Raw genomic sequence first — 72,089 nt, forward strand, 5'->3', positions numbered from 1 at the left:
CACTATTGGGTATGGCTTCCTCGATCACAGATTCTTTGCTTAGCTAAATGCCAGACAAAGATGCAAATTAATTCCTTATATAAAATGCAGATTGACATGTTCAATGAAGCAACCAGTACGACAGACAAGCCACTTTCTTGTTCTAGGACTACTAGAGTAGATGCATTATTGGGTATGGCTTCCTCGATCACAGCTTCTTCGCTTAGCTAAATGCCAGACAAAGATGCAAATTAATTCCTTATATAAAACACATATTGACACGTTGAATGAAGCAACTAGTACGACAGACAAGCTACCTTCTTGTTCTAGGACTACTAGAGTAGATGCACTATTGGGTATGGCTTCCTCGATCACAGATTCTTTGCTTAGCTAAATGCCAGACAAAGATGCAAATTAATTCCTTATATAAAATGCAGATTGCCACGTTCAATGAAGCAACCAGTATCGCAGACAAGCTACTTTCTTGTTCTAGGACTAGAAGATGCGAATCCGAAGTAATTGGGGACTCAATACTGGTATCAGACGCCGAATAAAAATTAAAGTAAGAAATATTTGTTTGAATTTGTATCAGTATATGTCAAGTGAAATATAAATACTGGTAAATTTCACTCATAAATCTTCAAACTTTCACTAATTTTCAACTGCAACTCAAGTACGTAATGCAACTTAAGGTTAAACAGTAAGGAGTCGTTTGGTAGAGTGCATAAGAATAATGCTGAATATGATATATTAATAATACTGGTATTAGTTATGCTGACATATCTCTTATCCATATTTTGGTTTGATGTACTAAAGCATTGCACAATTTCTAAAAGAATTATTTGTTTACCAAAATACCCTCATAACCAGTCCACACATCTTTTTTAAAGAAACATATGTTGAGGAATGTTTGTATATGAAAAGGGTTTAAACAAATTATTTGATTTGTCTACTTATATTGTAGTATAGAACTTAATATTTATTTATAAAATAGAAAATATGCTAAGTATTTATTTATTTACTAGGGATATAATTTTTTTCCTCACTTTCTTAGATTATTTCAAACTTGCATTATATAATAGCATATTTTAATCTAGTATAAATTGTGAAGGACATTTTTGTCTTTAACTAAGTTAATGCATGCATTAAAACTCATTGCATTGTTAATACCATGGTTTCTTAGGCATTAGTTATGCATAGGATAATACCAAATAGGGTGTATAACTAATATATAGGTTCAAAAAATATACGAAATAAAGTATTACTAATACACAAAGCTAATGCATGCATTATTTTATCTAGTACATCCTACCAAACAACCCCTAACGGAAATGAGTAATGGAGTGTTGGCGGAGAACAGCACTTATAAGTCGCATTCTACTATTCTTATTTTTTGCCCTTTTGCTGAAAATCCCCTTAACGTTTAGCGGTAGAGTCCCAAAGTGTTCCCAATTATGACATACAACTTTTCTTTAATGGTATTATTGCCAGAAAAAAAAACAAAAAAACTGATTAGCACTGTTTTAATAATTTAATTGGTTGCGCAGCCCTTTTTTTGTCTCTACTTTGTTCTCTTTTCCCTTTATTTTATTTTATTTTTATGAACTCTATCGCTCTCAAAGTCGATAGCATTATTGGTGTGTAGGGTTTGCAGTACTCTCATTTTCTCTTTGTTTAGTTGTTATTGACATATAAAATCAAACCACAAACAACCTAATAGTAATACTAAAAAGCTCAGGCGTTATATATATTTAAGTCCCATAAAAAAAAAATAATAGACCAGACACTATGATTATTAAAAAAATAAAAGAGAAAATCAAGAGTTTTATTTATTATTTATTTTGTATATCAACTTGTCTAAGGATTGTGAGTGCATGCTAGTTAGTGCATTCATTTTTCTCAGTTCCTTTATTTTTGCTAGTGAAGGCCCACTAAATTCAACTGAAAAAAAAAAACTTAAAAAAAGAAGATGATGTTATAAGAAAATTAAATTATGGTGAATGTTTACTTTTCTTCATTATCTCCATAACTTTCAATACTTTAATAATTATGGAGTTATGATTGTAACTCCATAACTTCCTCCATGATATTCCTCTCAAATGTTTAATTTCAATGACATATTTTGCAATAGTGATTCTTCACTTTTCATGCCTATATAAAGGCCTTATAATATATAGAAAAATACACACAATTAAAGAAGAAAATCTATTCCTTCTCTCTATCTCTATTTCTTGTTCATGTTTTACTAAATTGATTTTATTTTATAACAACATTTCTTGTTCATATTTTATTAAATTGCTTTAATTTCATAACATTTTATTGAATGTTATTTTATTTCCTCTAATACTTCCTAAAAGAAGTGAAAACCTTCCATGGAAGCTACAACTGCTTTTGCTGCTTTGCCAAGGAAAACTTTCATTACATCTCGATAAAGATGGTGTGATAAGCACTAAAGATGACACTGCCGTGTCATTAATTTAGTCTTACATGAGAAAGGTAAAATTTAATATTGCAACAGCATAGTTAACCTCATATTGATCTCAAGCCAGTCTCATTTGATGATAATATTTGCTAGACCTTAGTTTGACGTATCATCTTATTCAATTTGATGATGAGTGTTATATCTTCTTGCTTCAAATTCATGAAAATTAAGACTAATATTAACCTCAAAAGGATTGCATTTTGAACCGTGCAACAATGATACATTTGCATAGACATGTGATAAATTATAAATCTAATTATATTATTTTTAAGCACAATCATTTTTACTTAGAAGCAATCCCATTCTCATTTTTAGAAATGGTGCCAGTAAATTTTTAAAGCCAACCATGAATAAATATTGTCAATGATTTTTTCAATTAAAGAACTTTGCAGAATCAGATAATTTAGAATGTTATACGACATGTAAGTTATGACAGATAAATAATTTTTGCCACTAATTTTTATAATGCTTTTAAAGCTTCAGTTATGTATCAGACCACCAAAAGCAAGAATAGTAATATTTTATGTCTTATTAAAACTTAATTTACTTTTGCATATAATTACGACCTGATATATTTTTGGATGCTCAAGGGTGAATTCCAGTAAACTTTGGCATATGATGCCATTAATTGAGGGTAAGACGTGGGTTCATGTCCACCATGAGAGTAAGACTTTGAGTTCGAGTCCTGATGCACCATGATGATAAGAGTTAAGTTATGGCCTAACATGCCTTTATATAGATAAAGTATTTGGTTTGAGTCCCAATGCACCATATTGATGATATAATGATGACTAAAAAAAATAATGTATTTTTCATGAAAAAATATGAAACTTGTCCCACTTGATTTGCTCCATTCTTGAAGTGAATGTGATAGCAGTGCATAATAAGTCTACATGAAAACAAATGGTTGACGAATGAATATTGGTGTGACAAATGAAAAAATAATAATAGTAATCAATATGGTAATTATAAAATAAGAAAACAATGATAGTTCTCAAAATATATCCTTCAAAAGGTGAAGGCAATGTTTACCATCAAATTGGTATGAAAAATAATAAAGCAGGCCACTGATTATGATCCATTCCTTGAAGAGAATATGACTTTTGATAAGAATTGAGATTGCAGACCCATTCCTCAAGGTGGATGCGGCAATATGTGATAAAAGTAATGAATAAATACATGCAATACATGATTGGATGAATACCATATAACTCACCTCTAAGGGAGGTTTGAATGAAATAAAGAGAATAAATATTATTGTGTGATTACATGAATATGTCATTGGTCGCATACATGTGATACGCCAATTTCTTTTTGTCATGCCTTATAAAAGTTATTAAAGGTAAAAATTAAGCAAGAAATGGTTTTGCTTATGATGATTTTGACCATGACAATTTATTATGATATGATTTTCTCCGTGAATGAGACATTCACTATATGGATGGTATGACAAAAGATCTTGTTGTAGAAGATCAATTAAGAGCTCTGGAAGAACTAATTTGTTACTACCTGGATGAATGAAATTGTTCATGACATTGATATTGTAGTAAGTCTCAAAAGAAACATTTTGAGTTTCAAATGTATTAGCCAAAGTGGTTGGCATATTGAGACTATAAATTAAAAGAAGATTGAATATCTTTATATTACTATAATCATACCGGGTAAATATGAAAGGTTATCCGATTTTTCTTCTAATTGTACTACACAAGTATAAGCATGGTGATGCAATCACATGCCACAAGTAAACTAGAGGTTTATTGAAATAAATAATAGTTGGCATGTCCGGTTGGCCATCCCGGTTCAATTATAATGCGAGAAATTAATTGAGAATTACATTGGCATATATTGAAGAAATAAAGGATTCTTCAAGAATTCTCTTATGTTGCTTATTCTCATGATATACCAGTTAAGGTTGGGATTGAATCACTTGATTTCTGGAACGAATAATAGATGATAAATTTATGGGCGCAGTCGCCAGCCATATGGATCGTTTTATTATTATATGATTTTAATAGATGCATCTATTCTATGGTCACATGTGCATTTGTTCAACCTGCAGTTTGACTTTTGCAAGGTTACTTGCTCAAATTATTAGAGCAAAGTTCCAGAATATAAATTATGATGATTTATCTTGATAATACTGGTTTAAGTCCAAGTTATTTTAGCAAAAATTTTATGCCTCCAATTATAGCTAAACCATTGGTTATGAGAAGAAAAAAAACTCCCAAAACGAAATTTGGTATGAGATGTATTATTTAATATACAACAGCACTTGTACGCATCTAGCCAAGTTATGAAAATTTCTCCCTTTCACAATCGGTTCAGGGTCATGAACCAAATAATTTCCATCTAGAAATATGGATGTGCTATATGATTTAATTATGCCATCACAATGCACAAAGATGGGTTCCCAAAAAAGGTTGCACTACAAAAAAATGAGGATACAATGACATTATATAAATGCCATATTAGGTCACTTAAATATTGTTAATTCATTTACCGACATTTAATTTACATTTGTACTAAATGTCGTAAATTTTGGGGTCGGGACCGACATTTATGTTAATGTCGGTAAGAGATTTGCGACATTTATAAAATTGTCACTTGAAATTTATGACATTTAGCCTAATGTTGGTAAAAGATTTACAACATGTATTTATAGCCTTTATAAAATGTCACAATCTTATTTCCGACATTTATATTAAAATGTCACAATCATATTTCCGACATTTATATTAAAATATCAATAAAAGATTCACGACATTTATTTATAACTTTTGGGAAATGTCATATCAAAAATTTTAACATTTAGGTTAATGTTAATACTTTCATAGTGACATAAATATTTATATCGAGTCTGTTATTTCATAAATATGAAACACCATATCAATGTAACAAGTACAAAATATATCTAAAGAAAATAACTTTTATTATTGTATCAAAAGAATGAAGTGATGATCGAATAAGCGTACTCCTTACAATTTTGATGACATCAAAGCAAATCATCTCTCCATTACTAACCAAATCAGAAAAGACAAATCTAAAAACTAATTAAATCATAAAAGACAGTGAATCCAGCATACACCTATGCTAATATCACTCCTAATTTGAGCTAATTCCCTTAACTTCCAGATTAAATTATACAATAAAATTTTATGGATCCATCTTTTCAAAAGTGGAGCATTCCCTTGCTAGTAATTGATCTCACATCCACCAACAATGATGTACAAGAAGTCCACATAAAAACAATTATAACTATATAATAAAGTATAAGAAGAGTGCATTTATTTTTTTCAAATTTACCCTCTTCTTTTTCTTTGTGCCAACTCCAATGTTTGCAGTTCTTGATTATGTTAACCTGACAAAAAATATTAGACTATTCAAAACTTAGATTTGGTTATCAAGCTACATTAGAACAACAACAAGTACTAGAATTCAGAGACTAGACTTCCCAGAAAAGGCAGAATTTACAAGTTAATCCTAAAGAAATAAATTCTTTCAGTAAATTAAGAATGCTAACAATTGTTCCTAAGTAGAATAAATTGCTACTTAAAAATATCAACCCCTGTTCTTTCTCAGACATTTAAAAGGGATAACAACATAAAGAAAAATAGAACTTGAATCCAGTAACTAGTTATACATCATCACTCTTGCACTCTAAGGAAAGGCCTCCCTTGTATATACAAATTGAGTTCAGAGTCGACAGTTAATAAGGAGAAAATGATACGAATTATTGAGCAGAAATAAAGATAACACAAAAGTACTTAACCAAAAGAACACCACACGAAGAAAAATTCACATATATGACTAGAGAGACTTGAAACAACCAATGATGCTTAACCAAACTTGTCGTCCAATGCTCGGAAATCACATACAAAGAATAAGGAAAGAAGAAATACCTTGTAGGTGTTGTTTTATGGAGAAGAATTCTATCTTTTGCCACAACTTTATGTCTCTTTCTTCATCAGGGAAGAGAGTTAAATAATAATTGCTATCAAATTTCGAAAGTAATTTAGGACAGTTTTCTTGGCTGAAAATTCATATTTATGCTTAATATATTCATTAAATTAGCTCATGATTATTTTAGCAAGAGTATATTAAGAATATGATATGCTAGAGCACATATTTTGCCTATTAGACAATGCATGCTACCTCAACTAAATGTTCAAATGAACAATTCACCAGCTCTTTCCATCTCATGCTAGATAAGAATAATGACCTATAATACACATATCAAAGTGCAAACTTAAAAATAAGATGTAAATAAAATCTGAAAGAATTATGAATCCAACTTGACTAGAAGGCCAAATGTGTCGTGCTACGCAAAAGTGGCTAAGAATAATCTTCTTAACTGAACCAAAAATTGGAACTACTTGAAATCCCAATGAAACATTGGACTACCTGAAATCGCAATGAAACAGAGTTTAATAGCCAGAACCCATATATCATTCACATGAATCTACTATCTCATTCCAAAGCAGGTCGAAAAGCAATCCTCAAAATAGAACTCGAACTCGAACATCCAATTTAAATTTAAAAATATAGTGCTAAAATTACTCTTCTCAGTGTCCAACATGTCATATTAGCGAAGTGTTGTACTGCACTTATGTAACGACCCGGCCGGTCGTTTCGGGAGTTATAACCTTGTTTCCCTTATTTTTATTTCTTTTATGCTATTAAGCTATATTATGATATATCGGGTTAGTTGGTTCGGATCCGGAGTGGTTTCAGAGTGGAATGAGATACTTAGTCTCTTATTTAGAACCTTAAGTTGGAAAAGTCAACCGGATACTGATCTATGTGTAAACGATCTCGAAACATAATTATGAAGATTCCATTAGCTCCATTAGGTGATTTTGGACTTTGAAGTGCGTCCGCAATGTGATTTGGACGTCCGTGGTAGAATTAGGGTTGAATTGGCGAAATTGGAAATTTGGCAATTTTTGGTCGGCAGTGAAAAATTTGATATCGGGATCGAAATTAAATTTCGAAAGTTCAAGTAGGTTCGTAGTATCATTTGTGACGTGTGTGCAAAATTTGAGGTTATTCGGGTGTGGTCTGGTTGGTTTCGGCATCAGATGTCGAATTTGGAAGTTTAGAAGTTCTTAGGCTTGAATCTGAGGGTAATTTGGTAATTTGATATTGTTTTGAGTGATTCAAAGGTTCGAGTAAGTTTGTATGTTGATATATAACTTATTGGTATTTTTGGTTGAGGTCCCGAGGGCCTTGGGGTGATTTCGGGTAATTAACGGAATAAGTTTGGATATTGGAGGGTTGCTGAAGTTGGAACTCAACTGTCATAATCACACTTGCGGATGTCTCATCACAGGTGTGAGCCCGCAAAAGCGAGTGGGATGTCACAGATGCGAGGTTGGAGGAGCTGGGCCTAAGGCGCAGGTGCGATGAAATTCCCGCACCTGAGAGGCCGTAGAAGTGCACAAGAGGTTGCAGGTGCAGACAATGTCGAGGTACGTTGGGTCCACAGGTGCGTAGGATAGGTTGCATTTGCGAGTCCGCAGATGCGGATAGGTGACGCAGAAGCGGAAGTGAGGAAGTTAGGCAGTGGCCGCAGGTGCGAGGTATTTTCCGCACCTGTGTGGTCGCAGATGCAGAAATGGAACGCAGGTGCGGAGTCTGGGGGTTTAAGTGACTTGCGCAGGTGCGGTTGTTTGGACCGCAGGTGCGGTGGCGCAGAAGCGAGAAATTGTCTGCAGGTGCAAAAAGTCTGGGCAGAAACCATAAATAGAACCTTTCGCGAATTTGATTTATTTTCACCATTTTCAAGTCGGGTTTTGGAGCTTTTGGAGTGATCTTTGAAGGGTGATTCAAGGGCTATCAGTGAGGTAAGTTGCTTGGTCTCTAATACTCGTATGTATGGTGAAAATATATACTCAGTCATGGTTATACTTATTTACTGCATGACTCAATTTTATGACTTTATTTTGATGCATATAAATGTTGTTTTGGGCCGAATGCCATATTTTTACTGAAATCCCCGAGTGGCTTGAGAGGTTTATGACTGAGTGAGGCCGAGTGCCTAATTTGTGAGGATATTTATGGGATCGGGCTGCACGCCGCAGCATGTTCGACATAGGCCGAGGGCCTGAGTGATATATGCCATGATTTGGCTTGATATAGTGCTTGGGCTGAAGGAGCCCCTCCGGAGTCTGTACATACCTCCAGTGAGCACATGTAGCTACTGAGTGCGAGTGCCGAGTGCTGAGTAACTGGGAGGCATGAGTGATTGTGAGGTATGCCCGAGTGGCATGAGTGATTGTGAGGTATGCCCGAGTGGCATGAGTGATTGTGAGGTATGCTCGAGTGGCATGAGTGACTGTGAGGTATGCCTAAAAAGCATAAGTGACTGTGACGTTTGCCCGATGGGCTGTATATGAGTGATGTTTTGCCCGAGGGGCTATTTATGATTTCATCATTTGTTTTTCACCTTTGCATTTAGCCTCTGTTTGAAAACTGTTGAAAAATATATTTAAATGATTTTACTGGAACTGGGTTTAAACGAGATGTTTTGATTTTAATAGCATGTGGTATTTTATTGAGATTTCATGATATGAACTTTTTATGCGTTATTGCTCGTCACTTCTGCTCAGTCTTTATTTATTATTGTTACTTACTAAGTTGGCGTACTCACGTTACTCCCTGCACCTTGTGTGCAGATCCAGGTGTAGCTGGACACGGTAGCGGTTGTTGATTATTCTGGTTGCAGATTTTCTCGGGGATAGCAAGGTAGCTGCTTGGCGATCGTAGCCCCTGCTCTTCTCCCTCTTATCTTTCTTTAGTTTTATTTAGCTATTTTCCAGACTATGTTAGTCTTGATATTGTCAGACAAATGGTAGTAGATGCTCATGACTAGTGACAACCCGATGTCGGGCTTTTCTTTTCCGCACTTTTGTTTTGATTTGAACTCCTTTACGAAGGTTTTTATGTTAAATAGCCTTGAGATCTTCTTGAAATAAAAATATCGGTTATTTTGGAAAATGAGTCGGCTTGCCTAGTTCCACGATAGGCGCCATCACGACAAGGGTTAGTTTGGGTCGTGATAGATTGGTATCAGAGCCTATGTTACATAGGTCTCACGAGTCATGAACGGGTTTAGTAGAGTCTTGTGGATCGGTACGGAGACGTCTGTACTTATCTTCAAGAGGCTGCAGAACCTTTAGGAAAATTCCACATTCTTGAATTCTCGTCGTGCAAATCTATTGATTCTAGTAACTAAACATTTATTGCTATATTCTCTCACAAATGGTGAGGATTCGTACTACCGGGCAGGAGGGCCAGCCACCAGTACCACCAGTCAGGGCCGCAAGAGGCCGAGGCCGCGGTAGGGGCAGCGGTGCAGCCCGTACAACAGCTGGGGCAGTACCTGCAGATCCACCGGTTGTCCCAGATCAGGACCAGGTTCTAGTTGTTGATGCACCAGCTCAGGCGGCACCTGTGCCTATTGTGATTCCAGGCCTTCAGGAGGCCCTAACTCAGATTCTGACAGCGTGTACTGGCCTTGCTCAGGCGGTCTCTATCTCAACGGCCGCAACCACTTCTCAGGCCGGGGGAGGCACTCAGACTCCCATCGCTCGCACACCCAAGCAAGTTGTTTAGGGACTTCAGACACCGGAGGCACCACCAGGCCATCCGGTTGCAGCTGCACAGGATTATATGGTTCCTGCTATGCCTGAGGATGATCAGCGTAGGTTGGAGAGGTTTAGGAGACTCCAGCCACCACCTTTCAGTGGCACACGGAGAGAGGATGCTCAGGACTTCTTGGATAAGTGTTAGAGGATACTCCGTACTGCTGTATTCTGGTGACTTGTGGGGTCTCATTCACTACTTTTCAGTTCTCCGGGGCTGCACTCAGATGATGAGAGACTTACGAGAGGCGTAGGCCTGTTGGCGCAACACCTCTTACTTGGCAGCAGTTCTCCGTGGTATTTTTGGAGAAGTTCGTGCCTCGATCCCGCAGAGAGGAGCTGCACATTCAGTTTGAGCGGCTTCGCCAGGATGATATGTCTGTGACACAGTATGAGATGCGGTTCTCCGAGTTGACCCGTCATGCGATATGGTTGGTTCCCACGGACAGGGAGAGGATCATGAGGTTTATTGATGGTCTCACTTTTTAGCTACAGTTGCTTATGACCAGAGAGAGGGTGTCTGGTACTACCTTCGATGAGGTTGTCGACATTGCTCGGCAGATTGAGATGGTTCGCGGTCAGGAGAGGGTTGAGAGGGAGGCCAAGAGGCCTCGTGGACAGGGTGGATTCAGCGATGCTCCTTTTGGGGGTCCGTTTTAGCACGGTAGAGGTTGTCATTTCAGACAGGCTCAGTCAGCTCGATCATTTCACTGTGGTGCATCATCTGGCCATGGTTCTCACAGTTATCATCAGAGCCACTCATCACTTAGTGCCCTTCAAGCTCAAAGTTCGTCCCGTGCTCCACCAGTTCAGGGCTCCTCTATGCTAGGTTTTTCTACTAGTTATCTCGGTGCTCGGGGCTCCCTTCAGTTCCCACCACCAGCACTAGGGAGTTATTTTGCGTGTGGGGAGTTTGGGCATATGTGGAGGCAGTGTCCTCGTCGCCATGGAGGTCTATCTCAGCAGAGGAGTCACCCTTCGATTTCAGCACCAGTTACTTTACCACCTGCCCAGCCAGTTCAGGGTGGAGGTTAGTCAGCTAGGGGTCGCCCTAAAGGGGGAGGTAGATCAGGGGGTGGCCAGGCCTATTTCTATGCCCTCCCTGCCAGACCAGATGCTATTGCTTTAGATGCTGTGATTACAGGTATTGTCTCAGTTTGTCACAGAGATGCCTCAGTATTATTCGACCTTGGTTCCACGTATTCATATGTTTCCTCGTATTTCACCCATTTTCTGGATATGCGTCGTGAGCCTTTAGTTTTATCTGTTTATGTATCTACTCTTGTGGGTGATACTATTGTTGTGGATCGCGTATATCGGTCATGTGTGGTGACTCTTGGGGGTCTGAAGACCCAAGTGGACCTTTTGCTGCTCAGTATGGTTGACTTTGATGTGATATTGGGTATGGATTGGTTATCTTCATGTCATGCTGTTCTAGATTATCACGCTAAGATGATGACGTTGGCTATGCCGGGAATTCCGAGGGTTGAGTGGAGCGGTTCTGTAGATTATGTACCAAGTAGGGTGATTTCATATTTGAAGGCTCTGCGCATGGTTGAGAAGGGTTGCCTATCTTATTTGGCTTTTATGAGGGATGTTAGTGCAGAGACTTCTGTCATTGATTCTGTTTCGGTGGTACGTGATTTTCCGGATGTGTTTCCTACAGACCTACCGGGCATGCCGCCTGATAGGGATATTGACTTCGGTATTGATTTGATGCCAGGCACTCAGCCCATTTCTATTCCACCGTATCGTATGGCACCGGCGAAGTTGAAGGAATTGAAAGAACGGCTTCAGGAACTCCTTGATAAGGGGTTTATTCGGCCTAGTGTATCCCCTTGGGGTGCACCGGTTCTATTTGTGAAGAATAAGGATGGTTCCATAAGGATGTGCATTGATTACAGGCAGTTGAACAAGGTCACAGTCAAGAAAAAGTATCCTTTGCCTCGTATTGATGATTTATTTGACCAGCTTCAGGGAGCGAGGGTGTTCTCCAAGATTGATTTGAGGTCCGGTTATCACCAGCTGAAGATTCGGGATTCAGATATTCTTAAGACCGCTTTCAGGACCCGATATGGCCATTATGAGTTCTTAGTGATGTCTTTTGGGCTGACCAATGCCCCAGCAGCGTTCATGCATTTAATGAACAATGTATTCCAACCCTATTTGGACTCTTTCGTTATTGTATTTATTGATGACATCCTGGTGTACTCTCGTAGCCAGGAGGAGCACGCTCAATATTTGAGGATTGTATTATAGAGATTGAGGGAGGAGAAGCTTTATGCAAAGTTCTCCAAGTGTGAGTTTTGGCTCAGTTTAGTAGCATTCTTGGGACACGTGGTGTCCAGTGAGGGTATTCATGTGGATCTGAAGAAGATAGAGGCGGTGCAGAGTTGGCATAGACCGTCCTCAGCCATGGAGATTAGGAGTTTCCTTGGTTTGGCGGGTTATTACCATCGCTTTGTGGAGGGATTTTCATCTATTACATCGCCCTTGACCAAATTGACCCAAAAGGGTGCTCCATTCAGGTGGTCGGATGAATGTGGGGAGAGCTTTCAGAAGCTTAAGACTGCTTTGACCATAGCTCCAGTGTTAGTTCTACCATCAGCTTCAGGTTCTTACACCGTGTATTGTGATGCCTCGAGGATATGCATTGGTTGTGTTTTGATGCAGGAGGGTAGGGTGATTGCCTATGCCTCGCGCCTGTTGAAGACCCATGAGAAGAACTATCCTGTCCATGACCTTGAGTTGGCAGCCATTGTTCATGCCTTCAAAATTTGGCATCATTATTTGTATGGGGTTCACTGTGAGATCTATACTGATCACCGGAGTCTGCAACATCTGTTTAAGCAGAAGGATCTTAATTTGCGTCAGCGGAGATGGTTGGAGCTTCTTAAGGACTATGATATCACTATTTTGTACCATCCGGGGAAGGCCAATATGGTGGCCGATACTTTGAGTCGTCAGGCAGAGAGTTTGGGGAGTTTAGCATATCTTCCGATAGCAGACAGACCTTTGGCATTGGATGTTCAGTCCTTAGCGGGCCAGTTTGTGAGATTGGATATTTCAGAGCCGAGTCGGGTGTTGGCTTGTGTGGTCTCCAGGTCTTCTCTTTATGACCGTATCAGGGAGCGTCAGTATGATAACCCCCACTTGCTCGTTCTTCAGGATAGGATTCGGAGAGGTGATGCTAGGGATGTGACTATTGGTGATAACGGCATGTTGAGGATGCAGGGCCGGATATGTGTGCCTAATGCAGATGGGCTTCGAGAGTTTATTCTTGAAGAGGCCCACATCTCGCGATATTCCATCCATCCGGGTACCGCGAAGATGTACCAGGATTTGAGGCAACACTATTGGTGGAGGCGGATGAAGAAGGATATAGTTGGGTTTGTGGCTAGGTGTCTCAATTGTCAGCAAGTTAAGTATGAACATCAGAGACCAGGTGGCTTGCTTCAAAGATTAGAAATCCCAGAGTGGATGTGGGAGCGGATCACCATGGACTTCGTAGTTGGGATCCTACGGACTTCGAGGAAGTTCGATGCTATTTGGGTGATTGTGGATCGGCTGACCAAGTCCACGCACTTCATTCCAATTGATACTACTTACGCTTTAGAGCGGTTGGCTGAGATTTACATCCGAGGGATTGTTCGCCTGCATGGTGTCCCGGTTTCCATCATTTCAGATAGGGGCACTCAGTTTACATCGCAGTTTTGGAGGGCAGTTCAGCGAGAGTTGGGTACTCAGGTTGAGTTGAGCATAACTTTTCACCCTCAGATGGATGGGCAGTCTGAGCGCACTATTCAGATATTAGAGGACATGTTGCACGCCTGTGTCATTGACTTTGGGGGTTCATGGGACCAGTTTCTGCCACTCGCGGAGTTTGCATATAACAACAGTTATCAGTCGAGTATTCAGATGGCTCCGTACGAGGCTTTATATGGGAGGAGGTGTAGATCTCCGGTTGGATGGTTTGAGCTGGGTGAGGCTAGGCTCTTGGGTACAAACTTGGTCTAGGATGCATTAGATAAGGAGAAATTATTTCAGGAGCGGCTTCGCACGGCGCAGTCTAGGCATAAGAGTTATGTAGATAGAAAGGTCTGTGATGTATCTTTAATGGTTGGGGAGAAGGTTTTGCTGAAGGTATCACCCATGAAGGGTGTTATGAGGTTTGGGAAGAGGGGCAAGTTGAGCCCCCAGTTCATTGGGCCTTTTGAGGTGCTTCAGAGGATAGGGGAGGTGGCTTATAAGCTTGCCTTGCCACCCAGCTTGTCGAGTGTGCACCCAGTGTTTCATGTTTCCATGCTCCGAAGGTATATTGGAGATCCGTCCTATGTTTTGGACTTCAACACGGTTCAGCTGGATGGTGATATGACTTATGATGTGGAGCCGATGGCCATTTTGGATCAGCAGATTCAGAAGTTGAGGTCAAAGGATATTGCTTCAGTGAAGGTGCAGTGGAGAGGTCAGCCTGTAGAGGAGGCCTCCTGGGAGACCGAGCGGGAGATGCGAAGCAGATATCCATGCCTATTCGAGACTCCAGGTATGTTTCTAGATCCGTTCGAGGATGAACGGTTGTTTAAGAGGGGGAGGATGTAACGACCCGGCCGGTCATTTCGAGATATATAGCCCCGTTTCCCCCATTTTCTATTTTCTTTATGCTCTTAAGATATATTATGATATACCGGGTTAGTTGGTTCGGGTTCGGAGTGCAGAGTGGAATGAGACACTTAGTCTCTTATTTAGAACCTTAAGTTGGAAAAGTCAACCGGATATTGACCTATGTGTAAATGATCTCGAAAAATAATTATGAAGGTTCCATTAGCTCTGTTTGGTGATTTTGGACTTAGGATTGCGTCCGAAATATGATTTGGAGGTCCGTGGTAGAATTAGGCTTGAATTGGCGAAATTGGAAATTTGGCAGTTTTTGTTCGGTAGTGAAAAATTTGATATCGAGGTCGGAATGGAATTCCGAAAGTTGGAGTAGGTTTGTAGTGTCATTTGTGACGTATGTGCAAAATTTGAGGTCATTCGGACGTGGTCTGGTTGGTTTCAGCATTAGATGTCGAATTTGGAAGTTTAGAAGTTCTTAGGCTTGAATCCGAGGGTAATTTGGTGATTTGATGTTGTTTTGAGTGATTCAAAGGTTTGACTAAGTTTGTATGTTGATATATGACTTGTTGGTATTTTTGGTTGATATCCCGAGGACCTCGGGGTGATTTTGGGTGATTAACGGAACAAGTTTGGATATTGGAAGATTGCTGAAGTTGGAACTCAACTGCCATAATCGCACCTGCGGATGTCTCATCACAGGTGCGAGCCCGCAGAAGCGAGCAGGATGTCGCAAATGAGAGGTTGGAGAAGCTGGGCAGAAGGCGCAGGTGCAATGAAGTTCCTACACCTGCGAGGCCGCAGAAGCGCACAAGAGGTCGCTGGTGCGGACAATGTCGAGGTAGGATGGGTCCGCAGGTGCGTAGGATAGGTCGCATTTGCGAGTCTGCAGATGTGGATAGGTGACGCAGAAGCGGAAGTGAGGAAGTCAGGCAGTGGCCGCAGGTGCGAGGTATTTTCCGCACCTGCATGGTCGCAGATGCGGAAATGGAGCGCATGTGCGGAGTCTGGGCGTTTAAGTGACTTGCGCATATGCGGTTGTTTGGACCGCAGGTGTGGTGGCGCTGAAGCAAGAAATTGTCCGCAGGTGCGAAAATCCTGGGCAGAAACCATAGATAGAACCCTTCGCGAATTTGGTTCATTTCTACCATTTTCAAGTCGGTTTTTGGAGCTTTTGGAGTGTTATTTTGAAGGGTGATTCAAGGGCTATCAGTGAGGTAAGGTTCTTGAGTCCTAATACTCGTATGTATTGTGATTTCCTGTTGTTTAATCATGTAATTAGTAAAAATGAGGGGTTAGGGCTTATGATTTTGGAGAGTTTAATTTAAAGATTTGAGGGACCAAACGATGTCGGATTTTGATAAATTTTGTATGTATGGACTCGTGAGTGGATGAGCTTCCTAGTTTTGAAAATTTGTTAGATTTTAAGACGTGGGCCCCGGGGCCGGTTGAGTCAATTTTGGATTTTGGGCTAATTTGATAGTTCTTCTTGTGGAATTCATTCCATTAGCATATATTAATGGTATTGTACTGATTGTGAATAGATTCGGAGCATTTGGAGGCCGAGTCGAGAGGCAAGAGCATTGCGGGTAGAGATTTGACCGGTTTGAGGTAAGTAACGATTGTAAATCTAGCCCTGAGGGTATGAAACCCCGGATTTCGTATCATTTTACTATTTTGAAGTGACGCACATGCTAAGTGACGGGCGTGTGGGCATGCACTGTTGGGGATTGTGACTTGGTCCATCCCATAGCAACTGTGAAGTTGCATATTTTGTTAAAACTATATGATACTTATATATTTTAGAAAGAGTTTCTGTAAATTGGGCTGAATGCCATGTTTTGGGCCTTGTGCCAGTGCTGTTTGGACCCTTAAGGGCCTTTTCCTACTATCCTCTCTCTGTTTTCGATTGAAAATCTATACTCAGTCATGGTTACACTTGTTTACTGCATAACTCAGTTTTATGACTCTATTTTGATGCATATAAATGTTGTTTTGGGCCGAATGCTCTGTTTTTATTGAAATGCCCGAGTGGCTTGAGAGGTTTATGACTGAGTGAGGCCGAGGGCCTGGTTTGTGAGGATATTTATGGGATCGGGCTGCACACCGCAGCATGTTTGATATAGGCCAAGAGACTTAGTGATTTATGCCATGATTTGGCTTGATATAGCGCTTGGGTTGAAGGAGCCCCTCCGGAGTCTGTACACATCCCCAGTGAGCGCATGTAGCTACTGCGTGCGACTGCCGAGTGCTGAGTGACTGGGAGGCATGAGTGATTGTGAGGTATGCCCGAGTGGCATGAGTGATTGTAAGGTATGTCCGAGTGGCATGAGTGATTCTGAGATATGTCCGAGTGGCATGAGTGACTGTGAGGTATGCCCGAGAGGCATGAGTGACTATGGGGTTTGCCCGAGTGGCTATATATGAGTGATGTTTTGCCCGAGGGGCTATTTATGAGTTCATCATTTGTTTCTCACCTTTGCATTTAGCCTCTGTTTGAAAACTGTTAAAAAAATATCTTTAAATGATTTTACTGGAATTGGGTTTAAACGAGATGTTTTGATTCAAATCCTGATTTTAAAAGCATGTGGTATTTTATTGAGATTTCATGATATGAACTTTTTATGCTTTATTGCTCATCACTACTGCTCAGTCTTTATTTATTGTTGTTACTTACTGAGTTGGAGTACTCACGTTACTCCCTGCACCTTGTGTGCAGATCCAGGTGTAGCTGAATACGATAGCGGTTGTTGATTATTCTGGTTGCAGATTTTCTCGGGGATAGCAAGGTAGCTGCTTGGCGATCGCAAACCCTACTCTTCTCCCTCTTATCTTCCTTTAGTTGTATTTAGCTATTTTTTAGACTATGTTAGTCTTGATATTGTCAGACAAATAGTAGTAGATGCTCATGACTAGTGACACCTCGATGTCAGGCTTTTCTTTTTCGCACTTTTATTTTGATTTGAACTCCTTTACGAAGGTTTTTATGTTAAATAACCTTGAGATCTTCTTGAAATAAAAATATCGGTTGTTTTATGAGTCGGCTTGCCTAGTTCCATGATAGGCGCTATTACGACAAGGGTTAGCTTGAGTCGTGACAAATTAGCAGATACAAAGTCCTAAATTGTCCTGCGTCATAGAATCAGTTCACAAGCATAAAGGTGGAAAAGATATCGATTACAACTTTTCATGAAAACCCTAATGCTCCACCTAAAAATCAAAACTGAAGTAATATTAATTGGCAATTTTTTTTTTTAAAAAAACATAAAAAATAGCAAACAAAACGTCAATTAGCGATGACGATACTCAAAAAAATTTGTTCTCGAATCTTATTAAATAAAGATAAAATTTTACAAGAGTAGAAATCCTTCATAGAAACATAGATCTCCGATTCAAGTAGAAAACCCAGAATTCAGAAAAGAGATGGACAATATATATATATGTCTATATATATATATATAGATAGATAGATAGATAGATAGATAGATAGATAGAGATAGAGAGAGAGAGAGATATATATTAAATGTCCGTATTTTTGCAACTCTTTCTTATAAATGTCATGAAATTCCCTTTTCCCGATAGTTATTTTAAAAGTCACTAAATAAATGTCGTCGTATCTTACTTTTCTTGTAGTGTTGGGAAATGTGTTGGTGATCCTAACATTAGAGGGAGAAAATGGGTAGCTGAGAAAATGATACGTGGAATGAATTATTATGAATACATATAGATCCTTGTACAAGAAAATATGAACTTGAAGTTCAAGTGATAGTTTATTTGTAAATTATTACCAGATGCATTTGCTGACCCAAAGCTAAATGTCATATTTCAGCTAATAATGCTCCAAATAGAATAAAGTTCATGAGGGACAGAGTCTACGGCACGCAAGAAGCGTAACAGACCAATCAGTTCCAAAGATAAAACTCCTTGAAGAGGGAGATGAGCAAATGATAAAGATGGTCATACTAAGGAGGCAAGTGCTCTAGAGGAGTACCATGACATAACACTTCATAAGACCTCATAGGAGAGGCTCAGGTACCTAAAAATAATGAGATCTCGATAAGTTATGTCTTTATTTAGTAATAATGGAACCGATATAAAAGGATCGTCGACGATGTTGTTAATATAATATAACGCTAAATATTAATAATATGGACGAGGATCTTGAGCTCAAATCTGTCATGGAATGTAGACAGATAAATGATTGGCCAATAATAATAATAAAAAAAATACGCAATCAAGATTGATTTCACCTGAAAAATGTGAAGTTAGACGGATAGTCCCAATACCTGAAAGTTTAAAGCCAGTGGAGTTATAAATGTGTTCTTGTGCGAAAAAGGTCAAGTCGACAGACATAAAGACGACTTGTGACAAAAGAAGATTAGTAAATATACTGGCATTGATTATATAGAGACATGTTCTCCTGTGGTGGATGTAGTCATTTCAGGTTTTAATCTGACAATACATAAAAAACTTGATATGCGTATAATAGAAATCATTGAAGGATTTAAGTTGTTCTGAAGCATATTAAGGTTTCCAAAAAATTTATTAAATAAATCTTCAAAAATCATTATACGGATTGAAACAATCAGGGTGCATGCGATATAATCGCCTGAGTGAGTACCTGTTGAAAGAATGGTACAAGAATGATTCAATTTGTCCTTATAAAAAGATCTGAATTTGTTATAATTGTCGTGTATGTCAATGATTTAAATATCATTGAAACTCCTAGTGAGCTTCCTAAAGCAGTAGACTGCTTAAAGAAAGAATTTGAAATGAAAGATCTTGAAAAGACAAAATTTTGTCTTGGTCTACAAATTGAGTATATGACAGATGAAATTTTTATCCATCAAGCATACACTAAAAAGATTTTAAAGCGATTCTATATGGATATATAAAGCACATCCATTGAGTACCCCGGTGGTTGTGAGATCACTCGATATAAATAAAGATCCATTCCGACCTCGTAAAAATACTGAAGAGCTTCTTGGTCCTGAAGTACCATATCTTAGCGCAATTGGTGCACTAATGTATCTTGCTATCACTCTAAGGCCTCGCATAATTTTTTTAGTTAATGCCTTGGCAAGATATAGCTCTGCTCCTACAAGGAGACATTGGAATGGAATCAAACACATATTGCGGTATCTCAAAGGGACTACCGATATGAGCTTATTTTATGGCTATGTGTTTACATGTGGAGGCACTACCATATCTTGGCGATCGACTAAGCAATCAATCATGGTTACGTCATCTAATCATGCTGAGATAGTTTTTATTCATGAAGCAAGTCGAGAATGTGTATGGTTGAGGTCTATAATACATCTTATTCGAGACAAATATGGTTTGAAGTGTGACAAACTACCCACAATTTTGTATGAAGACAATGCAACATGCATAACCCAATTGAAGAGAGGATTCATAAAAGGAGATAGGACAAGGCACATTTGACCAAAGTTATTTTTTGCACATGATCTTCAAAAGAATGGTGATATCAATGTGCAACAGATTCGTTCAAGTAATAATATGGCTGATTTATTCACCAAATCTTTATCGACGTCTACCTTCAAGAAACTAGTATACAAAATTGGGATACGAAGGCTCAAGAATGTGAATTGATGCTCTCATCAGGGGGAGTTAATACGTATTGTATTCTTTTTCCCTTACAAGGTTTTTGTCCCACATGGTTTTTCTTGCAAGGTTTTTAACGAGGCAACCAAAAGACGTATTTTAAAATATGTGTACTCTTTTTCCTTCATTGGGATTTTTTCCCATAGGGTTTTCTCCTAATAAGGTTTTAACGAGGCACATTATCTATGGACATCCAAGGGGGAGTGTTATAAAAAATTAAATTATGGTGGATGTCTACTTTCTCCATTATCCCCATAACTCCCAATACTCTAATAATTATGGATTTATGATTGTAACTCCATAGCCTTCTCCATGATATTCATCTCAAATGCTTAATGATATGTTCAATGACATATTTTGCAATAGTGATTCTTTATTTTTCATGCATATATAAATGCCTTGTAATAGATAGGAAAATACACACAATTAAAGAAGAAAATCTCTTCCTCTCTCTATCTCTATTTCTTGTTCATGTTTTACTAAATTGATTTTATTTCATAACAACATTTATTGTTCATGTTTTACTAAATTGCTTTAATTTCATTACAAATCATAGACACTAAAACTTTACCAAATTTCACCACTTTATCATGGGTCAATTTATGACTTGTCACTCAATTTTTACATTATTGAATTAAAATCATTAATTTATTTTTGTAATGGAAAAAATAAAAGCTAAGTGACTTTTCGATTAAAAGGAATGGTTTAGTCACTTTGCTTATACACTATACACAAAAAATAATTTAGAACCTATAACCAGACTAAATCATATTCACAGCTCGTAGTGTAGAAAAGTTCATACTAGAAATGTTTTTCATTTTCAAGATTCATACTGAAGAACCCTAGGCGGAAAAGCCAAGGTAGAAGCTAAAGTACGAATTTTACTGAACTTAGTAGCTTTTCCAAATAATATATTTATAACAAAAATTCATTATATATATTTATAACTCAATCATTAATATTTGAAATCGTTGTACTAAATTACCTCATAAAATTAAAATCTAACACATGCCAGGATAGTCGACATGCTTCATTTCAAATAAACCGGCCCCACGTTGGACGGTGTTTGCTCTTAGTCAAGCCACCTATATATATATATATATATATATATATATATATATATATATATATATATATAATTCCTCCTACCAATATCTTCCCTCGTGGCTCAAAGTCTTCTTCTTTTTCTCCTGTCTCTCTTTGAATCCATTTCTTACGATAGTGTGTGTGTGTGTGTTTTTGGCTCACTGTTATATATTACTTCAACAGGCAAAACAGTTACGCTGAAATCTACACTGATATATATTACTTTCTGCAATTCTAATTTCTAGCTGCCACTCACAAAATACAGGTACTGTTGTCTGTATATAAATGTGTATAAATTCTCATACGATTGCTTCGACTTTAATGAGTTAATTTTCCGGATAATTTTCCGTTTTCTGGATTTTTTTTTTCTTTTTTCCAATATTTCTTCTTTTTAGAACTTCTTTTGTTTGACCTTTACTTTGACAAATTTCGGAGTTATAATGATTCTCGTGTTCTCTGTTTACTTTTTATCCTATTATATTTTACATGACATTATTATTATTTGAAAGTCAAGTAATTCTTTCATACATGTATTTAAAATGGTATTAACTAGTAAATTATAGTAATTCCTTGGTCCCAATTTATATGAGCATTGTTCGACTGAGAATGAAGTTTAAGGAAGAATTTTTTCAAAAAAATTTGTGATCCGAAGCAAGGTAAAGACTTTTCTTGAAAAATTTAAAATTAAATTATTTCTAAATTTAGAAGTGAACTAAAAAGGAAGAGTGTTACAATATGAATTAGGACATAGAGTGTAATATTATGTATGTACTTTCTAATTATTTAAATTTTGTGTTTTAAGAAATTATCAAGATTAAAGTTCATAAAGTTCATGAATTTGAAAATTTAAAGGTTTAATCCTCGTGTTTCACATTTCTTCATTCTTTCTAAGCCAGAAGGACTATTCTTTTCTTGAAATTTAAATGGCTTATGTACCTTTGTATCTGTATATTACTAATTCTTATTTATGAATTATGAGTAAGTGTTACGACTGTACATATAGGGCTTGTTTGGTATGATAGATAAGGAATAATTAATCCCGACCTAAATTTAAGAAGAGTTTATTTTATGTTTGGTTGGTAGAAAAGTGCGGCATAATTAATCCTGGGATCAGTTATCCCGAAAATATAGTATTTTTTATATCTATGATAAGATGAAATAATTAATCCCGAGATAATTAATCATGGAATAACTTATTTCAACCAAACTACCCATATATAGGTTGTTATTATCAGTGATAACTTTCACACATGTATTGGTTGGTGTTTTTCTGTACTTGAGATTTTAATTACATCTATTACAACTGCATTAAGTAACAATACAGTGAGTGGCCATTAAGTAATTCACTTTTCTTTTGGGTTCATTGAATCATAAATTTGGCTTTAATAGTGTGCCTTTTCTTTATTTTGTACTCCCTCTGGTCCACGACTATTTTGTCTTGTCACAACCCTTAATAAAATACAAATTTATAGAAAACACGTAAGTATTTTGATTAAATTATTCTTAATTAAATTTTGCGTATTGTTAACTTGACACATTGTGATATGTAAATAGAGATAAATTTGAAAAACTTATTTAATTAATTCTTAAATATATAAAAATGACACTTATTTTGTATCAAAATAAAAAGACAAAAAATTAGTTATTGTGGACATAGGTAAATACCGTTTATTTGTGTATAGCTGACAATTCTATGGGACCTTTGATAACAATTATATATTTTAATATACTTTATCAAAGAAAAACAATTTAAATTAATGTACTATTTTTTGTCTTATTTCCATAGTGCTAATTAAGTGGTCCTGTGATAAAGATGTGACACTTTCCGTCCACGGGATTTGAATTTGTTACTTTCACATAGTGGAATCCTTGAAATTTTGACCTTACTTTTTCATTCCAATGTCCATCTGGGACCCTTTTTCTGAATTTTTGTCCTTTATTTTGTTGTAAATTAATCTCCCATCATTATTCTTAAGCAAGCACTAGATGCTATCTACTTTACAGATTGTCTTTTCTTCCCTTCTGTTTCCTTTTTTTTTTTAAAATTGTTTTTGAGGGAAAATGGTCAAATTTATCTCTGTAACATTTGAATTTCAATTTTATCCTCATGTTTAGTCTAATTTTATGATCGACATTAGGAACTATTGACTTCTAACAGATTTCCAACCTGAGTAATTTTAAACCATAATTAAAAATAAACAGGCAAAATTGGACCCTTTTTTTTTTTTCTCAAAGTATTTGAACACGTGTAAATGCGAGACAATTTATTAAAGTCAAATGTATAAATGAACCAAAAGTGTAAAGAATGTTAAAAATTGAATAATCTTTGATAACACAGGAGCAATTTTGAACCTTTTTCAAAAAGAGCGGCAAGTGAACATGGCATCTCGCGTTCGAGCGGGTTTTAAGGTTCTAAGAATGGCCGTACCTAAGAGGTGTGATATAGACATGCTATCCTAATACAAACATTACTGATTGCTTCCACGGCTCAACCCGTAACTTATAGATTACATTGAGACAACTTTACTGTTGTTCCAATTCTTCCTTCAACTTTGAACCTTTTTCCTTTTATTTATATATATATATTGTGGTGGTTGAGCTTCCTGGGATCAATTTAAACTTATGATTGCTATTTGTTACAGAAAGATAGTGAAAATGGTGGTAGAGAAAACTGAGAAGTTTGATCCACAAGAAGTAATTGAGGAGTTTGAGGTGTTAACAAGAGATGCTGGCAAAATTCAAGAAGAGACACTACAGAAGATTTTGGAAGAAAATGGAGGGACAGAATATTTGCAGCAATGGGGTCTGAATGGGAAAACTGACTCATTGTCTTTCAAGAATTGTGTACCCATTGTCACCCACAAGGATTTGGAGCCTTACATTCATAGAATTACTGATGGTGATCTTTTTCCTATTCTTACTGGAAAACCTATTACCACTATCTCCTTGAGGTACTCTAAAATTTCTTTACCTCCTAATTGTTGCAAACCTAAGATAAGTACTCCGTGTTTCAATTTATGTGGCATAGTTTGATTCGACCAGGAGTTTAAGAAAGAACGGATTTTTTTTTGAATTTTCACATGTTTGACTTAAGAAAAAGAGTCAACTCGCACATATGGAGCGTGTCGCAACGTAAAATAAATAAATAAATAGATGTGTCCCTTCTATCATAATGAGAACAGAAAATTAAAAAGAAATGATTGTTTTTCTTTCTTCAATGGTTTTTATTGGGGTGTAGAAGAGGAGTGGTGTTGAGTAGTGTAAAGGTTATAACTTTAGTAGTTGAAGAAGAAGATTTAATGTTAATGGTTGATTGCAGTTCTGGGACAACTCAGGGAAAGCCAAAGTTTGTACCTTTCAATGAAGAATTGATGGAATCCACTATGCAAATATTCAAGACATCTTTTGCCTTTAGGAACAGGTAATGTAATTTCCTGTACTATCTTATAATGCTTTATACTGTTAGCCATCTTTTTTCAACTCTACTGCATTTTTGGGTAATGACTCTTTTTATTTGTGGAAAAGTTGGTCCAGTTGAGAATTACACTATGAGATGTTTATTTCTTTATTTTGAAAATTTCCACATCTGTTCATATGCAGTGGAAGATTTTGTTCTTTTGTTTCAATAAGTGGTTTTTACTTTTTCTCTTGGTACTCTTCTCAGGAAAGGGCTATAGACTTATAGTTCACACGTCGACAAATGTGGTGACGCATCCCTAACGTTCGTCACAAGGAGTTCTTTTTTATCTTTCATATTTCTTGAGATTCACCCAACTATATGTGGTAAAATTAGTGATTTTATCCCTTTTAAAAAGAAAACTGATTTTTTAACCCCTTCACGCTCATGTCACGTCAAAGTACTGCAAGAAAAAAAACCCTGCAAAATCTGGGGAAATTTATCGTAATTGATTAGTTAACATGTTGGCTAATTGTATTATGAAACGCGGGAAAAAAATCATTGGCTTATCAAATGGTTAATGTGAAGATTTATGTTATTTTTCAGAGAATTCCCAGTTGTAAATGGGAAAGCTTTGCAGTTCATATATGGCAGCAAGCAATTCAAGACGAAGGGTGGTTTGGCAGCTGGAACTGCCACTACCAATGTGTACCGAAACGCACAATTCAAGAAGACAATGAGGGCAATGCAGACCCCTTGTTGTAGCCCTGATGAAGTGATATTTGGCCCTGATTTCCAACAATCTTTGTACTGTCATCTTTTGTGCGGCCTCATTTTTCGCGATGAGGTTCAAGTTGTCTCTTCTACGTTTGCCCATAGTATTGTCCATGCTTTTCGAAATTTCGAACAAGTATGGCAAGAACTTGTTACCAACATAAGAGAAGGAGTACTTTCTAGCCGTGTGACGGTTCCTTCTATGAGAGCAGCAATGTCGAAATTACTCAAGCCTGATCCCGAGCTTGCTGATACTATTTTTAACAAGTGCAGCCGATTGAGCAATTGGTATGGCTTGATACCTGAACTTTTCCCGAACACTAGGTACATATATGGTATCATGACTGGATCCATGGAACCTTACTTGAAGAAACTGAGGCATTATGCGGGCGAGTTACCTCTGCTAAGTGCTGATTATGGATCTTCTGAAGGGTGGATTGGAGCAAACGTTAACCCCGAGTTGCCTCCCGAGCTTGTTACATATGCAGTACTTCCTAATATTGGTTATTTCGAATTCATTCCTCTCATGGAAAATTTAGACGGTCTGGAGCCAACGCCAGTCGGTTTAACTGAAGTTAAACTCGGCGAAGAGTATGAAATTGTAGTCACCAACTTTGCAGGTATAACTTTCTTCTGCCTATTTTCTTGTGATGCTTTAGTTGGCAAAAGCATATTATATATCAGTGGTTCACTGTATTCTCTCTTGGTATAATGAATTTATACCAAGAGAGCATATATAATGATTTATTATATATATCATTGGTATAATGAATTTATAGCGCAAGCATAAACTTGTATTCAAGGCCATGAGACTCACAAAAAAAAGGGCAGCCTGCTCCCGCTATGCGCAGAGTCCGGGGAAGGGCCGAGCACAAGGGTCTATTGTATGTATCCTTACCCTGTATTTTTGCAAAAAGCTATATCTACGGCTCGAACCCGTGATCTTCTAATCACATGACAGCAACTTTACTAGTTATCCCAATGCTCCCCTTCACCATGAGACTTACTGTTCACTTGAAAATAAGGATTGAAATTCATCTTGTTTATGAGTTTTGATTATTCCTTTTTAAATTTTTCGCCAAGAAATTGAATGAGTTTAGGCATGTAAAATATGCAGGTCTGTATCGCTATAGGCTCGGTGATGTTGTCAAGATAAAAGGATTCCACAATGGCACTCCGGAACTCCAGTTTATTTGCCGTAGGAATCTCTTGTTGAGCATCAACATTGACAAGAACACCGAGAAAGACTTACAACTAGCCGTGGAAGCAGCAGCCAAGATCTTATCAGACGAAAAGCTAGAAGTAGTCGATTTCACTAGCCACGTCAATGTCTCAGCTGATCCGGGGCACTACGTGATCTTCTGGGAACTGAGTGGTGAGGCCACTGAGGAAATCTTGAAAGATTGCTGCAATTGTTTGGACAAATCTTTCGTCGATGCAGGCTATGTGGGCTCTCGGAAGGTGAATGCAATTGGAGCTCTTGAGCTCCGAATTGTGAAGAGGGGAACATTCCATAAGATATTAGATCATTTTGTAGGATTAGGGGCTGCAGTAAGCCAGTTCAAAACACCAAGGTGCGTCGGCCCGACTAATCTCTCTGTGCTGCAAATACTGTCAAGCAATGTAGTTGAGAGCTATTTTAGTACTGCATTCTGTTGAATTAATGTATAATGAATGTATCTCGCCAGCCTTGTAAGTCAGCTGGTCATCTTCTTAATAATATTTTGAATTGTATAAATTTGCGGTTTAGTTTAACTTCTCCATCCCCTCCAAAAAGACTAAAGCTAAACAATAAGATGCTAGAAAATGTTGCCGGTCTGTGGTGTCGAATCCTCCAAACGTAGTGTATTCTTTGCAAGATCCGACACAGGTGCAACAACATTTTAGACAGTTCCCGCAATATAGATAAGATAGTTTTCTATGCACTCAAGGGTCTGGCAACATTATAAAGGATTTATGTTATATATATGGATAGTACAAGATTGTTTTACACCATCTGTGTATTTTTATCAGATGCTGCATCAAGCTAACTCTTTACCTGATAGTTTAAGATCATAAGTTAAGAGATTTTAAAATCTTCTCCCTCTAAAAAAGATAGACAAAACACGAAATTTCTAAAATAAATCCAAATTTCTCTAATATCATCATTTTACAATACATAAATAACAATAAGTATTGGTACTAGGCTGATTTTACAATACATAAATAACAATAAGTATTGGTACTAGGCCGATTCCTATGGACCTACAAAAATTAAGGCCAATTGGAGTCCGTCAAAAAAATTCTACAAAATCATAAAAAAGTAGATATAATTAGCATAAAAAAGTGGATATAATCATAAATTCATGTTGCATGACCATGAAACACTATAAAATGAACACGAAAGACATGCTGAAACAATGAATATTGGTTAGTAGGCCGTTTTCTATGGGCCTATGAAAATCCAGGCCAATCGGAGTCCGTCAAAGAAATTCTATAAAATTAGTATGTACTAATACACACGAAAAAGTGGATATTATCACAAATTCGTGTCGCATGGGCAGAGTGTTGCTAGACAAAAACTCTCATCCCTAGAAGATGAAAGTGACGAAAATGAGGATGTTGAGATAGATGTGTAGGCATATTAGGAGAGATAAGATCAGGAATGAAGATAGTTGGGACTGGGTGGAAGTGGCCTCCGTGGTGGACAAGTGCGGGAAGCAAGGCTAATATGGTTCGTGCATGTGAAGAAGAGAGACCTAGATGCTCCAGTAAGGAGGTATGAGAGGTTGATTACAGTGGGGTCTCACGAGAGGTAAAGGTAAGTCGGAGAAGTATTGATGATAGGTGATTAGGCAGGATATGACACATCTTCAGCTTATCGAGGATATGACCCTTGATAAAAGAGTGTGGAGGCCAAAAATAAGGGTAGAAGATTAGTAAGTAGTCGAACATCTTGAATTCTTGTTTTATGGCCCTAAAACGCCAAAAACCGAGGTACGATCATGGCAAAATGATGACTATTGTTCATTAAATAATTTTTTATGGGCCCGCAAAATTTTAGGAGATTCGGGGACGGTCGCCCGAATTCATACATATGGCATGGACTATTGTCATGACCCGAAATTTCTCACCGACGGGATCGTGATGGCGCCTAACATTTCACTTGCTAGGCAAGCCAACGTTAGAGAATCATTTACCAATTCCTTATTTTCATTCGGTAATTAATAATAATAAACTACAATGAAATATAACCAGTACGGAATATCATAAATCTGTATAAACTACTACCACCCGGATTTAGAGTCACAATTCACGAGCATTCTAGAATTTATAACAAGTAATAGTCTGAAGTAAATATAACTGTCTGAATGAAAGAAAACAGTAAGACATAAGGGATAGACGAGGACTTCAACGTCTGTGAACGCCGACATATCTACCTTGAGTCTCCGGACAACGGACCAGTAGCAAATCTCGATCAACCTGAGCCGTTATCAAAATCTACACAGAAAGTATAGAGTGCAGTATTAGTTCAACCGACCCCATGTACTGGTAAGTGTCGAACCTAACCTCGGCGAAGTAGTGACGAGGCTAAGACAAGACACCCACATATGACCTGAACAGTATAATCATGCTAGAGGCAACAACAATAAGTAAAATAATAATGCAGAAATAATGGGAAGGGAACATACAGTGGGGGAATACAACATAAAGAGTGAGAATAATGAAAAGACATAATTGAACCGAAAATCCTTAAATGAATCGAGCAATTAAGACAGCAAGAAAAACTGCACGGCATCACCCTTCGTGCTTTTACTCTCAACCTCACCAAATAAAAAAATAAGAATGCACGGCATCACCCTTCATGCTTTTACTCTCTTCCTCACAATATAAATAAATTATGCACGGCATCACCCTTCGTGCTTTACACTCTTCCTCACAATATAATTAAATTATGCACGACATCACCCTTCGTACTTTACACTCTTCCTCACAATATAATTAAATTATGCACGGTATCACCCTTCGTGCTTTACACTCTTCCTCACAATATAATTAAATTATGCACGGCATCACCCTTCGTGCTTTATACTCTTCCTCACAATTTACAGAATCAATAACAACGGAGAGAGAGAAGTTTTACAAAAAAATAATATTTCATAAATGATTACTTTCACAATTTAACATCTCAACCTCGAATAAATATTCATAATTTTATCGACCTCGGTGGAACCGGATACAAGTCTCCCAATATTTCAACCACAACAATAAGCATGGATAGCAAGATTTAAGACTACAAATTTGCAAGAAATGGAATTTCACTCGCATGCTATGACTCGACCACAACGTATAGATACTCGTCACCTCAACTATACGTCGTATTCAATAACAAAACACGTAGCAAATACTCACACAATACCTATTCCCTCAAGCCAAAGCTAGACACAACACTTACCTCACTCTGAAGGCCACCTAATTCTCAATCACAGCTTTTCCTTTGGAATTCACCTCCAAACCACTCGTATCTATTCAAAAATGACTCAATAATATCAAACATTGCTAAAGGAATCAACTTTAATGAATAATTAAAGATTTCCCAAATTTTCCTCCAAAACGTCGAATATCGACCCCGGGCCCGCTTGGTCAAAACCCGAGGTTCGGACCAAAATCTCTTTTACCCATTCACCCCCGAGCCCGAATATGTAATTAGTCGTGGAATCCGACCTTAAATTGAGGTCTAAATTCCCAAATTCCCGAAATTCCTAGTTTCTACCCTAACCCCTAATTCTACCATGAAAACTCTAGATTTTAGGTTGAAAATTCAAGAAATATAATGGGTAATTAAAAAAAAATGGTTTAGAATCACTTACCAACACTTTGGGGAAGAAAATGACTCTTGGAAATCGCCTCTACCTATTTGGTTCTTGAAAATGTTGAAGAAATGGCTCAAACCCGTGTTTGGAGTCTATTTTAAGTCATTGGACATGCCTTCATCGCGTTCGCGAGAGGCCTGTCGCGATCGCGATACACAGCGGCCTAATGCCTTCGCGTTCGCGAGTATTTCTACGCGTTCGTGTAAGGCAACTCCCCCCTAGCCTTCGCGTTCGCGACCCAGTGGACGCGTTCGCGTAGAAGTACATGACCAACCCTCCCCCAGGTCCCCAAGTGCTTCGCATTCGCGATGGTCAGGTCGCGTTCGCGAAGGGTAAATCCCCCATCACTTCGCGTTCGCGACCAGGCCTTCGCGTTCGCGAAGAATAATTCTCAGCCTCACCAGATTACTCTTCGCGTTCGCGAGAGGACCTTCGCGAACGCGAAGAAGGATATGCCAGACACCAGAATCTACAGAAAACCAGATTTTTCCCAAGTCCAAAACATCCCGTGGCCTATCCGAAACTCACCCGAGCCCTCGAGGCTCCCAACCAAACATGCACACAAGTCTAAAAATATCATACGAACTTGCTCGCACGATCAAATCGCCAAAACAACACCTAGAACTACAAATTTAGCACTAAATCAAATAAAATTCTCAAGAACACTTTAAAATTCCTATCTTCTCAACTGGACGTCCGAATCACGTCAAATGAACTCCGTTTCTCACCAAATTTCACAGACAAGTCTTAAATATCATAATGAAACTTTACCGAGTTCCGGAATCAAAATACAGACCCGATACCAACAATGCCAAGCATCAATCAATTCTTAAAAATAATTAATTTTCAGACTTTTAATTTTCATCAAAAATTCATAACTTGAGCTAGGGACCTCCGAATTCGATTCTGGGCATACGCCTAGGTCCCATAATTCGATACGGACCTACCGGGACCGTCAAAACACGGATCCGGGCCTGTTTACCAAAAATATTGACCGAAGTCTACTAAAATTAACTTTTAAGGCAAACATTCTTATTTTTATTAGTTTTCAACATAAAAGCTTTTCGAAAACCTTCCCGGACTGTGCACGCAAATCGAGGAGGGTAAAAATGAGATGTTTAAGGCTTAAGAGCGCAAATTCGAGTTCTAAAACATAAGATGACCTTTTGGGTCATCACAATCTTCACATCTAAAACAACCGTCCGTCCTAGAACGAACATAGGAAAGTACTTGGGCTGGTAAAAAGGTAGGGATATCTACTCCGCATATCGGACTCGGACTCCCAAGTAGCTACCTCAATAGGCTGACCTCTCCACTGCCCTCGAACTGAAGGGTAACTCCTTGACCTCAATTGATGAACCTGTCGGTCTAGAATGGCCACCGGCTCCTCCTCGTAAGTCAAACCCTTGTCCAACTGGACAAAGCTTAAATCTAACACGTAGGATGGGTCACCATGATCTATCCGGAGCATAGACACATGGAATACCGGATGAACTGAGGATAACCCTGGAGGCAGCGCAAGTCTATAAGCTACCTCCCCCCACTCTCTCGAGGATCTCAAATGGCCCGATATACCTAGGGCTCAACTTGCCCTTCTTTCCGAACCTCATTACACCCTTCATGGGTGATACCCGAAGTAACACTCTCTCTCCGACCATGAATGCAATATCACGAACTCTCCGGTCGGCATAACTCTTCTGCCTGGACTGAGTAGAGCGAAATCGATCCTGAATAATCTTGACCTTATCCAAGGCCTCCTGAACTAAATCTATACCCAATAACCGAGCCTCTCCCGGCTCAAACCACCCAACTGGCGACCGACACCGCCTACCATATAATGCCTCATAGGGAGCCATTTGAATGCTCGACTGGTAGCTATTGTTGTAGGCGAATTCTGCAAGGGGCAAGAACTGATCCCACGATCCTCCGAAGTCTATAACACAAGCGTGGAGCATATCCTCTAAGATCTGAATAGTACGCTCGGACTGCCCTTCCGTCTGAGGATAAAATACTGTGCTCAACTCAACCGGTGTACCCAACTCATGCTGAACTGCCCTCCAAAAGTGCGAGGTAAACTGCGTACCTCGATCAGAAATGATAGACACGGGCACACCGTGAAGACGGACGATCTCCCGAATATAAATCTCTGCCAACCGCTCTGTGGAATAGGTAACTGCCACAAGAATAAAATGGGCTGACTTGGTCAGCCTGTCCACAATAACCCAAACTACATCGAACTTCCTCTGAGTCCGTGAGAGTCCAACAACAAAATCCATAGTGATACGCTCCCACTTCCACTCAGGAATATCTAACCACTGGAGTAAACCACCAGGTCTCTGATGCTCACACTTTACCTGCTGGCAATTTAGGCATCGAGCTATATAGGCAATTATGTCCTTCTTCATTCGCCTCCACCAATAATGCTATCTCAAGTCCTGATACATCTTTGCGGCGCCCGAATGAATAGAATACAGGGAACTGTGAGACTCCTCAAGGATCAACTCACGAAGTCCATCCATATTAGGCACACAAATACGACCCTACATCCTCAAAACTCCGTCATCTTCAATAGTAACCTTCTTGGCACTACCGTGCCGCACTGTGTCTCTAAGGACAAGTAAATAAAGATCGCCATCCTGCCGATCTCTGATGCGCTCAAACAAAGAAGATCGAGCAACTGTACAAGCTAGAACAAGGCTGGGCTCAGAAACATATAACCTCACGAACTGGTTAGCCAAGGCTTGAACATCCAATGCAAGCGGTCTCTCACCAACTGGAATATATGCAAGGCTACCCATACAGACTGACTTTCTACTCAAAGCATCGGCTACCACATTGGCCTTCCCGGGATGATACAATATAGTGATATCATAGTCTTTCAATAGCTCCAGCCACCTCATCTGCCTCAAATTGAGTTCCTTCTGCTTGAATAAATACTGCAAGCTCCAACGATCAGTGAATACCTCACATGGCACGCCGTAAAGATAGTGCCTCCAAATCTTCAACGCGTGAACAATGGCTGCTAGCTCTAGATCATGAACAGGGTAATTCTTCTCATGAACCTTCAGCTGCCGTGAAGCATATGCAATAACCTTGCCACCCTGCATCAATACTGCACCCAGACCAATACGAGATGCGTCACAATATACTGTATAAGATCCTAAACCTATGGGTAACACCAATACCGGTGCCATAGTCAAAGCAGTCTTGAGCTTCTGAAAGCTCACTTCACACTCATCTGACCACCCGAACGGGGCACCCTTCTGGATCAATCTGGTCAACGGGGCTGCTATGGATGAAAACCCCTCCACAAATCGATGGTAATAGCCCGCCAAACCCAGGAAACTACGGATCTCTGTTGTTGATGTGGGTCTAGGCCAGTTCTGGACTGCCTCAATCTTCTTAGGATCCACCTGAATACCCTCTGCTGATACAACGTGACCCAAGAAAGCAACTGAACTCAACCAAAACTCGCATTTTGAGAACTTAGCATATAACTGGCTGTCTTTCAGAATCTGAAGAATGATCCGAATGTGCTGCTCATGCTCCTCTAGACTGTGGGAGTAGATCAAGATATCATCAATAAACACAACCACAAAGGAATCCAAGTAGGGTTTGAACATCCGGTTCATCAAATCCATGAATGCTGCTGGGGCATTTGTCAGCCCAAATGAAATCACTAGAAACTCATAATGTCCATACCGAGTCCGAAAAGCTGTCTTAGGAACATCAGATGCCCTAATCCTCAACTGATGGTAGCCAGATCTCAAATCAATCTTTGAAAACACCTTGGCACCCTGAAGCTGATCAAATAAATCATCAATCCTCGGTAATGGATATTTGTTCTTGATGGTGACTCTATTCAATTGCCGATAATCTATACACATCCTCATTGATCCATCTTTCTTCTTCACAAATAACACAGGTGCACCCCAGGGCGAGTCACTAGGTCTAATGAAACCCTTATCAAGCAAATATTGCAACTGCTCTTTCTATTCTTTCAACTCTGGCGGGGCCATGCGATATGGCGAAATGGAAATAAGCTAAGTGCCTGGAGCCAAATCAATGCAAAAATCAATATCCCTGTCGGGTGGCATCCCCGGTAGGTCTGCAGGAAACACCTCTGGAAACTCACGAACAACTGATACCGAATCTATGGAAGGAACCTTCGCACTAGAATTGCGGACATAAGCCAAATAAGCTAGACACCCCTTCTTGACCATATGCCGAGCCTTCACATAAGAGATAACCCTACTGGCATAATGGCCAAGATTTTCTCTCCACTCTAATCGAGGTAACCCCTGCAAGGCTAAGGTCACTATCTTGGCGTGGCAATCTAATATAGCATGATAAGGTGACAACCAATCCATACCCAGTATGACATCAAAATCAACCATGTCGAGAAGTAGGAGATCTACACGAGTCTCAAGACTCCCAATGGTGACCACACACGAACGATAAACACGATCTACAAGAATAGCATCTCCCACTGGTGTAGACACATACGCAGAAGAACTCAAAGAATCACGGGGCACAACCAAATAGGAAGCAAAATAGGATGACACATAAGAGCAAGTAGATCCCGGATCAAATAGAACTGAAGCATCTCTACTGCAAACTGAAACAGTACCTGTGATAACAGTGTCAGATGACTCAGCCTCAGGCCTGGCTGGGAAAGCATAACACCAGGGCTGGGCCCCACCACCCTGAACTACATCCCTGGGACGACCTCTAGCTGGCTGGTCTCCACCTCTAATGGCCTGACCGCCACCTCTAATAGTCTGGCCTCTACCTCTGGCTGCCTGACCCCTGCCTCTGGCTAGCTGAGCAGGTGGTGCAACAACTGGTACCGGAACCATGGCACGAGAACTCTGATGTTGTGAGCTGCCCGTTGCCCGAGGGCAAAATCTAGCAATGTGCCTCGAATCACCACAAGTATAACATAACTTCGGCTGCTGTGACTGCTGAACCTGAAACTGACCCTGTTGACCTGAATAACCAACCTGATGACTCTGGAGTGGAGATGCACTAATAGGAGCTGGTGGTGCACTGTAGGCTAGCTGGTCGGAATAATGCATCTGAGGGCCACGACCACCCGAGGCACCGTGAGATGCCTGAAGCGCTGTATGAAATGACCTGGGAAGATGGCCTCTACCAAAAGTACTCCTGCCTATCGGTGAGGCACCGCTGAACTCACCGGAATGACGAGGTCTCTTGTCAGACCACTGACCTACCTGAGTAAGAACCGGTTCGACTCGTCTGGCGACATTAGCAGCCGCCTGAAAAGAAATCCCACTCCCCGTATCCTTAGCCATCTGCAATCTGATAGGCTGAGCAAGTCCATCAATAAACCTTCTCACCCTCTTTCTCTCTCGGTGGGAAGCAGAAGGATAGCATGATGGGCCAAATCCACAAAATGGGTCTCAGACTGAGTAACATTCATACTGCCTTGCTGGAGACGCCCAAACTGACGGCGACGCTCCTCTCTCAATGTGATAGGCAGAAACTCTCTATGAAGAGTTGAGAGAACTGGTCCCAAGTAAGAGCAGGCGACCCAGTTGGTCTGGTCAACAAGTAATCTCTCCACCATTTCTTGGTGGAACCCGTCATCTGAAATGCAGCAAAATTAACCCCATTGGTCTCCACTATACCCATGTTCTGTAAAACCTCGTGACAACTGTCAAGATACTCCTGGGGATCCTCTGAAGGAGCACCGCTGAAGTGAACAGGAAAGAGCTTAATAAAGCTGTCTAATCTCCATAAGGCCTCAGAAGACATAGCTGGCCAATCTCCGACCCATGCCGCAATAACCGGCTGAACTAATCCGATTGGATGAGCTGCTGGAGCCTGATACTGGGGAGCTATCTGCTCTGGAGTAAGAGTGGTGGGAGTCTGAGCTCCTCCTCCAGCCTGAGATACTGCTGGTTCCATGGGAAATGCACCAGTCTGGGCCACACTCTCCATAAGGCCCACCAAACGGACCAAAGCGTCCTGAAGTACTGGGTAGCAATGAACCCCTCCGGAACCTGAGCTGGTCCGGCAGGAACAGTCTGGGCTGGAACCTCCTCGTCAAGCTCTATCTGAGGCTCCACTGCCGAGGCTGCTGCTCGGGCCCTAGGCTAAGCCCTCCCCCTGCCTCGGCCTCTGGCACGGCCTCGGCCTCGACCTCTGCCCCGCATAGGAGCTATCACTGGAGGCTCTGGGTGCTGCTCAGCTAAGGAAGCAGTACGTGTTCTCGCCATCTGCGAGAGAATAAGAGTAGAAGAGTTCAATCAGTGTTGAGAAAGCAAAATCGCAGGACAGAGAAGAAAATGAGTGAAACTTGTTCCTAAACTTCATAGCCTCTAGAAGATAAGCACAGACGTCTCCGTACCGATCCTCCAGACTCTACTAAGCTTGCTCGTGAATCGTGAGACCTAAGCAACCTAGTGCTCTGATACCAACTGTCACGACCCAAAATTTCCCACCGACGGGATCATGATGGCGCCTAATATTTCACTTGCTAGGCAAGCCAACGTTAGAGAATCATTTACCAATTCCTTATTTCCATTCGGTAATTAACAATAATTAACTACAATGAAATATAACCAGTACGGAATATCATAAATTTTTATTAACTACTACTACTCGGATCTGGAGTCACAATTCACGAGCATTCTAGAATTTATAACAAGTAATAGTCTGAAGGAAGTACAACTGTCTGAATGAAAGAAAACAATAAGACATAAGGGATCAACGGGGACTACAAGGTCTGTGAACGCCGACAGATCTACCTTGAGTCTCCGGATAATGGACCAGTAGCAAATCTCGATCAACCTGAGCCGCTATCAAAATCTACACAGAAAGTTCAGAGTGCAGCATCAGTACAACTGACCCCATGTACTGGTAAGTGTCGAACCTAACCTCGGCGAAGTAGTGATGAGGCTAAGACAAGACACCCACATATGACCTGAACAATATAATCATGCTAGAGGCAACAACAATAAGTAAAACAATAATGCAGAATTAATGGGAGGGGAACATACAATGGGGGAATACAACATAAAGAGTGAGAATAATGGAAAGACATAATAGAACCGGAAATCCTTAATTGAATTGAGCAATTAAGGCAGCAATGAAAACTGCACGGCATCACCCTTCGTGCTTTTACTCTCAACCTCACCAAATAACAAATAAGACTGCACGACATCACTCTTCGTGCTTTTACTCTCTTCCTCACAATATAAATAAATTATGCACGGCATCACCCTTCATGCTTTACACTCTTCCTCACAATATAATTAAATTATGTACGGCATCACCCTTCGTGCTTTACACTCTTCCTCACAACATAATTAAATTATGCATGTTATCACCCTTCATGCTTTACACTCTTCCTCATAATTTATAGAATCAATAACAACGGATAGAGAGAAGTTTTACAAGAAATTAATATTTCATAAATGATTACTTTCACAATTTAACATCTCCACCTCGAATCAATATTCACAATTTTATCGACCTCGGTGGAACCGGATACAAGTCTCCCAACATTTCAACCATAACAATAAGCATGGATAGCAAGATTTAAGACTACAAATTTGCAAGAAATGAAATTTCACTCGCATGCTATGACTCGACCACAACGTATAGATGCTCGTCACCTCAACTATATATTGTATTTAACAACAAAACAGGTAGCAAATACTCACACAATACCTATTCCCTCAAGCCAAAGTTAGACACAACACTTACCTCACTCCGAAGCTACTTAATTCTCAATCACAGCTTTTACTTTGGAATTCACTTCCAAACCACTCGTTTCTATTCAAAAATGACTCAATAATATCAAACATTGCTAAAGGAATCAACTTTAGTGAATAATTAAAGATTTCCCAAATTTTCCTCCAAAAAGTCAAAAATCGACCCCGGGCCCCCTTGGTCAAAACCCGAGGTTCGGACCAAAGATTCTTTTACCCATTGACCCCCGAACCCGAATATGTAATTAGTCGTGGAATCCGACCTCAAATTGAGGTCTAAATTCCCAAATTCCCGAAATCCCTAGTTTCTACCCTAACCCCTAATTCTACGATGAAAACTCTAGATTTTAGGTTGAAAATTCAAGAAATGTAATGGGTAATTGAAAGAAAATAGTTTAGAATCACTTACCAACACTTTAGGGAAGAAATGACTCTTGGAAATTGCCTCTACCTGTTTGGTTCTTGAAAATGTTGAAGAAATGGCTCAAAACCATGTTTGGAGTCTGTTTTAAGTCACTGGACATGCCTTCATCGCGTTCGCGAGAGGCCTGTCGTGATCGCGATGCACAACGGCCTAATGCCTTCGCGTTCGCGAGTATTTCTACGCGTTCGCGTAAGGCAACTCCCCCCTAGCCTTCGCATTCGCGACCCAGTGGATGCGTTCGCGTAGAAGAACATGACCAACCCTCCCCCAGGTCCCCAAGTGCTTCGCGTTCGCGATGGTCAGGTCGCGTTCGTGAAGGGTAAATCCCCCATCACTTCGCGTTCGCGACCAGACCTTCGCGTTCGCGAAGAATAATTTTCAGCCTCACCAGATTACTCTTCGCGTTCGCGAAAGGACCTTCGCGAACGCGAAGAAGGATATGCTAGACACCAGAATCTGCAGAAAACTAGATTTTTCCCAAGTCCAAAACATCCCGTGGCCTATCCGAAACTCACCCGAGCCCTCGGGGCTCCCAACCAAATATGCACACAAGTCTAAAAACATAATACGAACTTGTTCGCGCGATCATATCGCCAAAACAACACCTAGAGCTACAAATTTAGCACGAAAACAAATGAAATTCTCAAGAACACTTTAAAATTCCTATCTTCTCAACTGGACGTCCGGATCACGTCAAATCAACTCCGTTTCTCACCAAATTTCACAGACAAGTCTTAAATATCATAATGCAACTGTACCGGGCTCCGGAACTAAAATACGGACCCTATACCAACAATGCCAAGCATCAATCAATTCTTAAAAATAATTAATTTTCAGACTTTTAATTTTTATCAAAAATTCATAACTTGAGCTAGGGACCTCCGAATTCGATTTCGGCCATACGCCCAGGTCCCATAATTCGATACCGACCTACCGGGACCGTCAAAATATGGATCCGGGCCCGTTTACCAAAAATGTTGACCGAAGTCAACTATAATCAACTTTTAAGGTAAAAATTCTTATTTTCATTAGTTTTCAACATAAAAACTTTCTGGAAACCTGCCCGGACTGCGCACGCAAATAGAGGAGGGTAAAAATTAGATTTTTAAGGCTTAAGAGCATAGATTTGAGTTCTAAAACATAAGATGACCTTTTGGGTCATCACAACTATATTACATAAAAATCTAGATATCGTCTTGAATTCCTATTTTATGGCCTTAAATACCAAAAAACGAGGAATGACCATGGCGAAACGATGACTATTGTTCATCAGGTGTCTTTTGAGGGGCCAGCAAAATTTTAGAAGATTTGGGACCGGTCGCTCGAATTCATGCCGATGGAGTGGACTATAGCACACAAAATTTAGGAATCAATCTTTATTCCAGTTTTATGGCCCTAAAACGCCAAAAAATGAGGAACGATCATGGCGAAGGGATAACTATTCTTCATTAGGTCATTTTTATTTGTCCCCCAAAATTTTAGGAGATTCAGGGCCGTTCACCTAAATTCCTGGATATGGCGTAGATAATAACACACGAAAATCAAGGAATTATTCTGAATTCTTGTTTTATAGCCCTAAAATGACAAAACACAAGAAACAGTGATGGTGAAGCGATGACTATTGTTCATTAGGTAGTTTTTATGGGCCTGCAAAATTTTACGAGATTCAGAGCCGGTCTCCCGAATTTATGCAAATGGTGTGGACAATAGCATATAAAAATTTGAGAATCGTCCCGAATTCCTATTTTATGGCCCTAAAATGCCAAAATATAATGAACTTCATGGCGAAGCAATGATTATTATGCATTAGGACATTCGGGCCAGTCGCCCGAGTTCATGCAGATGGCGTGGACTATAGGACACGAAAATCTCGGAATCGCCCTGAATTCCAGTTTTATGTTCCTAAAATGCCAAAAAATGAGGAACGATCATCTCCTCTCCATGCCCACTCCATTTTGTTTTTGACATTTTAGGGCCATAAAATTGGAATTCTGCCGATACAAAGATTTTCGTGTGATATAGCCCACGCCATCGGCATGGGTCTGGGAGACCAGACCCGAATCACCTAAAATTTTGCTGGCCCATAAAAAATTACCTAAGTAACAAATGTCATCGCCTCGCCATAACCGTTCCTTATTTTTTTTGGCATTTTAGGGCCATAAAACTAAAATTTCGTCTAATTCCCAGATTTTCGTGTGCTATAGTCCAAGCCATCGGTATGGGTCCGGGCGACCGGATCTGAATCGCCTAAAGTTTTGCGGGCTCATCAAAAATCACCTAAGGAGTAATAGTCATCTCGTAGCCATGACCATTCCTTGTTTTTTGGTGTTTTAGAGCCATAAAACTGGAATTTCGCCAAATTCCCTGATTTTCGTATATTAAAGCCCACGCCATCGGCATGCGTTTGGGCGACCAGACCTTTATCACCTAAAATTTTGCTGGCACATCAATAACCACCTAAGGAATAATGGTCATCACCTCGCCATGATCGTGCCTCGTCTTTTCGCGTCTTAGGGCCATAAAATTGGAATTTCACCCAATTCTTAAATTTTTGTGTGCTATAGCCCACACCATCGGCATGGGTCAGGGCCACCAGACCCAAATCGCCTAAAATTTTTCCGACCTATCCAAAACCACCTATGGAACAATAGTCATTGCCTCTCCATGACCGTTCATAATGTTTTGGCGTTTTAAGGCGATAAAATTAGATTTTCGCCCGATCCTCAGATTTTCGTATGCATTAGCCCACCCCATCTGCATGAGTCCGGGCGATCAGACCCTAATCGTCTAAAACTTTGCCAGACCATCAAAAATCACCTAAGGAACAATAGTCATCACTTCGCCATAATCGTTCCTCATTGTTTGGCCATAAAATGGGAATTCTGCCTCGATTCCTGGATTTTCGTAGGCGGGCCACTGGACTCGGATAGCCTAAAATTTTTTCGGCCCATCAAAAATGACCTAAGGAACAATACTCACCAACTTGCCATGACCGTTACTCTTTCTTTAGCGTTTTAGGGCCATAAAACTAGAATTCCGACCAGTTCCCAGATTTTCGTATGCTATAGCCCACGCCTGGGGCATGGGTCCGGGTCACCGGACCCGGATCGCCTAAAATTGTATCGGCCCATAAAAAATGACCCAAGGAACAATAGTCACTGCCTCACCATGATCGTTACTCGTTTTTAGCATTTTAGGGCAATAAAACTTGAATTTCGCTTGGTTCTTAGATTTTTTTGTGATATAGCCTAGGTTGGTGGCATGGGCTCGGGTCACCGGATCTGGATCGCATAAATTTTTTTTGGCATATCAAAAACGATCTAAGGAATAATAATCGTCGCATCGTCATGATCGTTACTCGTTTCTTAGTGTATTAGGGTGATAAAACTGGAATTCTGCCCGATTCTCAAATTTCATATGCTATAGTCCGCGCCGGTGGCATGAGCCCAGGCCACCGGACACGGATCGCCTAAAATTTTACCGGTCTATAAAAAACGACCTAAGGAAAAATACTCACCGCCTCTCCATGATTATTACTCATTGTATTACGTTTTAGGGCCATAAAACTAGTATTCCGCCTGATTTCCATATTTTTGTATGCTATAAGTCACGCCGATTGCATAGGCCCGGGTCACCGGACCCAGACCGCCTAAATTTTGCTAGCCTATCGAAAATGACCTAAGGAACAATAGTCACCGCCTTACCATGACCGTTACTCATTTCTTGGCATTTTAGGGCCATAAAACTAAGAATCAGGCGCAATTCAAGTTTTATAGCCACCACCTCGCCATTACCATTACTCGCTTTTAGCGTATTAGGGTCATAAAACTGAAATTTTGCCCAATTCCCAGATTTGCGTGTGCTAAAACCCACGCCAGTGGCATGGCCCGGGCCACTGGAACCGGATCGCCTAAAATTTTGTCAGCCAATAAAATCGACCTAAGGAATAATAGTCACCGCCTTGCCATGATCGTTACTCTTTATTTAGCATATTAGGGCCATAAAACTGGAAATTCTGCCCAATTCCGAGATTTTTGTGTGTTATAGCATATGCCGGTGGCATGGGCAAAATCCAGAAGACCCGGATCGCCTAAAATTTTGTTGGCCCATCAATAACGATCTAAGGAAAAATAGTCACTGCCCCGCGATGACTATTACTCCTGTTTTGGCGTTGAAAGGCCATATAACTGGAAGTCCGCCCAATTCCTAGATTTTCATATGCTATAGCCCAAATATGTAGCACTGCCAAGGCAATTGGACCCGGAAAACATAAAATTTTGTCAGCCCATGAAAAGTGACCTAAGGTATAATAATCACCATCATGCCATGACCATTACTCGTTTTTTGGCATTTTAGGGCCATAAAACTTGAATTCCGTCTCATTTCCAGATTTTCGTATGCTATAGTCCACGCCGGTGGCATGGACCCGGGCCACTGGGCTCGGATCACCTAAAATATTTTCGGCCCATATAAAATGACCTAAGTAATCCATGACCGTTAGTCGCGTTTTGGCGTTGTATGGTCATAAAGCTTGAATTCCGCCCGATTCCAAGATTTTCGTGTGCTATAGTCCAAGCCGGTGGCATGGGCCCGGGCCACTAGACTCGGATCGCGTAAAATTTTGACAGCCCATAAAAAATGACCTAAGGAATAGTGGCCAGCGCCTCGCCATGTCCTTTACTCGTATTTTGACGTTTTTCGACCATAAAACTAGAATTCTACCCGATTCCCAGATTTTCGTGTGGTATAGCTCACGCTAGTGGCATAGGCCTTGGATATCGGACCCAGATCGCCTAAAATTTTGTTACCCTATGAAAAATGACCTAAGGAACAATAGTCACCGCTTCACCATGACCACTACTTGTTTTTGGCATTTAGGGTCATAGAACTTGAATTGTGCCCGCTTCCCAGATTTTATAGCCCACGTTGGCGGCATGGGCCCGGGCTACCAAACCCGGATCGCCTAAAAATTTTTCGGCCCATCAAAATCAACCTAAGGAACAATAGTCACTGCATCACCATGACCGTTACTTATTTTTCCGTTTTAGGGCCATAAAACAAGAATTTTATCTGATTCTCAGATTTGCGTGTGCTATAGCCCACGCCGGTGGCATGGGCCTAGGCCACCATCCCCCGAATCACCAAAATATTTGTCGGCCCATCGTAAATGACCTAAGTAACAATAGTCACCGCCCCGCCATGACCGTTACTCCTTTTTTGGCATTTTAGGGACAGTTGGAATTTCGCCCGATTCCAAGATTTTTGTGTGCTATAGTATACGCCGATGGCATAGGTCTAGGCCACCGGACTCGGATCACCTAAAAGTTTTTCCGGCATATCAAAAATGACCTAAGGAATAATAGTCACCGCTTTGCCTTGACCGTAACTCATTTTTTGGCATTTTAGGGCCATAAAACTTGAATTTCGCGTGATTCCTAGATTTTCGTATGCTATATATAGTCCACGCAGGTGGCATGGGCCCGGGCCACCAGACTCCGATCACCTAAAATTTTGCCGGCCCATCAAAATCAACCTAAGGAATAATAGTCACTGCCTCGCCATGACCATTACTCGTTTTCTAGCATTTTTGGGTAATAAAACTATTATTCCGCCCGGTTCCAAGATTTTCATGTGCTATAGCCCACGCCGGTGGCATGGCCCCGGACCACCAGACTCGGATTGCCTAAAATTTTGCCAGCCCATAAAAACTAACCTAAGGAATAATGGCCATCGCCTCGCCATGTCCGTTACTCGTGTTTTGACATTAGGCGGCCTTAAAACTAGAATTCTACCCGATTCCCAGATTTTCGAATGGTATAGCCGACGCTAGTCGCATAGGCCTAGGATATCGGACCCGGATCGCCTAAACTTTTTTCACCCTATGAAAAATGACATAAGAAACAATAGTCACTGCCTCACAATGACCGTTACTCTTATTTGGTGTTTTAGGGTCATAGAACATGAATTCTGCCCGATTCCTATATTTTCGTGTGGTATAGCCCACGTCGGTGGCATGTGCCCGGGCCACCAAACCCGGATCACCTAAAATTTTGTCGGCCCATCAAAATCGACCTAAGTAACAATAGTCACCGCATCACCATGACCGTTACTTGTGTTTTGAGTTTTAGGTCCATAAAATTGGAATTTCGTCAGATTCTCAAATTTTCGTGCGCTATAGCCCACGCCGGTGGCATGGTCCCAGGCCACCAGCCCCCGAATCACCTAAATATTTGACAGCCCATCAGAAATGACTTAAGGAACAATAGTCACCGCATCGTTATGACCGTTACTCCTTTTTTGGCGTATTAGGGCCATAAAACTGGAAATTCCGCCAAATTCCCAGATTTTCGTGTGTTATAGCCCACGCTGGTGGCATTGCCCGGGCTATCAGACCCGGATCGCCTAAAAAGTATGTCGTCATATCAAAAATGACCTAAGGAATAATAATCACCGCTTCGCCATGACCGTTACTTATTTTTTGGCGTTTTAGGGCCATAAAACTTGAATTCTGTCTGATTCCCTGATTTTTGTATGCTATAGTCTACGCCGATGGCATGGGCCCGGGCCACCGGACTCGGATTACCTAAAATTTTTCCGGCCCATCACAAATGACCAAAGGAATAATAGTCACCACCTCTCCATGACCGTTACTCATTTTTGGAAGTTTTATGGTCATAAAACTTGAATTCCGCCCGATTCCAAGATTTTTGTGTGCTATTGCCCACGGCAGTGGCATGGGACCGCACCACCAGACTCAGATCGCTTAAAATTTTGTCAGCCCATCAAAAATAACCTAAGGAATAATGGTCACCGCTCGCCATGTCTGTTACTCATTTTTTGACATTTTGCGCCCATAAAACTAGAATTCTACCCGATTCCCAGATTTTCATGTGGTATAGCCCACGCCAGTGGCATAGGCCTGGGATATTGGACTCGGATCGCCTAAAATATTTTCACCCTATGAAAAATGACCTAAGGAACAGTAGTCACCGCCTCACCATGATCGTTACTCTTTTTTGCCATTTTAGGGTCATAGAACTGGAATTCTGCCCGATTACCAAGTTTTTGTGTGGTATAGCCCACGTCGGTGGCATGGGCCCGGGCCACCAAACCCGGATCGCCTAAAATGTTGTCGGCCCACAATAATTGACCTAAGAATAGCCACCGCATAACCATGTCCATTACTTGTTTTTTCATTTTAAGGCCATAAAACTGGAATTTCGTCAGATTCTTAGATTTTCATGTGCTATAGCCCACACTGGTGGCATGGGCCCAGGCCACCAGCCCCCGAATCACCTAAATATTTGCCGGCTCATCGTAAATGACCTAAGGAACAATAGTCACCGCATTGCCATGACCGTTACTCATTTTTTGGCATTTTAGGGCCATAAAATTGGAATTTCGCCTGATTCACAGATTTTCGTGTGCTATAGCATACACCGGTGGCATGGGTCCAGACCACCAGACTCGGATTGCCTTAGAGTTTTCCAGCATATAAAAAATGACCTAAGGAATAATAGTCACCGCTTCGCCATGACCGTTACTCGGTTTTTGGCATTTTAGGGCCATTAAGCTTGAATTTCACCCGATTCCAAGATTTTAGTGTGTTATAGCCCACGCCAGTGGCATTGGCTCGGGCCACCAGACTAGAATCGCCTAAAATTTTGCCGGCCCATCAACAATGACCTAAGGAATAATGTCCATTGCCTCTCCATAATTGTTACTCGTTTTTTGGCATTTGGCGGCCATAAAACTGGAATTATGCTTGGTTCGTATATTTTCGTATTTTATAGCCCACGCCAGTGCCATGAGCCTGGGACATCGGACCTAGATCGCCTAAAATTTTGCCGGACAATAAAAAATGGCCTAAAGAACAACAGTCACCACCTCACCATGAACGTTACTCAAATTTTGGTGTTTTAGGACCACACAACTGGAATTCCGTAGGATTTCGAGATTTTCATGTGGAATAGCCCACGCCGGCAGTATGGCCCGACCCCCGAACCTAAATCGCTTAAAAAGTTTTGCCACACATCAAAAACGGCCTAAGTAACAATACTCCGCCTTGCCATGACCGTTACTCATTTTTTGGCATTTTAGGGCCATAAAACTGCAATTCCCAAATTCGAGATTTTCGTGTGCTATAGCCCACTCCGGTGGAATGGGCCCGAGCCACTAGACTGAGATCGCCTAAACTTTTGTTGGCCCATAAAAATGACCTAAGGAACAATAGTCACCGCCTTTCCTTAATCGTTACTCGTTTTCTGCGTTCTAATGTAATAAAACTAGAATTCCACCCGATTCCTTGATTTTCGTGTGCTATTACCCACGCCTGTGGTATGGGCCGGGGCCACCGGACCCGAATCGCCTAATATTTTGGCGGCCCATAAAAATTTACCTACGGGACAATAGTCACTGCCTTGCCATGACCGTTACTCATTTTGGAATTTTAGGGCCATAAAATTGGACTTCCACCCGATTCTCATATTTTCGTATACCATAGCCCAATCTGGTGGCATGGGCTCGGGCCACCGGACCCGGATCACCTAAAATGTTGCAGACCATAAAAACTAACCTAAGGAACAATAGTCACCGCATTACCATGACCATTACTTGTTTTTTGCGTTGGTTATAAAACTGAAATTTCGTCAGATTCTAAGATTTTTGTGTTCTATAGCCCACGGCGGTGGCATGAGCCCAGGCCACCGGCCCTCGAATAACCTAAATATTTGATGGCTTATCAGAGATGACCTAAGCAACAATAGTCACTGCGTCGCCATGACCATTACTCTCTTTTTGGTGTATTAGGGCCATAAAATTGGAAATTTCACCCAATTCCCAGATTTTTGTGTGCTATAGCCCACGCCGGTGGCATGGCCCGGGCCACCGGATAAGAAATACCTAAAACGTTTGTCGTCCCATCAGAATCGATGTAAGGTACAATAGTCACCGCCTCGCCATGACTATTATTCCTTTTTTGGCATTTTAGGGCCATAAAATTTGAATTCCGCGTGATTCCCAGATTTTCGTGTGCTATAGAATACGCCAGTGGCATGGGCCCAGGCCACCGGACTCGGATCGCCTAAAATTTTTCCGTCATATAAACAATGACCTAAGGAATAATATTCACTGCTTCGCCATGACCGTTACTCGTTATTTGGCATTTTAGGGCTATTAAACTTGTATTTCGCCCAATTCCAAGATTTTCGTGTGTTATAGCCCACACCAGTGGCATGGGCTCGGGCCACCAGACTAGAATCACGTCAAATTTTGATGTCCCATCAAAAATGACCTAAGGAATAATGGCCATCGCCTCGCCATGACCGTTACTCATTTTTTGGCATTTTGCGGCCATAAAACTGGAATTATGCGTGGTTCCTAGATTTTCGTGTGGTATAGCCCACGCCAGTGCCACAAGCCTGGGACATCGGACCCGGATCTCCTAAAATTTTTTTGGACTACAAAAAATGACCTAAGGAACAATAGTCACCGCCTCACCATGTCCGTTACTCAATATTTGGTGTATTAGGACCATAGAATTGGAATTCCGCAAGATTCCCAGATTTTCATGTGGTATAGCCCACGCCGGTAGCTTGGGCCCGGGCCACCAAACCCGAATCACTTAAAAGTTTTGCTGACCCATCAAAACAACCTAAGGAACAATACTCCACCTTGCCTTGACCGTTACTTATTTGTTTGGCATTTTAGGGCCATAAAATTGGGATTCCCAATAGCCCACTCCGGTGTAATGGGCACGAGCCACCGGACTCAGATCGCCTAAAATTTTACTAGCCTATAAAAATGTCCTAATAAACAATAGTCACCGCCTCGCCTTAATCGTTACTGGTTTTTTGCGTTTTAGTGCAATAAAACTTTAATTCCACCCGATTTCTCGATTTTCGTGTGTTATTACTCATGTCCGTGGTATGGGCCGAGGCCACCGGACCCGAATCGCCTAATATTTTAACGACCCATAAAAAATGACCTAAGGGACAATAGTCACTGCCTTGCCATGACCGTTACTCATTTTGGCATTTTAGGGCCATAAAATTAGAATTCCACCCGATTTTCATATTTTCATGTGCCATAGCCCAATCCAGTGGCATGGGCCCGGGCCACCGGACCCGGATCGCCTAAAATTTTGCGGCGCCTAATAAATGACCTAAGGAAAAATAGTCACCGCATCACCATGACCGTTACTTGTTTTTTGCGTTTTAGGGCTATAAAATTGGAATTTTGTGAGATTCTCAAATTTCCGTGTGCTATAGCCCTGTCCACCAGCCCCCGAATCACCCAAAATTTGCCGGCTCATTGGAAATGACCTAAGGAACAATAGAAACTGCATCACCATGACCGTTACTCCTTTTTGGCATATTATGGCCATAAAACTGGAAATTCTACCCAATTCCATCGAGTTTTGTGTGCTATAGCCCACGTCGGTGGCATGGCCCGGGCCACCGGACCAGGATTGCCTAAAAAGTTTGTCGGCCCATCAAAATTGACCTAAGGAATAATAGTCACCACCTCTCCATGACTGTTACTCCTTTTTTGGCATTTTAGGGCCATAAAATTGGAATTTCGCCTAATTCTGTGCTATAGCATTCGCCGATGGCATGGGCCTAGGCCACCGGACTCGGATCGCCTAAAATTTTTGCGGCATATAAAAAATTAATTTAGGAATAATAGTCACCACTTCGCCATGACCGTTACTCGTTATTGGCGTTTTAGGGCCATTAAACTTGAATTTCGCCAGATTCCAAGATTTTTGTGTGTTATTGCCCATGCTAGTGGCATGGGCTCGGGCCACCTTACTAGAATTACGAAAATTTTGCCGGCCCACAAAAAATGACCTAAGAAATAATGGTCATCGCCTCGCCATGACCGTTACTCGTTTTTTGGCGTTTTGTGGTCATAAAGTTGGAAGTATGCCTAGTTCCTAGATTTCGTGTGGTATAACCCACGCCAGTGCCATGAGCCTGGGACATCGGACCCGGATCGCATAGAATTTATTCAGACTATGAAAAATGACCTAAGGAACAATAGTCACTGCCTCACCATGACAGTTACTCAATATTTGGTGTTTTAGGACCATAGAACTGGAATTTCGCAAGATTCCGAGATTTTCGTGTGGTATAGCCCATGTTGGCAGCTTGGGCCTGTGCCCACGAACCCGAATCGCTTAAAAGTTTTGCCGACCCATCCAAAATGCCCTAAGGAACAGTACTCCACCTCTCCATGACCGTTACTTATGTTTTGGCATTTTAGGGTCATAAAACTGGAATTCTCAATAGCCTACTCCGGTGGAATGGGCCCGAGCCACCGGACTCAGATCGCCTAAAATTTTGCTGGCCCATAAAAAATGACCTAAGGAACAATATCACCACCTCGCCTTAATCGTTACTCATTTTCTGCGTTTTAGTATAACAAAATTGGAATTCCACCCGATTTCCCGATTTTCGTGTGCTATTACCCACGCCCGTGATATGGGCCGGAGCCACTGGACCTAAATCGCCTAATATTTTTGCAGCCCATAAAAAATTACCTAAGGTACAATAGTCACCGCCTTGCCATGACCGTTACACATTTTGGCATTTTAGGGCCATAAAACTGGAATTCCACCCGATTCTCATATTTTTGTGTGCCATAGCCCAATCTGGTGGCATAGGCCCGGGCCACCGGACCCGGATTGCCTAAAATTTTGCGGCCCATAGAAAATAACCTAAGGAACAACAATCACGACATCACCATGACCGTTACTTGTTTTTTGTGTTTTAGGACTATAAAACTGGAATTTTGTTAGATTCTCAGATTTTCGTGTGCTATAGCCCATGCCGGTGGCATGGGCACAAACCACCAGCCCCCGAATCACCTAAATATTTGCCGGCTCATCGTAAATGACCTAAGGAACAATAGTCATCGCATCGCCATGACAGTTACTCCTTTTTTTGAGTATTAGGTCCATAAAACTGGAAATTCCGCCCAATTCCTAGATTTTTGTGTGCTGTGGCCCACGCCGGTGGCATGGACTGAGCCACCTGACCATGATCACCTAAAAAGTTTGTCGGCCCATCAAAATCGACCTAAGGAACAATTGTCACTGCCTCGCCATGACCGTTACTCCATGTTTGGCATTTTAGGGCCATAAAATTGGAATTCCGCCTCCTTCCCAGATTTTCCAGTGTTATAGTATACGCTGGTAGCATGAGCCTAGGCCACTAGACTCGGATCGCTTAAAATTTTTTCGGCATATAAAAAATGACCTAAGGAATAATAGTCAATGCTTCGCCCTAACCGTTACTCGTTATTTGGCGTTTTAGGTCCATTAAACTTGAATTGAGCCCGATTCCAAGATTTTCGTGTGTTAAAGCTCGTGCAAGTGGCATGGGCTCGGGCCACTAGACTAGAATCGCGTAAAAATTTTCCAGCCCAAAAAAATGACCTAAAGGGATAATGGACATTGCCTCGCCATGACCGTTACTCATTTTTTGAATTTTTGCGGCCATAAAACTAGAATTATGCCTTGTTCCTAGATTTTCATGTGGTATAGCCCTTGCTAGTGCCATGAGCCTGGGACATCAGACCCGGATCGCCTAAAATTTTGTCGGACTATGAAAAATGACCTATGGAACAATAGTCACCGCCTCACCATGATTGTTACTCAATATTAGGTGTTTTAGGACCATAGAACTGGAATTCTGCAAGATCCCCAGCTTTTCGTGTGGCATAGCCCACACTGGTACCTTGGGCCTGGGCCACCGAACCAGAATTGCTTAAAAGTTTTGTCGACCCATCCAAAACGACCTAACAATACTCTGTCTCTCCATGTCCGTTACTTATTTTTTGGCCTTTTAGGACCATAAAACTAGAATTCCCAATAGCCTACTCCGGTGGAATGGGTCCGAGCCACCAAACTCAGATCGCCTAAAATTTTGCTGGCATATAAAAAATGATCTAAGGAACAATAGTCACTGCCTCGCCTTAATCGTTACTCGTTTTCTGCGTTTTAGTGCAATAAAATTGGAATTCCACCCAATTCCCCGATTTTTGTGTGCTATTACCCAGCCCGTGGTATGGGCCGGGGCCACCGGACCCGAATCGCCTAATATTTTGGAGGCCCATAACAAATGACCTAAGGAACAATATTCACTGCATTGCCATGATCGTTACTCATATTTTGGCATTTTAGGGCCATAAAACTGGAATTCCACCCGATTCTCATATTTTCGTGTGCTATAGCCCAATCCGGTGGCATGGGCCTAGGCACTGGACCCGGACCTAAAATTTTGAGGCCCATAAAAAAATGTCCTAAGGAACAATAGTCACTGCATCACCATGAACGTTACTTGTTTTTTGCATTTTAGGGCCATAGGACTAGAATTGCGTTAGATTTTCAAATTTTCGTGTGCTATAGCCCACGCCGGTGGCATTGGTCCATGCCACTAGCCCCCAAATCACCTAAATATTTTCTGGCTCATCGAAAATGACCTAAGGAATAATAATCACCGCATCTCCATGACCGTTACCTCTTTTTTGGCGTATTAGGGCCATAAAACTGGAAATTCCGCCCAATTCTCAGATTTTCGTATGCTATAGCCCACGCGGGTGGCATGGCCCAGGCTACCGGATCCGGATCGCCTAAAATGTTTGTCAGCCCATCAAAATTGACCTAAGGAACAATAGTCACCGCCTCTCCATGACCGTTACTCCATTTTTGGCATTTTAGGGCCATAAAATTGGAATTCCGCCTGATTCTCAGATTTTCGTGTGCTATAGAATACGCCGGTGGCATGGGCCCAGACCACCAGACTCGGAAAGCCTTAAAATTTTTTGGCATATCAAAAATAACCTAAGGAATAATAGTCACCACTTCGCCACGACCGTTACTCGTTATTTGGCGTTTTAGGGCCATTAAACTTGCATTTCGCCCGATTTCAAGATTTTCGTGTGTTATAGCCCACGTCGGTGGCATGGGCTTGGGCCACTAGACTAGAATTGCCTAAGATTTTGCCATCCCATAAAAATGACCTAAGGAATAATGGCCTTTGCCTTCCCATGACCGTTGCCATGAGCCTGGGACATCAGACCTGGATCGCCTAAAATTTTGTCGGACTATAAAAAATGACCTAAGGAACAATAGTCTCCACCTCACCATGACCGTCACTCAATTTATGATATTTTAGGACCATAGAACTAGAATTCCGCAAGGTTCCAAGATTTTCATGTGGTATAGCCCACGCCGGTTGTATGGGCTTGGGCCACCGAACTCGAATCGCTTAAAATTTTTCCCGACCCATCCACAACGTCCTAAGGAACAATACTCAGCCTCACCATGACCGTTACTCATTTTTTGGCATTTTAGGGCAATAAAACTAGAATTCCCGATTTTGAGATTTTTGTGTGCTATAGCCCACTCCGGTGGAATGGGCCCGAGCCACCGGACTGAGATCGCCTAAAATTTTTCTAGACCATAAAAAATGACCTAAGGAACAATATTAATCGCCTCACCTTAATCGTTACTCGTTTTCTGTAGTTTAGTGCAATAAAAAAGGAATTCCACCCGATTCCCCGATTTTCGTGTGCTGTTACCCATGCCCGTGGTATGGGCCGGGGCCACCGGACCCGAATCGCCTAATATTTTGGCGGCCCATAAAAAATGACCTAAGGGACAATAGTCACTGCCTTGCCATGAGCCTTACTCATTTTGGCATTTTAGGGCCATAAAACTAGACTTCCACTCGATTCTCATATTTTTGTATGCCATAGCCCAATCCGGTGGCATGGGCTCAGGCCACCAGGTCCCGGATCGCCTAAAATTTTACGGCCCATAAAAAAGACCTAAGGAACAATATTCACCACATCACCATAACCGTTACTTGTTTTTGCATTTTTGGGCCATAAAATTGGAATTTTGTCAGATTCTCAGATTTTCGTATGCTATAGCCTTCGCCGGTGGCATGAGCCTAGGACAAAGGACCCTAATAGCTTAAGATTTATCCGGCCCATCAAAAATGACCTAAGAAACATTAGTCACTGCCTCGCCATCACCGTTACTCGTGTTTTGGTGTTATAGAGCCATAAAACTAGAATTCCCGATTCTTAGATTTTCGTGTACCACAACAACACATGCTGGTGGTATGTGCCCGGGCTACCGGACCCAAAAACCCTAAAATTTTGATGTCTCATCAAAAAAGACATAATAAACTATAGTCATCGCCTCACTATGACCGTTACTTGTTTTTAGCATTTTAGGGCCATAAAACTGGAATTTCGTTAGATTCCCAGATTTTCTTGTGCTATAGCTCATGCCAGTGACATGGGCTGGGCCACCGGACCCGGATTAGCTAAAATTTTGCCGGTACATCGAAAATGACCTAAGTAACAATAGTCACCATATCGCCTTGACATTTACTCTTTTTTTTTGACATATTAGGGCCATAAAACTGGAAATTCTGCCCAATTCCAAGATTTTCGTGTTCTATTGTCCACGCCGGTGGTATGGTCCGGGCCACCGGACCCGGATTGACTAAAATGTTTTTTGTCCCTTCAAAATCGACTTAAGAAACAATGTTTAATGCCTCGCAATCACCGTTACTCATTGTTTTGGCGTTTTAGGGCAATAAAACTGGAATTTTGCCCCGATTTCCCAAGTTTTTCTTATGCTATAGCCACGCCGGTGGCATGGGCCCGGGCCACCATACCCGGATCGTCTAAACATTTTCGGACCATCAAAATCGACCTAAGGAAAAATTATCATTGCCTCTCCATGACTGTTACTCGTTGTTTGGCGCTTTAGGGCCATAAAACTGGAATTCCTCTCGATTCTCGGATTTTTGCATGCTATAGCCCACGCCGATGGCATTGGCCTGGGCCACCAAACCCGGTTCGCCCACAATTTTGTCGGCCAATTAAAAAATGAACTATGAAATAATAGTCACCGCCTCACCGTGACCGTTACTCATTTTTAGAGTTTTAGGGCCATAAAATTGGAATTTCGTCAGATTCCCAAATGTTTGTGTGCTATAATAGCCCACGCCAGTGGCATGGGCCCGGGCCACCTGACCTGATCGCCTAAAAATTTACCAGCCTATAAATAATGACCTATGGAATAAAAGTTACCACCTCACTATGACCGTTACTCATTTCTTTGGCATTTTAGGGCCATTAAACTTGAATTTCAACCGATTCCAAGATTTCTTGCGTTATAGCCCATGCCGGTGGCATGGGCTTGAGCCACTAGACTAGAATCGCCTAAAATTTTGTCGGCCCATCAAAAATAACCTAAGGAATAATGTCCATCGCCTTGCCATGATCGTTACTCATTTTTTGGCGTTTTGAGCCATAAAACTAGAATTTCGTATGATTCCTAGATTTTCTTATGCTATAGCCCACGCCGCTAGCATGGGCCCAAGCTACCGGACCCGGATCGCCTAAACTTTGCTGGCCTATCAAAAATGATCTAAGGAATAATGATTATCACCTCGCCATGACCGTTACTCGGTGTATGGCATTTTAGGGCCATAAAATTAGAAGTCGTATCGATTCTCGGATTTTTCTGTGTTATAGCCCATGTCGGTGGCGTGGGCCTGGGCCATCAGACCCGGTTTGCCCAACATTTTGCCGGCCCATCAAAATGAACTAAGAAACAATAATCACTGTCTAAGGAACATTAGTCAAACATTTTTATGGCATATCAAATACTACCTAAGGAACATTAGTCACCACCTCACCATGACTGTTATAGGTTTCTTGGTGTTTTAGGGCCATAAAATTGGAATCTAGTTAGATCCCCAGATTTTCGTATGCGATAGCTCACGCTGGTGGCATGGGCCCGGGACACTAGACCCGGATCGCCCAAAATTTTACCGGCCCATCCAAAATGACCTAAGAAACAATAGTCATCGCCTCTCCATCATCGTTACCCATTTTTGGCATTTTAGGACCATAAAACTGGAATTCCGCCAGATACCCAGATTTCGTGTGTTATCACGCTGGTGGCATGGGCCTGGCCACCGACCCGGATCGCCCAAAATTTTTACAGCCCATCAAAAATGACCTAAGGACTAATAGTCACCACCTCTCCATGACCGTTACTCATTCTTGGCGTTTTGGGGGCCATAATACTTGAATTCTGCCCGATTCCTAGATATTTGTGTGTTATAACCCACACATGTGGCATGGGCCTGAGGAATAGTAATCACCATACCTCCATGATCGTTACTCATTTTGTGGCGGTTTATGGCCATAAAACTGTAATTTCGCCGATTTCCAAGATTTTTGTGTGCTATAGACCACGTCGATGGCATTGGCCTGAACCACGGGATCCGAATCGCCTACAATTCTGCCGGCCCATAAAAATGTTATATGGAACAATAGTGACCGCTCGGCATAACCGTTACTCCTTTTTTGGAGTTTAAGGACCATAAAACTGGAATTCCGCATGATTTCCAGATTATTGTGTGTTACAGCCCGTGTCGGTGGCATGGGCACGAGCTACAAGACCCAGATCACCAAATATTTTGACAGCCCGTAACAAAACGACCTAAGGAACAATAATTACCACCTCGCCATGGTCATTACTCATTTTGTGGCAATTTAGGGCCTTAAAAATGGAATTCTACCCGATTCCCAGATTTTCGTGCACTAGCCCACGCCGGTGGAAAAGGCTCGGGCCACGGGATTCGGATCGCCTAAAATTTTGCTAGCGTATCCAAACTAACCTAAGGAAAAATAGTCACCACCTCGCCATGACCGTTACTCATTTTTGGCATTTTAGGGCCATAAAACTGGATTTCTGCCCGATTTCCAAATTTTCATGTGCTATATTATAGCCCATGCCGGTGGCATAGGCCCGGGCCACCAGACCCAGATCACCTAAAGTTTTTTCGGCCCATAAACAATGACCTAAGGAATAATAATCACCGCCTCTTAAATACCATTACTCGTTTATTGATGTTTTAGGGCCATAAAATTATAATTCCGCACGGTTCTCATATTTTTATGTGTTATAGCCAACGCCGGTGGAATGGGCCCGGGCCACCAGACTCGGATAACCTAAAATTTTGCAAGCCTTTCAAAAATGACCAGGAACAATAGTCACTTCCTCATCATAACCATTACTCGTTTTCTGGCGATTTAGGGCCATAAAAATTGGAATTGTATCCTATTCCCACATTTTCGAATGCTATAACCAACGTCGGAGGTATGGCCCGGGTCATCGGACCCGGATCGCCTTAACTTTTTGCGGCCCATAAAAAATGATTTAAGCAAAAATTGTCACCGCCTCGCCTTGATCGTTACTCATGTTTTGGCGTTTAATGTCCATAAAACTAGTATTCCACCCTGATTCCCAGAGTTTCATGCGCTATAGCCACGCCGGTGGCATGGGCCCGGTCCATTGGACCCGGATCGTCTAAAACTTTTTCGGCCCAACAAAAATTACCTAAGGAATAATAGTTACCGCCACACCATGACCGTTACTCATTTTTGGCATCTTTGGGCCATAAAACTGGAATGCCGCCCGATTCCTAAATTGTCAAGTGCTATAGCCCACTCCGGTGGTATGGGACCGGGCTACGGACCCGTATTGCCTAACATTTTATCAGCACACAAACAATGTTCTAAGGAACAATAGTCACCGCCTCGCCATGATCGTTACTCATTTTTTAGCTTTTTTGGGCCATAAGTAACTGCCTGATTCCCAGATTTTCGTGTGCTATAGCCCACGCTGGTGGAATGGACCCGGGCCACCGGAAACGAATCATCTACAATAATTGCGGCCCATAAAAAATCACCTAGGAACAACAATCACCGCCTCACCATGACCGTTACTATTTTTGGTGATTTAGGGCCATAAAAACTAGAATTTCGTCATATTCCCAGATTTTTATATGTTATAGACCATGCCGGAGGTATGGGCCCAGGCAATCAGACCCCTATCGCCTAAAATTTTTCCGGCTGATAAATAACGACCTAAAGAACAATAGTCACCGCCTTGCCTTGATCGTTACTCATCTTTTGGTGTTTAAGGTCCATAAAACTAGAATTTCGCCCTGATTCCTAGAGTTTCGTGTGCTACAGCCACGCCAATGGCATGGACCCGTGTCACCGGACCTGGATCGTCTAAAAAATTTCCGGCTCACCAAAAATGACCTAAGGAATAATAGTCACCGCCATGCCATGACAATTACTCATTTTTTGGCATTTTAGTGTCATAAAACTGAAATTCCTCCCAGTTCCCAGATTTTCATGCGCTATAACCCACGTCGATGGCATGGGCCCGGGCCACCAGACCCAAATCACGTACACATTTCTCGGTCCATCAAATATGACCTAAGGAAAAATAGGCACTATTTCTCCATGTCGGTTACTCATTTTTTTTAGCATTTTAGGGTCATGAGTAACTACACAATTCTTAGATTTACGTGTGCTATAGTCCACGCAGGTGGAATGGGCTTGGGCCGCCGGACCCGTAAAATGTTTCTGGCATATCAAAAATAACCTAACAAACAATAGTCACCACCTCGCCATGACTGTTACTCGGTTTTTAGAGTTTTAGGGTCATAAAACTAGAACTTTGCCTGATTCTCAGATTTTCGTGTGCTATAGCCCACGCTTGTGGCATGAATCCGCGCCACCGGACCTGGATCGCCTAAAATTTTGCCAACCTTCAAAAATGACCTAAAGAACAATAGTCACCACCTTCCCACGATCTTTACTCGTTTTATGGCGATTTAAGGCTATAAAAACTTGAATTTCGTTTGATTCCTAGACTTTCGTGTGATATAGCCCACGTCCTCTTCACCTAGAATTTTGCCAGCCCTTAACAAATGACCTAGAACAATAGTCACCGCATCGCCTTGATCGTTACTCATTTTTGGCATTTAATGACCATTAAACTAGATTTTTACCCTGATTCCTAGAGTTTCGTGTGCCATAGCCACGCCGGTGGCATGGGTACGGTCCACCGGACCCGGATTGCCTAAAACTTTGTTGTCCCATAAAAAATGACCTAAGGAATAATAGTCACTGCCACACCATGACAGTTACTCAATTTTTGGCATTTTAGTGTCATAAAACTAAAATTATGCCCGATTCCCAGATTTTGGTATGTTATAGCATACGTCGGTGGCATGGGCCTGGGCCACCAGACCCGGATCCTATGAAAGTTATTTGGCCCATATAAATTGACCTAAAGAACAATAATCACCGCATTGCCATGACTGTTAATCAGTTTTTGGCGTTTTAGGGCCATAAAATTAGAATTTCGCCCGATTCACACATTTTCATATGTTGTAGCCCACGCTTGTGGCATGAATCTACGCCACCGGACACGGATCGCCTAAATTTTGCCGACCATCAAGAACGACCTAAAGAATAATAATCACCGCCTTGCCATGACCGTTACTCATTTTATCGCGATTTAGGTAGATAAAACTGGAAATCCGTCCTATTCCCAGATTTTTCTATGCTGTAGCCCATGCCGATGGTATGGGCCCAGGCCACCGGACCCGGATAGCCTAATATTTTTTCGCCCCATAAAAAATGAACTAAAGAACAATTGACACCGCTTCTCCTTGACCGTTACAAAATGTTTTGCGTTCCAGGGCCATAAAATTGGAATTCTACCCGATTCCCATATTTTCATGTGCTATTGCCCACGCCGGTGGCATGGGCCTTGGACACTAGACCTGGATCGCCTAAAATTTTGTCGGCCCATCAAAAAGGATCTAAGGAACAATAGTCATCGCACTGCCATGCATGTTACTCATGTTTTGGCATTTTAGGGCCATAAAACTAGAATTTCGTCCGATTCCAAGATATTCGTATGCTATAGCCCATGCCGGTAGCTTGGGCCCGGACCTCTGAACCTGCATAGCCTGAAATATTTCCGGTCCATGCAAAATAACCTACGGAACAATAGTAACCACCTCGCCATAACCGTTACTCTTTTCTTGGCATTTTATGGAGATAAAACAGAAATTCTGCCCGATTCCCAAATTGTTCGAGTGCTATTGCCCACGCCAGTGGCATAGGCTTGGGCCACGGGACCCGAATCGCTTAAAAGTTTTCCGGCCCATGAAAATTGACATAAGGAACTATAGTCACCGCCTCGCCATGACTATTATTCGTTTTTTATGTTTTGGGGCCATAAAACTAGAATTTCGCCCGATATCCTGATTTTCGTGAGATATATCCCACGACGGCGGCATGGGCCTGGGCCACCGGACCCGGATCGCCTAAAAATTTGCTGATCCATCAAAAACAACTTGAGGAACAATATTCACCATCTTTCCATGACCGCTACTCCTTTTCTAGCATTTTAAGGCCATAAAACTAGAATTTCGCCCGATTGATAGATTTTCGTGTGATATAGCCCACGCCGGTAGCTTGGGGCCAGGCCACCGAATCGGATTGCCTAAAATTTTGTCGGCCCTTAAAAAATGACCTAATAAATAATAGTCATTGCCTCATCATGACCGTTACTCTTGTTTTGGGGATTTAGGGCCATAAAACTAAATTTCCGCATGATTCTTAGATTTTCGTGTGTTATAGTCCAAGTCGGTGGCATGGGCCCGAGTCACCAGACCCGGATAGCTTAAAATTTTGATGTCCCATCAAAAATTTTCTAAGGAACAATAGTCATTGCCTCACGATGAGCATTACTCACTCTTTGGTGTTTTAGGGCCATAAAATTGGAATTCCCCCCGATTTCCAAATATTTGTGTGGTGTAGCCCATGCCGGTGGCATGAGCTCGGGCCACCGCAACCAGATCACATAAAATTTTATAGGCCCATCAAAAATGACCTAAGGAACAATATTCATCGCATCGCCATGACCGTTACTCGTTTCGTGGAGTTTTATGGCCATAAAAATGAAATTCCACTTGATTTCCACATTTTCATGTGCTATAGCCAACGCCGGTGCATGGGGCCAAGCTACCGGAGCTGAATCGCCTAAAAGTTTTGGTCCCATAAAAAATGATATAAGGAACAATAGTCACCGCCTCTCCATAACCGTTACACGTTTTTGATAATTTAGGGCCATAAAACTGGAATTTTGCCCTATTCCCAAATGTTTGTGTGTTATAGCCCACGCCGATGGCATGGGCCCAGGCCACCGGACCCAAATCACCTATAATTTTGCCAGCCCATCAAAAATAACTAAAGTAACAATAGTCATTGCCTCTCCATGACTGTTACTCATTTGTTTGTCGTTTTAGGACCATAAAACTAAAATTCCGCATGATACCTAGATTATCGTATGCTATAGCCCACGCCGGTGGCATGGGCCCGGGCCACCAGACCCAGATCACTTAAAATTTTATCGACCAATTAAAAATGATCTAAGGAACAATATTCACCGCTGATAAGTGTAGATTTGACCATTTAGTAACACCTGTTTGCTTTTGATTTATGTTCTCAATACTAATGAAAGTATGCAAAACGCAAGAATATTGGAAATTTGGGCTCTCATGAAGAAATCCGACGCAAAAAGGAGTGTTTCGACTCACAAGGCAAGAAGGGGCACAGAAAATAAGAAGTGCAGTCCACAGAGGTATTTCCGTGGCCGCAGAAGAAAGTGCAGACCACATGATTCCCTCTGCGGCCACAGAACAAGTGAAGATGCCCAGCAGATTTTAAGCAAATGTGCGAACCGCACATGGATTGTGAGGGCGCTGAACAAGGTTTGCACTGACAGAAATTCAAATGTTCAGAGAGTGTGCAGATGACTAAGACTTGAAGCCTTGCCTGAAGTGCAGACCACAAAAGAATTGTGCGGTTGCAGAAGATGACTGCAGCCGCATACCAAGTTGTGTGGCTATAGAATCCATGTTCTTGCAAGCTGAATCAATCTGCGGACCGCACATGGAATTGTGCGGCCGTAGAACCTTCCGAGGGGCATTTTTGTCAGCGAATTTTGCGCCACTATAAATAGACGAGAATCAAATTTTAGGTCAAGTTTTGAAGTTTGAGTTGTTGTAGATGTTGTATTTTGCTATTTTAGGAAGTTTGTGACTATTTTGGGATTTAAACATCATATTTTATAATTTTAATCTTAGATTTTGAGTTTAATTAGAATTTTTTCTTTATTTTATTTATCCTCTATTATAAGTAGCTAGACTTTTACTAGGGTTGTGACCCAACCCTAGTGTGTAAACCTTATGAATATTTAATTTAATGCTTGTTTATGATATGGTGTTGATGGTTGCAAACATTAATTCATACCTATTTGACTTAGTTCTTACTTGAGAAAGAGGTACCTAGTCTAGAAAAACTTGGCTAACAGAAATTGAGCTAATTACGAGTTTGATTAGCTTAATTAAAAGAGTTTGAACTAGAGATAGTGAGAACCCGACTTGAGCTCATATCAACTATTTAGCTTGATACCTATTTAGGCTTGAGAAAGCCAAATCCGGCAAAATTAATCTATGACCGAGAGGTATTGAGTGGGTAACTTAGAGTTGAGAGCTATAATACACCCTGGTCAATAAAACAAGTATTAACATATTCAAACCATTAGGCGAACATCTAGGTTAAGGTCACATTCCTAGGCTTTTTAACCAATTGGAAAAACAACAAAAACAATCATTTGCTTTCTAGTTTATTCAATTTAGCTTATAATTGTTAGAGTAAATTTAGAAGTAGAAATCAAAACCTTTTGTTTGGAAGTGCAATCTAGTTGTTCCATTTGCTCTCGTCAAGTGTATACCGCTAACACCCATATTAAACTCTCTGTGTATATCGACCCCGACTCTTGTTGGGTACTATTCTTCCAACGACCGTTTTCACACACTATTGGGTGTGGATTGGACGTGGATCAACTACCTTGCCATGAACGTTACTCACTATTTTGGCATTTTAGGGTCATAAAACAAGAATTCCGCCCGATTCCCAAGTTTTCGTGTACAATAGCGCACATCGGTGGCATGGGCCCGGGCCACCAAACTTGGATCGCCTAAATTTTTGTCGGCCCATCCAAAATGACCTAAAGAACAATAGTTATCGCCTCGCCATGACCGTTAATCATTTTTTGCGCTTTTGGGCCATAAAACTGGAGTTCCACCAAATTTCTAATTTTTCATGTGCTATATCCCACGTCGGTGGCATCGGCCCGACCACTGGACTAGAATCACCTAAAATTTTGTCGGCCCATCAAAAATAACCCGAGGATCAATAGTCAATGCCTCACCATGACCGTTACTTGTTTTTTGGCATTTTGGGCCATAAAATTAGAATTCCGTTCGATTCCTAGATTTTTGTATGATATAGCCCACGCGGGCGGTGTGGGCTCGGGCCACGGGACCGGGATTACCTAAATTTTCCAGCCCAACAAAAATAACCTAGGGAACAATAGTCACCGCCTCGCCATGACAGTTACTCATTTTTGGCATTTTAGGGCAAAAAATCGCAATTTCGCCTGATTCTCAGATTTTCGTGTGCTACGCATTCCGGTGGCATGGGCCCGGCCACCGGACCTGGATCAACTTAAATTTTTCCATCCCACCAAAAAATAACTAAGGAACAATATTCACCTCCTCTCCATGACCGTTACTCATTTTTTGGTATTTTAAGGCCATAAAATTGGAATTCCGCCTGATTCGCATGCTGGTGGCATGTACCTGGGCCACCAGACCTGGATCGTCAAAATTTTTGCCTACCTATCAAAAATGACCTAAGAAAAAATAGTCACCGCCTTGCCATAACCATTACTCATTTTTGGCGTTTTAGGGCCATAAAATTGGAATTGCTCCCAATTTCTAAATTTTCGTGTGCTATAACCCACGCAGGCGGCATAGGCCCGGGCCACCGGACCCATATCACCTAAAATATTTTCAGCCCATCCAAAATAACCTAAGTAACAATAGTCACCGCCTCACCATGATCGTTACTCATTTTTTGGTATTTTAGTGCCATAAAATTTGAATTTTGCCTCGTTCCCATATTTTCATGTGAAATAGCCCACGCCGGTGGCATAGGCCCCGGACCCGGATCAGCTAAAATATTACCGTTCCATCATAAATTATCTATTGAAAAATAGTTTGCGCCTCACAATGACCTTGACTCATTGTTTGGCCTTTTAGGGCCATAAAACTAGAATTTCGCTCGATTTCCAGATTTTTGTGTGCTATAGCGCACGCCGCTGGCATGGGCCTTGGCCACTGGACCCGGATCGCCTAAAATTTTGTCAGCCCACAAAAATGTCCTAAGGAACAACAGGCGGTGTCATCGCCTCGCCTTTACCGTTACTCAGTTTTTTGCGTTTTACGGTCATAAAACTAGAATTCCGTCTGATTTCCATATTTTCGTGTGCTATAGCCCACGCCGGTGGCATGGGCCCCGACCATCGATTCCATATCGCCAAATATTTTGTTAACCCATCAGAACTACCTAAGGAACAATAGACACTGCCTCGCCATGACTGTTACTTATATTTTGGCATTCTAGGGCCATAAAACTAGTATTCCGCTTGATTTCCAAATTTGCGTGTGTGTTATAGCCCACGCCGGTGACATAGGCCCAGGCCACCGGACCTGGATCTCCTATAATTTTTTGGCCCATAAAAAACGACCTATGAAATAATAGTCACTGCCTCCCCATGACCGTTACTCATATTTTTGGTGCTTTAAGGCCATAAAACTAGAATTCTGCCCGATTCCCAGATTTTCATGTGCTATCACCTATGCTGGTGGCATGGGCTCGGGCCACCAGATCCGGATAGCCTAAAAAATTTCCAGGCCCTAACAAATGACCTAAAGAATAATAGTCACCGTCTTGCCATGATCGTTACTCGTTTTGTGGTGTTCTAGGGCCATAAAACTTGAATTCTGCCCAATTCCTAGATTTACGTGTGCTATAGCCCATACCGATGGCATGGGCCCGGGCCACCAGACCTGGATCACCTAATATTTTGCCGCCCCATCAAAATCGACCCAAGGAACTGTAAGGCCCCAAAAAATTCGCTAAGTAATTTAAGGTTCTGTGGTGCCGAAATAGACTTATGCGTTGATGTCGCGACTCAGACGTTTTGGGTTGAAGAATACACTGAGGAGTTGATGGAAATATTTGGCAGAGAAGGCAATTCTGTTGTCAAATTTGCGACTGCAGAACAGGTTTGTAGGCCTCATATCCATCGCATAGTTGAGCAGAGAGTTGTTGAATTTTGAAAGTTGTTTCGCGCCCATTCTACAGTCGCATAATTCTTTTTGCGGCAGCATAAGTGGTCTGCGGACCGCAGAACGGTCGCAGACCTGACTAGTCTAGCACAGATTCTTGAGAACCATTTTGCGGTCCAGTTTGCGGACCGCAGACATGATCTGCGGTGCATTTTGCGACTGCATAGTTGAGATCGGAGGGTCCATTTTCTGATTTTTATAACCCAGCCCAATTTTGATAAATAGCCTTTGAGGCTTGTTTTGAAGGCAAAAACCTGATATTTTTCGAGAGAAGTGAGAGTGCTAGAGAGAGGAAGAAGCTCAAGTGCTTTGTTCATCAATATCCTGTCCAAGCTTTGAAATCCAACAAGGAAATCTCACAAGATCTTCACTCAAGAGGTAAGATTCTAACCCTAGTCTTCAATTTCGAGTTTGGGGCTAAAAGATGGGTGATTGAGAGTATGATTCTTGGGTGTGAGAGTATTACGTATACATGCATGTACCAATAAGGTTTATGGGAAGATTGTTGAGCCCAAATGGGTGAAGATTGGGTTGTGAAGTGAAAGAAATCTTGTGGAAGAACCTTGTAACCAATTTGCACATCTAGTGTTTGATAAAATGCTCAAATGAGCTGAGACCATGAATATGTTCCTAATTTGTGTTCAATTTTGTTTTGTGTCAAAGTAGATTGAAGTTGCTAGGATTTCCGGAACATTGTAGTAACTTAAGGAAATCTCAAAGTGAGGTATGTTGGCTAACTACTCTTTTAGAAATGAATTCCATGATGTTCCCGTAAGTTTCAAGTATGGTTGACTCAAGTTCCTAATTCCTATGTTCCGAGTTATTCCTTATAAACTTGACTATTCCTAATGAGCCTTATGTCGAAAGATATATGTTCAAAGTATGGGTTGTGTATTAAAATATTATGGCTTTGAGTTGTGTTCCAAATGAAAGCTAGTATGCCAAATTGTGTGAGAAAAACTCGATATGCTTAAGACTCTTAATTGCTCATACGTGTACCTAAAGTCTTGATTGGTAATTCCTTGTTGTTGAGAATATATAAAGATGCTCGAAAGTGAAAGAAGTGAGTTGGTGATATAAAGTGTGGCCACCGTGCCAAGAATGAAAGCTATACTTGTAGCTAGTGGTGCCAATGAATGAGATGATGTGAGAAAGATTATGAAATGAGCTTTGATTCAACTGTTCCAAAATTATTTCGAAAATAGAATTGTTTAAAAGCTTATGTACTTAAGTGATGCCCATATGTGGCTGTTTTAACTAATGCTATACTTTGTAAGTATTTTCGATGTGTTGTGAGCTCTTATATATTCATGAGTTGAAATTGTGTATTGCCCTTTTTGGGGAAAAGTATTTCAAGAATAAATGGTGCGTTACTTGTTTATGATTTTAACTCGCACTTCGATTGCCAATCATTTTACTTTATTTCTTGGAAAGAAATTTATTGTGTTTAAAGTCTTCATTTCTATTGAACTTAAAGTTGTGATTCCCGGAATATTTATATGTTGATATTTGTGATGACGATCCATGAAAGGAAAGAAATAAAAGTGTAGAATATGAAATACGGCCACCGTGTCATGAATGATGAATCATATGTATGGCCAAGAGAGCCAATGAAATATTGATATTGTAAGTAGCTGAAAGTACCAATGAAGTTATTTAGGTTATGAGGTAAAATGTAATTTGTACTTCTGTTTTCTTTTTATGCAAATCAAAAATATTTTTGGGAGTATCAATAGTCACCGAGGAAGGGTAGGTTGAAATGAACCTAACCCCGAAACTACACGTGCCGGCGTAGGGGTGGATTATAATCATTCCCCTTATTTGGGATGAGATTGATATGATGAAAATTATTCTCCTTAATTGGGATGAGATGATTTATAGAAAAGGATGATGTCGATACACACGACATTGTGGTGAGATGGCCTAGCCGATCGGGTCGTGATCGGACGCTATGCCACACACATAGTGGTGATTGTGTCGGAAATTATAATTGAAATTGTGATCGAGATTGTGATTGTGGTTGATGTCTCGGATGCGATGGCCTAGCCGATCGGTTCGTGATCAGATTCCATGCTAAAAGTACGGTGGTATTGTGAATAGTGGTATATCGGTGCTAAAGATCTCCCAACCAAAAATAATATTATCTTCGTATTTTGAAAATTTCTGTGTTTTGTCTTGGCTTTTTGATATCATTGATTGTTGACTGTGGTTTCCATGGTTTTACCCTTTCTTATATTGGCATTCTATTTTGAAAGAGGACATTTAGCTTTACATACTAGTACTATTCCATATGTACTAATGTCCCTTTTGTCGGGGGCGCTGCATCTTCAATTGATGCAGGTGGTTCATCAGCGGACAACTTTGGTCCTCGTTAGCAGTTACTCCCCATTCAGCAGGTTTTGGTGATCCCTACTCTATTCGGGGCCTGATATCATTTGATGTTATACTTTGTGTTTTGGGGTATAGCGGGGGCCTTGTTGCCGGCATTTCCATATTACTCTTCTGTTGTACTTAGAGGCTCCGTAGACAGGTTGTGGGTGGTGTTTGATGTGGGTAATTGAACTAGAAATGTTGGTATTCGGCAAACATATTTTTTATTATATCTATAAACTTGTAATAGTTTGGAAATTATGAATGAAGCTGCTAATGGTAAAGAAATGGATGTTGTTTATGAAATCCTTTCAATGCTTAATTAATGGAGTACATCTCCTCTTTATTCATGGATAAGTTTGGGTAGAAGGAAATCTAACAGGCTTGCTCGGCCGGGTTCACTCGATTGAGCACCGGTCGTGCTCCCCGAGTTCGGGGCGTGATAGGAACAATAGTCACCGTCTCGCCATGACCGTTATTCTTTTTTTTTTTTGGCATTTTAGGGCCTTAACACTAAAATTCTGCCTTTTTCCAGATTCTTGTGTGCTATAGTCCACGCTGGTGGCATGGGCCTGGGCCATCGAACCTGGATCCTCTAAAATTCCCAGATTTTCGTGTGCTATATCCGACGCTATCTACAGGCATCTGGGAGACCGGACCCGAATCGCCTAAAATTTTGCCTGACTATAAAAAAGTACCTAAGGAACAATAGTCATCGTTTAGCCATGACTGTTTCTCGTGTTTTGGCATTTCAGGGCCATAAAACTGGAATTCCAACCGATTCCCAAATTTTCGTGTGCTATAGCCCACGCCATCTGTATGCATCCGATTTACCGGATCCGAATCGCCTAATATTTTGTCGGACCATCACAAATGACCTATGGAACAATATATTCATTGCCTCGTCATGATCGTTCCTTATTTTTTTTTAGTGTTTTAGGACTATAAAATTGACGATTTGTACAATTCATTAGCTCGTTTTTTATGCGCTTGCAAAATTTTAGGAGATTCAAGGTCGATTGCCCCAATTCATACAGATGGCGTGGACTATAGCGCTCAAACATCTGGGAATCATCCTAAATTCCTATTTTATTGCCCTACAACGCCAAAAATAAATGGTCATGGCGAAGCAATGACTATTATTCATTAGGTTATTTTTTATGGGACCACATAAGTTTAGGAGATTCGAAGCCGGTCACCCGAATTCATGTAGATTGCGTGGACTATAACACACGAAAATTTGGGAATCGTCCTGAATTCCTGTTTTATGACCCTAAAACGTCAAAAAATAGAGGAACGATCATGGAAAAACGATGACTATTGTTCATTAGATAGTTTCTTATGGGACCGTAAACGTTTAGAATATTTGAAGCCGATCGCTTGGATTCATGTAGATGGCGTGGACAATAACACACAAAAATCAAATAATCGTCCTAAAATCCTGTTTTATGGCCCAAAACGTCAAAAATCGAGGAACGGTCATGGGGAAGCTATGACGATTGTTCATTAGATAGTTTTTATGGGCCCGCAAAATTTTAGATATTCGGGGTCGATCACCTGAATACATTCAGATGGCGTAGTTTATGCACACGAAAATCTGGAAATCGTTGTGAATTCCTGTTTTATGGTCCTAAAACGCCAAAAATAAGAAACTTTCATGGCAAACCGATGACTATTATTCATTAGGTCATTTTTATTGTCCATCAAAAATTTAGGAGATTCGGGGTCGGTCGCCCAATTCATGCAGATAGCGTGAACTATAGCACACAAAAATCTGGAAATTATCATAAATTCCTGTTTTGTGGCCCTAAATTGCAAAAAAACAAAAAAGAGGGACGGTCATGGCGAAGCGATGACTATTATTAATTATTTTATTTTTGTGGGCCCGTAGAATTTTAGGAGATTCAGAGGCGATCACCCGAATTCATGCAGATGGTGTGGGTTATGGCACACGAATATCCGGGAATAAACCTGAATTCCTATTTTATGACCCTAAAATACCAAAAAACGAGGAACATTCATGACTATTATTCATTAGATCATTTTTTATGGAAAGGCAAAATTTGAAGAGATTCAGGGTCGGTCGCCCAAATTCATGCAGATGACGTGGACCATAGCAAACAAGAAATTGGGAATCATCTTGAATTCCAGTTTTGTGGCCTTAAAATACCAAAAAATAAAAATAAAGGTCATGGCGAAGCGACGGCTATTATTAATTAGGTCATTGTTTATGGACCCGAAGATTTTTAGGAGATTCGGGGTCAGTTGACCTAATTCATGCAAATTGCGTGGAATACATCACACGAAAATCTGGGAATTTTTCTAAATTACTCTTTTATGGCCCTAAAATACCAATAAACGAGAAACGATCATGGAGAAGCGATGACTTTTGTTCAATTGGTTATTTTTTACGGGTCCGCTAAATTTTAGGAGATTCGGGGCCGATCGCCCGAATTCATGTAGAGGCGTGGACCATAATTCACGAAAATCTGGGAATCGTCATGAATCCCTATTTTATGGCCCCTAAAATGCCAAAAAAGAGATGACTATTATTCATTAGGTCATTTTTTATGGGTCCGCAAAATTTTAGGAGATTCGGGGCCGATCGCCTCAATTCATACAGATCACATGGACTATAAATACACAAAAATATGAGAATCGTTTAAATTCTTATATTACGAACCTAAATAGTTAAAAATAAATGGAACGTTCATGGTGAACAGATGAATATTGTTCATTAGTTTATTTTTATGGACTCACAAAATTTTAGGAGATTTGAAGTTGGTCGCCCGAATTCAATCAGATGGCGTGGAGTATAAAAATGAAAATTTGGGAATCGTCCTGAATTCTTATTTTATGGCCCAAGAATGCAAAAAAAAAAAAGATGGAACATTGATGAAAAAATGATGACTATTGTTTATTAGGTCATTTCTTATAGGCCTGCAAAATTTTAGAAGATTCGGGGCATGTCGCCCGAATTCATGTTGATGACGTGGACTATAGCACACGAAAATCTGGGAATCGTCCTGAATTCCTGTTTTATGGTACTAAAACGCTAAAAATAGGGAATGGTCATGGCGAAGCATTAACTATTGTGCATTAGGTTATTTTTATGGGCCCGCAAGATTTTAGGAGATTCGAGACCTATCATGACCCAAATTCTCGTATGAGCCGTGATGGCGCCCAACGTTACCGCTAGGCAAGCCAAATAGTGAAATAGATAAGTTATTCCTCCTTTAATAAATTTCTGAGTAATTAATTTTTTCCTTGCTTAAAAGATTTAAGAAATAACAGGTTTAAATAAATAAAACGAGAGCAGCTGAGTGCAGTCATAACCATAGTAATACTCTGAAACCACAAGTCTACTGGTGTGTGTGCCAAGACCTGGTGTCACAAGTGTATGAGCACTAGTAGATTATACAAAACTCTAGCTACTGTATGAAATAGAAATAGACAGAAATGAATATAAAGGAGAGACGCTAGGTGCTACGGAACGACCCAAAAATGCAGCTCACCACTAGACCTCCGGGTAACGGGGATGCACGCCGGGGTGATCGCCAAGTGCACCTGCCTCAGATCCTGCACAGTCAGTGCAGAAGTGTAGTGTGAGTACATAAACAACGTGTACCCAGTAAGTATCAAGTCTAATCTCGAAGAAGTAGTGACGAGGGGTCGACGTCGATACTTACTATGGGCTAACAATAAAATACAGGAATTTTAAATAAGCATGGGATATAAAACAATAATAAATACCCCTCAACAAAACAAGGCAAATAATCCTTTCACAATTAAATAAAATCCAAGTAAATGCATGCCCTTTATAACTGTAACTTCACAAGTCACATAATAAAATCAAGTATGATTAGGCTATGAGTATTAATAAGCACAATTTATACCGAGGTCGTACGACCCAATCCAGAATAACGTGTACACTGTTGAGGGACGTGCGGCACAATCTATAGATGCATCTATATACTGCCGAGGTGTTTGGCCCGCTCCACAAGAAGAGAAGGATACTTTATAAGCATTCGACTTAAACGTTTTTTGAGGATTAATACACAAAATAATACAAATTTCATTAACGACCTTTCACAATTCCTCTAGCAAGTTCTAATATAATTTAGGCACTTTACTCAACCAGTAGGGTGCAAATATTTCAAACAGTTCATGATTTGGGTCCTAAAACTACCCGGACATAAGCATAATTAGTAGCTACGCACAGACTCTAGTCACCTCGTATGTACGTAGCCCCCCACAATTGGAAGAAATTATTAATTTAAATCACCTATGGGGTAAATTCCCTCTTACAAGGTTAGACAAGAGACTTACCTCATCTCAAAGCCCACTTTTGTTTTTGGTAATTAAATGATTTTATTTAGCAGTATCAATATGTACCAACAACAATTCAAATTGAGCCTAGACAGTCCCTAGGATCAAACAACTCTATCTACTCAGCAACCACACAATTCTAAGGATAAAAGTTTAGTTCTTCAAGCTTCTTTGCTAATCTACTTTACATTAATCCTCTACTTATCACCTCTTGGATAATGTGTCTAATTAGCATTTTTGGTCACAATTTTGCTCTAAAGCCCCAACTCGGTACCGAACAATCTGAAACTAGTTAAATACTATATAATTTAATCAATACATGCTCAAAAATTTATAATTTAACTATTAGATTAATTACCCAACCCAAATTGGAAGAATTCCTAAAATTCACCCCGGGCCCACGTGCCCGGATTCCAGAAATATTTGCAGGAAATCGTACCCATAACTTTAAGAACTCAAGTATACAATTTTTATCCCATTCCATAACCATTTTTTGGGTTAAATCCCGTTTTTAGAAAAAACTTAGGTTTTTCATCAAAACCCTTGATTTTCACAATTTACATGTTAAAAGCTACCCATAATCTATGTATATATCTCATAATA

At 40.9% G+C, this 72,089-nt stretch overlaps 1 protein-coding gene across 2 annotated transcripts; it reads left to right on the forward strand.

The window, feature by feature from the left end:
• The first annotated feature begins 21,487 nt into the window (after window positions 1-21,487).
• LOC104084467 (jasmonoyl--L-amino acid synthetase JAR4) lies at window positions 21,488-27,335 on the forward strand. Of its 2 annotated transcripts, XM_009588325.3 has the most exons (5): window positions 21,488-21,691; window positions 24,069-24,377; window positions 24,746-24,847; window positions 25,430-26,217; window positions 26,715-27,335. In XM_009588325.3, the coding sequence occupies exons 2-5, from the start codon at window positions 24,082-24,084 to the stop codon at window positions 27,254-27,256; spliced, it is 1,728 nt and encodes a 575-aa protein (XP_009586620.1). In that variant the 5' UTR covers window positions 21,488-21,691; window positions 24,069-24,081; the 3' UTR covers window positions 27,257-27,335. The 2 variants fall into 2 exon arrangements, with proteins under 2 accessions (XP_009586620.1, XP_070058007.1); XM_070201906.1 differs by lacking the exon at window positions 21,488-21,691 and having other exon boundaries at window positions 24,034-24,377.
• The last annotated feature ends 44,754 nt before the right edge of the window (window positions 27,336-72,089 follow it).

This window comes from Nicotiana tomentosiformis, chromosome 5 (genome assembly GCF_000390325.3).
Source record: "Nicotiana tomentosiformis chromosome 5, ASM39032v3, whole genome shotgun sequence".
In the NCBI taxonomy this organism is placed as follows: domain Eukaryota; kingdom Viridiplantae; phylum Streptophyta; class Magnoliopsida; order Solanales; family Solanaceae; genus Nicotiana; species Nicotiana tomentosiformis.

Excerpts from the sequence above, each read along its gene's own strand:
- LOC104084467 (XM_070201906.1), top strand. The coding sequence starts at position 24,049 with ATGATTGCTATTTGTTACAGAAAGATAGTGAAAATGGTGGTAGAGAAA. Across the intron at positions 24,848-25,429 it reads TCTTTTGCCTTTAGGAACAG|AGAATTCCCAGTTGTAAATG; the intron begins GTAATGTAATTT and ends GTTATTTTTCAG. Across the intron at positions 26,218-26,714 it reads TGTAGTCACCAACTTTGCAG|GTCTGTATCGCTATAGGCTC; the intron begins GTATAACTTTCT and ends TAAAATATGCAG.